The sequence below is a fragment of the Pithys albifrons genome, chromosome 1 (assembly GCF_047495875.1).
Source record: "Pithys albifrons albifrons isolate INPA30051 chromosome 1, PitAlb_v1, whole genome shotgun sequence".
Taxonomy (NCBI): Eukaryota; Metazoa; Chordata; class Aves; order Passeriformes; family Thamnophilidae; genus Pithys; species Pithys albifrons.
The window spans coordinates 8,543,290-8,614,654 of record NC_092458.1 but is presented as its reverse complement, the minus strand read 5'-3'; the positions used below and the strand labels follow the sequence as shown (position 1 = coordinate 8,614,654).

Sequence of the window (71,365 nt, the reverse complement as noted above, 5' to 3'; positions counted from 1 at the left end):
TGATGCAGAGAGCAAACTGAGTGTCTATTACCGAGCACCTTGGCATCAGCAGAGAAACATCTTTCTCCCCTCCACCAGACCACCTTGCGTGGAGGAGCTGCACCACCACGCCAAGCAGCACCTGCGAGCCTTGCGCAGAGGTGGGTGTTCACACATGCTCTGACTCCATGCACATAGCACATTTCCTCGGTCCACTCCAGGCAGCCCAAGCGTGCTCAGGCACAAGCACACAGAACTGGGGGCACTGGTCTCTACTGGGACCTAGATACTCAGGCTAAGAAATCACAGAACCATAGAATCATAGAGTGACTTGGATTGGAAGGGATCTTAAAGATCATTTAGTTCCAACCCCTCTTCCCAAGGGCTGAAACTGGAGCCCAGTGGTATTACAGAGTCTTTAGAAAAACCAAGCTGTCTTCTCAGGGTTTCCAGGCATCATACTGGAGGATACCTCTGTCCTTCAGGGGTGGCAGCTGAAAGCCAAGTGCTAGATACCATGGACAGCTTGGAAGGGTTGGACAGGTGTCCCCTTCCCAGGCTAGGGAACACTTCCTGACATCACCTAACAGACTGTAGCCTCAAAACCAAATCATGCAACACAGAGAGGAAGCAGGATACTGCACCCTGCCATAAAGGGAACTTACTAGATGCAAACATCTGTATTGTCCTACAACAGGACACTACAGAGAAGGCAAAAGATGGGAAAAGTCAGTTTTCACTGGAAACCTAACCAAAAGAAAATTCTTACCAGGATGCAAGTCAAAGCAGGCAAACAAGCCTGTCTTTTTTCTGTTCCATAAGGAAGGAGAAAATCCATGCAGGTCACCCTTAAAATGTTCAGCAGCAGTCTCCTGTGTTGGAAGTGTTTTGCACCAACAGCTCTAATTGCCTTGCTCATTTATTATTGTTATTAGCTTATAATAATAATTGATTACTTAGATCTGCAGAGCATCTGTTAGCTGGATAAAATGTTCCAATTAATTGCCACATTTGACTGTCTCTGAGGATTTTAGCTCAGGAACACACTGTAAGTGCAGTATGTCTTCATAGCACTGCAGAGCAACACAGCCAAATTGCAACCACACGAGTGCTGGAGTAGAGCAGGGATTTCTGCTCTCAGCAGCTTTGCTTTGCAATTGTCCCAGGATCAGGCTGATCTCTGGCTGCCATCTTGTGGCCAGGAGAAATCCTGACAGCAGCATGGGAAAGCAGCTGTCAGAAAATGTCTCATTTTAAAGTTACAAATCTCAGTTTTGGCAACTTCCCATCCTACACATTTAACAGCAGCTGTGCAGGTTGAGCAGGCAGCTTTTCATGTGCTGCTTTATCATATTTTCCAAATAACTGCATATATGGGAATGAAACTATAACCTGAAATTTACCCTAACCATGTTTATTGTGTGTCAACTCTATCTTCTATCAGAATTTCATTATCCCTTTATCTGTTTAACCAGGAGCAATTAAAACTAGATGTTAGGTCAGAAAACAGCTATGCTAGCAGCAAACATTGTTGGGTGGACCATAGCTATGTGTATCAGGTGAATATATTATGTCCCTCCAGCAACACTCCATGAAAAGAGCAATTATCTGACTGACACCTAAAATTAGAGATGGAAGATCCATGAGCATTCACCTGTTCACTTGGAAGTTTTCAGAGACTTGGGACTGATGCTGGAAGAGGACTGAATATTGTGAGCCCATGGTGAAGGAAGACTCCTGTGGGCCTGGAGTGGAGACATCTTGACTTCCAGGATGATGTCCTCCATGATGGAACACAGTGCTGCTGCTGCAACAACCTTCATGATGTCAAACCAATGCTTAGGACCTGGCACTGCCATGCAGTCAGGGAAGATTGTACCTAGGGCTATGTTTTTTATTTTCCCCTCAAAGGGGCATATTTCATATGGGTAGAGTGCAGGCATTACTGCATCTCAACATTTCAAGGCAGTAGGAGCTGCAGGTTCCCACTGGGAGTCAGGCCTTGAGTCCCAAGTGCCCAGAAGGCAGCTCCTTTGTTACTTGGAATAAAGGGTATAAATCTCATTTTGGGACAATTTAGCTTCAGTGCATACACTGGAATGTGTTTTATGGACATTGTTCTGGGCATGTGGATGTCCAGTAAGTCCCCTCAGTTGCAACAGGGATCATATGTACCAGTCAGTGGGGAAGAGAACCTTAATCTTTGGAATCCACTGTCCTGTTCCTGTCTCTGTTGTGCTGTTAATAGTGGTATTTGTATGTTTTTAACACTTTGAAGGACTCCTGTCTTCTTTCTCATCCAAAACAGAGCATCGAAGCCGAGGTGATAACAGAGAGCAAAAAGTCCAAGGCCCCATTGCTGTGGTGGCTCCTCCCTTTCCTCCTTTCCCTGCAATCCGCAGTCAAAAGAGGCAAGCAATAAAGGACCGGCACTTGCTACCAGTAAGTCTTTCACTACAGCTATTGCACACGAACATGTTATTAGCATAGTGGGACATGTGTGACAGAGCTTCACAAGTGCCTCCTCCCCAAGCCTGTGCAGATGCAACACAGTTGACCTTAAAGACTGTTGGCAGCATAACTCAGGTCACAGCTTCCAGCAGCCAGCCCCACAGTGGCCGTTTCCATTGAGAAACCTCTTTATTTTTCACCCATGGTCAGCAGATGTGTGCTCTCACTCACACACTCCTCCACAGTCTTTCACATTCTCCACTCGTGCTTTATAGGTAGCACTTTGAGGGCCCTCCTGTAATTTCAAAAAGTGCTGTAATTTTATCCCTGGCATTAGCATTGCCAAAAGCCAAGAACTAAAGGTCTTTCAGTCCTGGCTTGAGGCTCATGTGTGTGCAGATAGGTTCAACAGCACATCTCCAGTTATAAGAAGCTGCACAGTATGTGTGGGCAACAGCCCTGTTGTGCAGTGTCCACATCCATCCAGGTTTTTGGATGCTTCATATCTCACACGTATCCTTGCAGCCAGCCAAGCAGGAAGTCCAGCTGAAGATCTGGTACTGGATGTCTGTTCTGACTTGCCACACTACTGCACTAATCTGAAATCACATTAGTATTGGCAATATTTGCAATATAGGCAGTATTTATCACTGGGTCCGTAACTTCCTCTGGCTTCAGCTGGACTTTGGACTTCTGTGGCTCTGGGTGTTAGACCCACCAAAGTGCCAGAATAGCTACATTTTGCCTTATGCTATGAGCCATTGTATTGTTTAAGTCCATAAGTCAGACATGGATATGACTTTTAAGTGATACGTTTGTCTAATGCCAGGCCTCAGTGGGATAGGGATAGATCTGTTCTGTATCTGCCAGTACAGGGACATTGGCATCTCCAGAAATGTGAGCACATTATAAGCATGTAGCTACTGAATCATGCCTTACTTAAAAATTCCAAGTACATTCATCCTAATCCATTATTTTAACCATATTTAAATACTATAATGCTAAAGGAATCACAGTATCAAGGAGTCAATAAAGAAGTCACACCTGCCCAGGGGCCAAAATATTAACCAGCCCATAGGAAAAGTTTTGTTTCTCATTTAAAAGCATGAAATGCATGATAAGGTTTTGATTAGTTTGACTATTCTGGCTTTTTGACTGCTTATCTGGATAATTTTAAGAAAAGCATTACCATCACTGCAGGCATCGAACTGGTTAAATTTACAAGCCTTGTGATTCAAATGAAAGAAGATATCCTGATGCTAAGGGACAGCACAGAAAAGAGCTGGAAGACAGAAAGGAGAAACAGGCTTACCTATTTCTGCTTTATAAGTCATCATCAAAGCTATTGCTATTGTAGGGTCATTAAAAGGTAAAGGGGAGGTGATGCCATGTTATGGATCAGAACTAGTCACAGACAATAGTTTGGACAGTCTATTGAACATAAAGCTGTCTTAGTTAGTATCAGATGGGGAACAAGGCATCTCTTTTGAAATTGCACACACAGTGATGAAAGGCCAGAATCTTTGCTGTGTTTGGAAAACAACCAGTGCATTTTAGATATTACTTCCATCTGTGGAACACAAAATAATAACAAATAGGGAGAGCAACCCTCTGAGTCCTGTATTAGTTGGCAAAATTAAGTCATGCTGAATGCAGATGTCTTGGCTTTATCAGAAAGTCTACCTTTTTCTTTTCAAAAAGGAAAATAATAACCTTTGTGCCCACCCATATTGGACTTTTTTTGGAAGCTGACCAGGTTCAGTATTCCCCTGAGGAGAAGCAAACAAGAGCTGCTTGGAGGGCTGTCATTCTATTGATTTCAAGGCATCTGGCAATGTTCTGCTTTGGTAATTGAAAATATGCCAAGACCAGAGTACTTCAAAGTGCCTTGACCCATTTCTGAGAAAACTCCTTGTTCATGAGACAACTTAAAAATTAAAGGGAATAAGGCAAGATAAAGCTGCACATGAATGCTCTGTCTGGCAGAAGGTTAATCAGAGATTTTTACAAGGCACTGCAACAATGAATAGCTAATTGATATTGTGCCAGCCGTCATGATTTAATGCTACCATTAGAAGAGAATGTTGGGAATGCTGTTATTGGCTAGTTCAGCCTTTTTGGCATAAGCTTTTTGACATATGCAAAAGTGTATCTGCTTCAGAGATTGTTGGTAATGTTTGATAGCCAATTCCAGCTGATTGTATCATCCAGTCATCAATGAACTAAAGATCTTAAATCCACAAGAATTTTTATTTGTGGCATAGCAATCTGTTGTGTATTCCACTCTTCTTATGCATTAGAAAGGTGCTCAAGAAAAGTCCCTTTTTGTGTTTCTTTTAAATTAGGAAAGGGATCAACAAGAAGCTGGGAAATTTTTAAAAGTAACAGAACCTGACTTTTCAAAACTGATTAATTTAAATGCATGTATTACAATACTGAAATAAGAAACTTGATTTTGACAAATGTTCAAATGACCACTGTGAGACCTGTGAGATTTGTGACTACTGAATGCCACTGAAAAAACAGGTCACTTATATCTAAGACCAGTCAAGACTTTCATATTTGTACCTTCTGGCTGCTGTTATTATTGCTACCCATATGAGCTTTTCCAAAGATTTTGCATATTGTATAGTACAGCTAGAGAAAATTGGCCACAACAGATGAAGATTCACTATTAAGCACAACTATATTTACAATGAGGAAGTCAAAGTCACACAAATTCCAAGCAAGGCCAAATGAATTCAAGTTCAAAGAGAGTAATGCCAGCCTAAATGGGTCTGGAGGGATGTTTTGGCCTGTTCCATTATAAGATCATTTTGTTGTGGAGAAGGAGTAGAGAACTAGAAACTGCATAGGCTCTCTTGTGTCTGCTCTTGTTACAAGAAATGCCCTGACTTGTCTGATGAAAGGTTCACTTAGCCCAAAGGCCAGAAGGGGATCCCCTTCAGGATAGAGTATAAGAACAGGGTATGGTTTATGCTGTTTATTGTCCAGTGATTTATCCTTCCAGTTTCATACAGAAGTTAGTTATAGAGTTCCTGAGCCAGAGATCAAACATAGAATAGTAGCCACCAAGTAACCTGCCTATGTTGCCTTTGAGATTTGTTTAGTCCAAGTTTTTTAGTAAATTTACACCTTTGGCCTCAACAGCACCTTATGACAATGACTTCAAAAATCTGTATGAAAATGAAGCTTTTGTTTGTTTCCAAATACGTCATAATTTCATCATATCCCTTCTGGTTCTCAGACTATGAGAAACAGTAAGCACTGCTTCCTTATTCCCTTTCTTCAGGCCCTTCATGGTTGTGCAGACATAACTTTACTTTCCTATCCATTCCAGTCATTCATTTTTTAAGCTGAAAAACTTTAGCATACTTAGTCTCTCTACACACAAAAGAACTACTATCCAAACACATTTACAAGTATCACTCACTCAGGCATTTTTGCTAATGAAAAAAAAAAAAAGAAAAACCCAACTCAAACCAAAAATAATCTGAGGAGAGTATGGGGAAGTAATGGAATTGCTAAAATGAGGAAAATATTTCTTACACTTGTTCCCATGACAACCCTGCCTGTGGCACTGCTGAGGCCAGTCACTGAACGTGAAGATGCTGTGTCATTCCAACTGCATTTCAGCTTTCTCTTTAAATTTCTTTGCATTTTTTCTTTCTCTGGTTTCCCCAAGTGCAGTCAGACACATTATGAAATTTCAGTATTCCAGTTCGGAATGTTATGGGACCACACTTTCTCAATCTCCATGTGGCACAACTATTATAATAAAACAAAGAAGATGGAGCAAGGAACTCAGTGTTTGGAAATTCAAACTCACAATTGCACAAATTTCAGTGTCAGTTTATTCATAATTAATTATCTGAGCAAAAATCTAAGGGAGAAGAAGCAGGAGGTTGTTTTCCAGACAGGCTTTTCCTCTTCCTGATGCCTCAGCTAGAGCAAATGTAAAGAGACAATAATGCACCAGGTAATTTTATTCCACCTCCTTGCCATTTCAAAAATATTTCCTATGGTCTGTTTTAGGATGTTTTGCACAGCAAAGGGAAGTAGGCACAACTGAATATACTAAGTTTCATATGGTTTTGTGCTGAAGCCACATGAAACCTCAGTAAGAAAATATTCAGTTAAGGGCCAGGCACACGTTGGGCTGTGCACCCTCTATGTGCAAATCCTGCCTGTAGCTATCAGAAATAAAACCTACCTGATGTTATTCATCAGACTGAATTTGTATAGCGCTGTTTGTGCAGTGAGCCCAATACCTATTACCCTGTATCACAGCGTGTTTATTTTGAACCTTTTTCTGCTGGAATGCCAGGTGTGGTAGGACTTCTGTCATGAAACATGTCTTATTTTTGTCTTTACCTTGTCAAAACATTGGAGCAGTACATTAATCGTTAAAGGATTGTCAGCACTTTAACTGATCGCACTTGTGATGCTCCAAAAGAAAAGAAAACACCCACAAGCAGATAAAATAAAACCTTGAGGAGAATGAAACATATAAATATAAACATTGGGAGCAGGTGAAAAGGGTTGTGTTTCACAGCAGAAATAGCACTGTCAGAAAGAAATACTCCCATTATTTTCTCTTCAGCATCATTTGACTGTATAAGAAAGCCGCTGTCTAGGTACAAATATTAATTTCTAATTAAGCAGTCAACTGTGCTCTGAAAACACTGGAAGACTGCTAGCTTTTTATTAGTATTTCTTCTCCTTTTACCAGACCTTTAGTTTTCCCAACAGGTGAATCAATACAATTTTCCTTAACTCCTGTGAGTTAAGGAAGCAGCAAACTCTCCATTTCACAGGCAGAAAGAGTGAGACAGAGGTTTCAACCAGAGCCACAGGAGTCAGTATTGTACTCGTGTGAATGTGGGTTGAACAGTAGTTCACACTTGTTCTACATATTACCTTTTCAGTGCTTGAATTACTACTTTCAAATGAGAAGTCAGGATGTCCTGCCCACCTTACTTCTGTGCTCTCATAGGGTGAAAGCATTACCAGATGTATGTTCTGTTTGCTCAACCATATATGAAGCTTGAAGATGCTGAAGCTACATGCTGGTGCTCTGCTTTATTCTTAAGGTTATCCTGGGAGGGAAATTTCCCCCATCTAGTGCTATAGAAGCCTAAAGTCAGAAATAATATTGATCCCTTATGCATTTTGTTAGCTGCAACTTTTAGGCAGCAGGAGTCAAAAATATCCTCAGGAGAACAGTGCTGTGCAGCCGCTGATAGCAGACACCTCCTGCCCTTGGCAAGGCTGTGCCAGCACTGGCAGCGCTGACCCTGTGCTGCTGGGGACTGTAGCTCAGTCACCTCTATTTCCTGTGAGGTAACACCTTGCCTCCCTGGCCAAACACAGCTGAGGGAGAAGGAATCAACACAGCTATGCCTAAATTGTAGACAAACATGTTGTGGATAAATGCTCCTGATCAGGCTTTAGCATTATCAAGGCATCTTTAATTAGCTGAAAAAAAAATAAGTTGGATTTTTTTGAGTTTATGTTTTTCCCCTCACCACTGTACAGTGTTCAATATGCCCTGCTGACTAACTTCGAAGTCCCAGAATCTGCTGTAATGATATCACTGGAGGTGAGACCAACTAGGTACATGATTTAATGCAAATGATGCTTCTTGAACTAGTCTTCCTTACATGTTGAACATGCTGAACAACAGTGGCATCTCAGAGCTTTGGGGGATGGAAAATAGAAAAGGGGCTGAAGTGGCATTTTTGTCCTGTTATTGGCCAATTAATTTCCTCCTCTAGATTCCAGCTCTGAGACAACGGCACAGATCCATAAATTGCCAGGCTGGCAAGTTTGTTGACTGCTGATTTTCTTCTTTGCCACTGTACTGATGATATTTTAAGGTTTTAATTCATTAGAAGAGTGAATCAGGAGTCCTAACTTAGGTACTTGCAAGTAATGCTAAGCTCTTCCTAAAATCAGGGGAGAGAGTGTTCAGGAGTGCTTAATCTGACCCCAAGTTAAGAGCTGAAAGAAGATAAGCTGAATTCCTCAGTGGCAGTGCTGCTTTCTGTCTCTTCAGAGGAAGCTCTCTTGGCTAGTTCAGACGTGGACATCTGACTGTTTTGTGGTAGTGCTCAGAAACCAGGAGTTCACATTGAAGACACACAGCACTGAGAAATCAGATCATGTGCATATTGCAACCAAGATTTTTACTGCAAAGCAGTTTCACAAGCACAATAGCACCTCTGCAAGTGAGGTTGATGGGATAGCTCAGGAAATAAAAATGTTCACATTTGTCAGTGACTGCAGAAAAAAAAATCCCTATTCAAGCAATTATGCCCCAGTTCAGTTTCAAAGCAGTCTTAGCCCATTAAAGAAAAATGCATATTTAGAGTATTCTGGCTTTGTATTTAACAGATTGATTATCACCGTTGCTGTTTGCCAAGCACATTCACACAAAAGAAATTCACTTTGCAAACTGCCTAACTGCAGATTTGCCCATCAGACCAGAACAGCCTTCAGTATATAACAATAATTTCTTGCTTAATTATGTATTTACTGAGGACATTTAGAGATATTCTGGTCTTCTGAATGAATGGGAACTTTTGAAAAGTGGCAGTTCTCTCCCTCCCCCAGCATGGAGATGTTGAAATGCTAAGACTGTTGTTCTGTGCCAGTGTGCCTCAGCTGCCCAACAACAGGCACCACATGAAGCAGGCACTAGGTGACCTCAGGACCCCTTGTCAAGGCAGTGGTAGCATGAACTTTCTCAGGAGCACCACTGTGGGAGCAGAGGCTGAAATTTTGCCAGTTGCCTCCATTTTGTCCTCTCTCTAAGTGAAGGAACCTACCTAGGATGTTTGTCCTGCCATGCTTAAGAAGGGATCTGAGGCTTTAGCACATCAACTGATGACTGTAGGTACATGGACAGACAGGTGTTTTCTTGGAGGCATCTGGCAAAGTGGCACATGGGGGAAGTAGAAAAATGCTGCATAGATGGGACAGGCTGATTAGTAACCAGATCTTGCTTATCTCAGTTGTAGTCCACACCATCTCTGAGGCCAAAGTTGAAGTCCTGCTGTTTCTCCTGGAGTGGCTTGAGCATGTAGCTCAGGGCAGGGGGTAACTTCTGTCCTCTTTTCCTTGTACACTGACTAGAACCATCACAGGCCATGGGACATTGCAAAGATTTTCATATCCTGAACTCTTGCCACCTCACCAGCATTAGTCTCGCCCCATTTCAACCCTCCCCAGAGATCCTCTTGACACCTTCCTTGAGGAAGTTGACTTTCAAGCAATCCCATTAACCACAGTCAGTCTGCTAAAAGCAGGTGACTGGAAACTGTCTGAGGACCAAGCGTGAAATCATCCTTTGGTGTCTGAGGAACAGACTGAAATGGTTGATACATTCAGGATCTCCACAGCCTTTGTTCCATGAACAGAGGTGTTACTCCTATGATAAGGACTTTTCCCATCTTGGGAGAACTGCTTTTCCACCGGCCTGGGTAGAAACTAGCCAGCTGGAAATATTAACTGGGAACAGCTCTCTTTTGATTTCTCCTCTTTGCTCTCCAGTAAGGCTCAAGGGCAGCTCATCTGGAGGCTTCCCATGGTTTTATTCCTGCACATAGGAACCAGGGCAAAGCAAGAAGTGTTGTATATCTAGGAAGAGAATAGGACAAGATGGAGAATTCGGCCTTTCAAGGCTTTTTTTCTTGAGAGGAGACCACATGTAAGTCGTTCAAACTGAGGTTTGTGGTTCATATGTCACAGAAGTGTTGATAATGATTGATAATGATTGGCAGGAAAACCACTCAGAATTAGTTGGCATTATTAGTCTGCTAACTAATGCAGTGGGAGATAACCCACAGAAAGAAACATGTATATACCTATAACTTTTTATTTAAATGCAAAAAACAATCCCTTATATTATGAAATAATTTACTTCTATAATGTAATTGAATACCTTGCACTGCTTCAGCTCCAGGCACAACACAGTTTGAGTTACCGAATCAATACAAGGCATTCTTGGGACATTTAAGCATGTCTGTACAAGGAGGTTGAACCCACTTCACTGCAGTTTTGTCTAATCTGAAGAAGCAAAATCAGCACAAACTTCACAGGGGTCCAAACCCCTCTGTTGTGGGGAGCAAACCTATTGGTAGGAAACAGGGTGGAAATCTCTGCTTGTTTTGGCTCTGATGCTAATTTATCCAGACAAAAATGATGTGCTTTTGCCAGAAACGTTTTGTGTATGTTTTTAATTTATTTTTTTTCACATTTCACCTTTATAGTTTAACAGCACCCGTTCGCCTTCCCCAATTGAGTGTTGCCACATGGCCCCCTGGAGTAGAAAGGTACTGGAAAAACAAGCAATCCTCAATTAACAGCCCTGTCTCACTCTTCTCCCTCCTAGATCCTAACCCTTCCTCTTGCTTGCTTTTCACTTGCTAACTTTACTGCGCTTAAAGAAGCCATTTCTGTTTTTCTCATGTCAGTAAGACACAATAATAACTATTTTCCCCCTCTTTCATTCTTCACCTTGGATGGGTTTCAGAAGGTCATAGCCATAAGGCTGCCTCCTCCTATCATCTCCTTTAAAAGGCCTGAACTGGGATTGACTCGATAGCGTTAGCAATTGCACTGAAGTCTCTCATAATGTTTTGCAACTGCCCCTTCTTTTTTTCCTAAATGGTAAGAAATTGTCCGGACAATGCCAGACCGACAGCAGGTATTTATTCTCTGGCCCTTTGGTGATGCCACTGTTTGGAGAGGAGAAGCTCTGGTATCCAGGGTCATTGCATCCACTTTGTCCAGCACCTCATCGTCATCCAGAGGAAGAACTGGCAACAAATGCAACCCGTGTGTGTGTGTGTGTGTGTGCGTGTGTGTGCGTGTGTGTGCGTGTGTGTGCGCATGTGTGTGTGTGTCTCTGTGTGTGCGTGTCTCTGTGTGTGTGCGTGTGTGTGTGCACGTGTGCGTGTGTGTACGTGTGCGTGTGTGTGTGTGCACGTGTGCGTGTGTGCGCGCGTGTGTGTGGGTGTTTGTGTGAGTGTGGGTGTGCTTGTGTGTGTGTGCACACGCGCACGTGTGTGCACGTGTGTGTGCGTGTTTGGGTGAGTGTGGGTGTGCTTGTGTGTGTGTGCGTGCGTGTGTGTGTGTGTGTGTGTGTGTGCGTGTGTGTGTGCGTGTGTGTGTGCGTGTGTGCGTGTGTCTGTGTGTGTGCGTGCGTGTGTGCGTGCGTGTGTGCGTGTGTGTGTGAGTGTTTGTGTGAGTGTGGGTGTGCTTTGTGTGTGTGCACGCGCGTGTGTGTGTGCGTGTGTGTGCGTGTGTGTGTGCGTGTTTGTGTGAGTGTGGGTGTGCTTTGGGTGTGCACACGCGTGTGTGTGTGCGTGTGTGTGTGCGTGTGTGTGTGCGTGTGTGTGTGTGCGTGTTTGTGTGAGTGTGGGTGTGCTTTGTGTGTGCACGCGCGTGTGTGTGCACGCGCGTGTGTGTGTGCACGTGTGTGCCCATGTGTGCGCGCGCGTGTGTGTTTGTGCGTGTGCGTGTGTGCGTGTGTGCGTGTGTGTGTATGTGTGCGTGTTTGTGTGCGTGTGTGTGTGCGTGTGTGTGCGTGTGTGTTTGTGTGCGTGTGTGTTTGTGTGTGCGTGTGTGTGTGTGTGCGTATGTGTGCGTGCGCGCGCGTGTGTGTGTGCGTGCGTGTGTGTGTGTGCGTGCGTGTGTGTGTGCGTGTGTGTGTGTGCGTGCGTTTGTGTGTGTGTGTGTGTGTTTGTGTGTGTGTGTGTGCGTGTTTGTGTGCGTGTGTGTGTTTGTGTGTGCGTGTGCGTGTGTGTGCGTATGTGTGCGTGCGCGCGTGTGTGTGCGTGTGTGTGTGCGTGGGGGTGTGCGTGGGGGTGTGTGTGTCTGTGTGCGCGTGTGAGAGTGCGTGTGTGCGTGTGTGCGTGCGTGCATGCGCGTGCGTGTGCGTGTGTGTGTGCGTGTGTGTGTGTGTGTGTGTCTGTGTGTGTGTGTGCGCGTGTGTGTCTGTGTGTGTGCGTGTGTCTGTGTGTGTGAGTGTGTGCGCGTGTGTGTCTGTGTGTGTGCGTGTGTCTGTGTGTGTGAGTGTGTGTGCGTGTGTCTTTGTGTGCGCGTGTGTGTGTGTGTGCGTGTGTGTGTTTGTGTGTGCGTGTGCGTGTGCGTGCGTGTGTGTGTGTGTGTGTGTGTCCACGTGTCTGTGCGTGTGTGCAAGGGGTTTTTCTTTGCATGCATGCATCAAACTTTAGGGGGGGGGGGAGTTACCTAGGAAACAAAGTCTTTTGTGCTTGAAGTTTATATGAGCTATTCACGTCTGCCGGGAATCGGCACAAAAGCTGCAGGCAGAAGGAAGGCTGCAATGTTTGACTGAAATCCTACGGGGGAAAAAAGGGGGTTTTCTGCGGGCGGGAGAAGAGAAAGCCTGCGTTGTCTTGGGTCTGGGGGTGCTGCGGGAGGTGACATTCACAAGGTAAGTAAGTGCCCTCCAACAATTTAAATAGTAGCTGCCGAGTTAAGATCTTAAATGCTTTTGGGGCCGGGGCGTAAATGGTGTTTGGCAAGCCTCAGACGATTAATTCCCCCGGGATTTGTGAGGAGCCTGGGCGGAGGAATGGCAGAAGTACAATGGCAGACGGGGCATCATCCTGCGGTGTTCCACACCCGCCTGTTCAACGCCCTGCCCAAGAGATGCAGAGCAACAATTTTGTCTTCGCAGTGTTTGCTACCGAAACTAAAACTGGCAAATGAAGTGTAAACAGCAGGCATGAGGGGGAAGGCTGGTAGTTAAGCAGCTGAGAATTCAGGACTGAAGAGAAAGCCAGCCCGAAAGGGATTGCACTTCGTTTTTAAAAAACAAGAGGCAGAGAGATGTCCTGAGCTGGCCGAACAGTTGTCACAGCTTATAGAAGAATGGATTAATGGAAAAAGGGAGGGAAATTAGGCATTAAAAGGTAAAGGTAAGTGTTTCTCCTCTCTGTCTCTTCCAAACAGGACAGTAACTTTTTTTTTTTTTGGGGGGGGTGGGGGGCAAACAAAGAGACATCCAAACTTGAATTGGTAGCCAGCACCACATGAAAAATGTCCTTAATTTATTTATCTTTTACCAGATTAATTTATAGTGACTTTGACAGACAGAGTGTTGTTGGGAGATTTCTTTTTTCTTCCACAAGAAAGCAAACCATATGTGCTTCTTCTATGTAGTTTACTTTTCTCTCTTTATCTTCAGCATGTAGTGCTGCTTGTAGTATGCTGTAAAACTATGCATGGTTTCTAAACAACCCTTTGAATTTCTTCTGGTGGTGGCTGCTTTTCTCCTTGGTCTCTGTCCCCCAGCTCCTGCACTGTTACCACCTGTCACTTCCCACCACAGAGCTGTTGGGTGGTGTACGGTGATCTGCTCATGGTCTGAGTTTGCACAAATGAAATGAAAATGGTTTTCTGAAGTACGGGGCAGGAGGGTCTTCTTTAAAACTTAGGGCCTTCTGATGCTTGAATAAATGGTTATATGGGGCCAGTACTTGCTAGCAATCACTGGATTCAGGAGTTCAAAAGGTTGCGGATGCAAATGAGGGCCCATCTGTCTAACGTTAATGGTAACTGGGGGCATGCTTGCAACAGCTACCTGGGAATGAAGGATGTGCCCCTTCTGACAGAGGAGACAGCCTGTAAATATCACTGTAAATATGTAGAGTTCCAGTATGTTGAGGTATTTTTCTCCTATTAGCAGGATGTTCAGTTTCCATTGGAGAATAGCTGGTGCTGTGTGACTTAGCTAGAACAATTCCTTCCTGCATCCCTGTAATTGATTTCTGATCTGTCTGTCTGCTTTGTTTCAAAATTAGCCTCATGTGCCTGAGTGGGAGACACTGATTTTGAATGTATTCATTTGCAGTCCCATCCACCAGAGGACGAAGATACAGATGTCATGTTAGGGCAGAGGCCGAAAAATCCAATACATAATATCCCTTCTACACTGGATAAACAAACCAATTGGAGTAAAGCACTACCTCTCCCAACTCCAGAGGAGAAAATGAAACAAGATGCCCAAGTGATTTCTTCTTGCATTATCCCCATCAATGTCACTGGTACAAATCTCTTCTATTTCTTTTCGTATTTATTGCATGGTTCAAGGAAGGTCAAGTACTTATTTTGTTTAATTTATTTGAAGTCACGGGATTGTGTGGTCTGGGGGCAAAGACCCTAGCTTGAGGATTTAGTTTCTGGAAGACAGTGGGCTAAATTCATCCCTTATGCGTGACTGCTGGAGTCACTGAAGCCGCATCTAGGATTAATTTGGCCCGTATTTTCACAGTCATGTTATATAGTATAACATAACCCTGGGTTCTCTGCATAAATAATGTACTTTTGTTGTGTATATAACCTACAGTCTGTATTTACAAAGACCTCAAATAACTTTTTGAATGTAGCTGACTGAAATAATGCAGAACACCACCAAAATTAATCATATGATTATCATGTGTAGCAGGAGAAGAGAAACTAGAGAATGTAGGCTACTATTTGCAGTGCTTTAAACATACGAGGTATGAATGTTTAGCATGCAAACCATCGCTCTGAGATCTCTTTACATGCAGCTATGCTGAAGGTACAGTAATGGCATTTTCTTTTATTTCTATAACATTTGGATACATTTGACTAGATAAACTTGAAGGATAGCTTGTTTATAGAAGCAGTAGGTATATCACTTATTAAATGTGGTAGATGACTTATTTCCAGAATCAAAAATCAGGCTGTTTTTCTCTTTCTCTTTTTCTCTTTCTCTCCTTCCAGAGGGCTATGGTAAACATAAAGTTGATCTGAGTTTTCCTCAATTATATTTCCAAGTACCAAGTTTTGATTAATGTAAGAGCATAAAGTGGGTGGACTTCCCGTGTTATAGACTTCAATATAAACAATCAGGAAAAAAGCAGGGAGCTTTCAGTTAGCCTTCATTCCCCAGAGAAAATATTTGCATTTACTTCTATTTTTCCAGTAACTGGGAGGTTGAGGTAGAGTCACAGCCCCTCACATCTCATTGTTCTTTCCCATGTCTAAAAGTGGTGCACCAACCTTCCTTCAAGACAGGCTGTAGGATTCACCATGGTGCTGGAGAGGGCTGTATGTCCACAGTCCAGCTTCAGTCCCCAACTAAGGGGCTCTGGGCTTTTGGACTTTCAGCACATCTGTTTTACAGTGTCATGGTGACAAGTACCCATCTGCTCCACCATCAGCTGCATGAATCCTCACAGTGATGGCAACACAGTCCCAGTTTCCCTCCACCCCATCAGCAGAGCTGACACTGTAGTGCCACCAGCTCTGCCTGCTCAAGGAGGTGGCAGCCAGGAGCAGGTGTCTCTGTCATCAGGATGGTGCTTCTGGCCAGTCAGGACCCCATGGGGGGACAGGCTGGCAGAACTGCCTGCATAGACCTTGCTGGGCTGGAGGTTGGGAGCCAGCCAGTCAAGGTTGCAGGTTGGGTACTGCTGCTAGAAATTCCCACAGAAAGTCATAGATAATGTGGCATATTTCCATGACGTAAAGCTGGCGTTAAATGATGCTCTTTCTAGATTCAAAATAGGACTCTAATGGTTGTAGGCTTTCTAACAAGGCTAATGTCACCTAATGCAGTCAGAGGAGAGTTAGGTTTGGGACCAATGTTAACTTTTCCAGTAATAGCCATTTTTGCCTAGACTCCACCTGCCATACATTGGAACCAAATTTCCACTGATCAGTTTTACAGATCAAGAATGGTATGTAATCTTCTGGATGTTTATGTGTATCATTCTCATTAGCACTAATGGGAATAATTTGTATGCGTCACGGGGAAGATACATCCTCTTCCACTTTCCTCTTCGAGATGACCTTCGTGCATCTGGCACACAGAGCATGTTCGGCTAACTCACAGTTGCTGGAAAACCAGCAAATGATGCTGATTGATTTTTTGTTTCAAAGAGTTTGTTTTCAGTTCTGTTTTTATTTTTTAAGCTTCTCCCAACCCTGAGAAATGTTCACTTTTTTGAAAATGATTGTTGTTGGAATTTACAGCACTTTTGTTCCATATTAAAGAAAGTTCTTCCTCTGCTTATTCCAGGGGCATTGGTGGTTACAGGACATCTGTCTGAAGCCTCTATTTCACTCTAGTAGATTTCAAGAAGAACTTTTACAAGAAAGTTACTTTTTAATGTTTTACATTGTTATGTAATGTAATATGTATGTGTATGTCTGTGTATAATTATGTTTTCTATAATTATACGCTATTAAAATAGAGCTTCTTATCAGGTTTTTATTTTTTCCTTTTGTTTGGTTTAGTTTGTTTGTTTTTCTTAAGATTACAAACCACTGTACCAGCAATCCTTATGTTAGTGTTTTTATGGACCTGGCACATTTTTTCCAACCTGTCCCATGTCAACTTTAGAGAGCGTGAGTGTACAATCATGCAAAAAAGCCAGCAGAGACGGGCACTGGTCTTCTGACTGGTCTCCTTTTAACTATTTTGACAACACAGTGTAAAAGAAAGAGTGAAAGACACTTCCCTGTGCTGCTAATGCCATGGAAACATAAAGAAAACGAGGAATTCTCACCTACTCTATATGACTGAGGTGGTCATAAACAAATGTAGCCAGGAACTTGGGCTTCTAAATCTAAACTGAGGTTCTTTATTGCATGACCTGATTCCCCTGAATGGACTTACACCATGTGCTGGGCACATGTGAAAATCAGGCCATGTACTGATGTAAATAAATAGCAGCTCCTTGTTAATGTCACTCTTGGCCATGTGTAATTATCATAGAAAATGCTCTCTAAACTTGCATGGTGACTTGACCCCATTTTAGCTGTCTCCTTCCTTTTTGAAATGTTAGCCCCTTTGGCATATTGGTCTCCTAAGAAGCGCCCAATTACTGCAATATGGCATTATAACCTTAAAATGTCTTCTTATGCTTAGTTGCTTAAAATAAGTCAGGCTATAGCTGTATAGATGATGCTTTGCAGAGACGTTACTGTCATTTGTCCCCATGACAGATGGATAAATAGCTATAAGAAAGATACCCTGTTACCAAGAGCTCTCAACTCTATTTGCCTTCCTGATTTTCTTTTCCTTTTCTTTTTCTTTTCATGCCTTCTGTTATTTTTGGCAGACCAGGCTGCTGAGGGGGAGCTGGAATTAGATGTAAAACTGTGATATACTGTGACATAATTTACATAAGAGCTACATAAGGGCTCCCTTATGTTTATTCACAGGCTTAATCCAAGCTCACATACCTCCACTGTGTTCCAGCCATGAAATTTTGTTTACTATTTCTAAAGGCTAATGAGACCTATTTATGGGTTGCAGGAGTTGGTTTTGACAGAGAGGCTAGTATACGCTGCTCTCTTGTTCATTCACAATCTGTACTACAGCGGAGACGAAAGTTGAGGAGGAGGAAAACCATCTCTGGCATCCCCAGAAGAGTGCAACAAGAAATAGGTGTAGTATAAATACAAATCTTCCGTAGATAGCTTTCTAACCAACTTAAATTGCAGTGATCTGAGCTGGTAGCTAGCTTTCCAACAAAACAAAACCTTGAAAGTGTAAATGCTTCTGGAGTTTGGGAATGACATGTTTTGTTTTTTTGATTTACTACAGTAAGCAAAGCTATATTACTCCATATGGCCTTGAAGGACTGGGGGCCTTACTGAGTAATATAGATGTACGTGTTCAGCTCTTATTGTGTAAATGTTAATCAGTTCTTTTTTTTCATTTTATTTCTGTTATGAACCCATAGTTATGTGCATAAAAAGTAACTAGATTAAGTGAAAGTTTTTTCTTGTGAGAGGGAGCTTAAGGTAAAGAACTGACAGATGTTGCTCAGCAAAGTGATAATGTGCTATCACAACAGCTGGATAACTCAGATGAGCGGTTGAATATCAGCCTTAGAAACAGCTGCTAGTACCCTATGGGAGCTTTGCTAAACTTTCATTTGATTTATCACACTCCTCAATTCCTTCTTTTTATTCTTTATTACCAAGAATATTTGCCTGAAATCTATTGACTTACTTCACTTTTTGTCACAGGTAAATTAGGAGCAACTCCGTTGAGGGAAAACCAGTGTAAAATTCTTATTAACACTGAATGAAACTATCAGGATTGTTACTTCTTAATGTTCATTTGCATCTGAAGATAGCTCGGTATCTCGGTCCGTTGCCATGAAACTTCATTGGAAGCAGAAGGAATGTGTTTATCATAAGGAATAAGCAACCAGAAAACCTGTGAAAGAAAGATCCTGTTGCCTTGCAAATATTCTTGGTAGTAAAGAAGCAGATAATAGAAATTCTGAATAGATAGGTAGTCAAAATAAAATTTTTTTTAGAAGCTCATGGAGTGTTTTGTCCAGCAGCCACTCCTGAAAACTGTCTTTAACTAGCTGAAATAGAGGGACAAAACCTGAAAACCTAGTATTTCTCTTAATATTTACCACAGCAAGCTCAGCTCCACAAGAGATCACATTGCAGAAATAGGAGAACTGAGATCACATTGCAGGACTAGGAGAATTTCCCTACCTCACTGGCATGAGGTCTGCCTTATATACTCTTTATAGTAAACTTAAATTTGGTCCAATGCTCAGCAAGATTAAAAATAAAGAATACAGCAGATAATGCTTCTTGGGTTGCTTCGCGGGTTGTCTCGTGCCAGGAAATGTGCAGCTATCTCCCACTCACCCAGCTTTCCGTGTGTCCTAGATTCAGACGAGTCACCAGTGGCAAGAGAGCGCAATGTGATTGTGCACACAAACCCAGACTTCTCTGGCTCCAGCAACAGGAGGTCGGGGACCCGGGACTCAGAGTGCCAGACAGAAGAAATCCTGATAGCTGCTCCCTCCCGGCGACGGATCCGTGCCCAGAGGGGGCAGAGTGTTGTTGCCTCCCTCTCCCACTCTGCCGGCAACATCTTGGTGCTGGCTGACAATGGGGATGCTGTCTTCGCTGCTGCTGTAAGCAACCGCATCCGCTCGCGGAGCCTTCCTCGTGAGGGAGCCCGGGCCAGTGAGGGCCAGGATGCCACTCCCAAGACTGCAGAGTATGAAGCAGAGCACTTCCTAGCTGGTCAGAAGAGGATCCCAAAAAAGGGGAAGGAGGTCTTGATCAAGCAAGGTTCACAGGAGTGCCAGCCCATTAGTTTAACTTGTCCTCAGCACCTGCACAGCCCCGAACACAGCATTGGTGAGAGGGGGAGATCACGGCTGTCAAGGATGGTTGATTCAGGCAGCTGTGAGATTTCATCCAACTCAGACACCTTTGGGAGCCCAATTCACTCCATTTCCACAGCAGGAGTCCTGCTCAGCAGCCACATGGACCAGAAAGATGACCACCAGTCTTCCAGTGGCAACTGGAGTGGGAGCAGCTCCACGTGTCCCTCGCAGACATCTGAAACCATTCCTCCTGCTGCCTCTCCTCCACTGACAGGCTCTTCACACTGTGACTCTGAGCTCTCGCTCAACACCGCTCCCAATGCCAATGAGGACTCCAGTGTCTTCATCACAGAGCAGTTTGGTGAACATGGAGACAAGGTCAGGGGCCACAGGGCAAGCTCCTTCACCTCCACTGTGGCAGATTTACTGGACGACCCCAACAACAGCAACACGAGTGACAGTGAGTGGAACTACCTGCACCATCACCACGACGCCTCCTGTCGCCAAGACTTCAGCCCTGAACGCCCAAAGGCAGACAGCCTGGGATGCCCCAGCTTCACCAGCATGGCCACCTATGACAGCTTCCTTGAAAAGACCCCCTCGGACAAGGCAGACACTAGCTCACACTTTTCTGTGGATACTGAAGGATACTATACCTCCATGCACTTTGACTGTGGTCTCAAGGGTAATAAAAGCTACATTTGCAACTATGCAGCCCCAGGCTCTGAGAGTGGCCAGACAGGGAGCATGACTTCCAGCCTGGCTGACTGCACCTGGCAGGAGTGTGTGAGCCACAGGAGACAGGGACGGCAGAGCATCTCACTGAAGAAACCAAAGGCAAAGCCAGCCCCACCAAAACGCAGCTCATCTTTGAGGAAATCAGAGGGCAGCACCGACCTTCCTGACAAGAAAGAACCAAAGATCGGTGGTGGACAGCACGTCTCTCACACTGCCAGGGAGATGAAGCTGCCCCTTGAGTTTTCAAACACACCTTCCCGAGTAGAAGGCCCCAACCTGCCAGCCAAGCAGGAGCTTCCCTGGGCAAACCAGGGTGATGGCGGGTTAAAGGACGTTCCATTTGACACTGCCGATATCCCTTCCTTTAAAGATGAAGGTGCTGAACAACCTCACTATGCAGACCTCTGGCTTCTGAACGACTTGAAATCCAGTGATCCTTACAGGTCCTTGTCCAATTCAAGCACTGCTACGGGTACTACAGTCATAGAGTGCATCAAGTCACCAGAGAGCTCTGAATCCCAGACATCTCAGTCTGGATCACGAGCTACTACTCCATCCCTCCCCTCTGTTGATAATGAGTTTAAGCTGGCCTCTCCTGAGAAGCTGGCAGGGTTAGCCTCACCCTCCAGTGGGTACTCCAGCCAGTCAGAGACTCCCACCTCTTCATTTCCAACAGCTTTCTTTTCAGGACCTTTGTCTCCAGGGGGGAGCAAGAGGAAGCCGAAAGTACCAGAGAGGAAGTCATCACTGCAGCAGCCACTCTCGAAAGACAGTGCTGCCTCGGTGAGCAAAGACCTCGAACTTCCAATTATACCTCCTACTCACCTTGACCTAAGTGCTCTTCACAATGTCTTGAGCAAGCCCTTCGCTCACAGGCACCAGCTGCATACCTTCAGCCACAGCAAGCAGAGTGCAGTCGGGGAAGCCCTGCAGCCCAGCCCTCCCTCCGCCCTTGCCATCACACCCTCTGTTCTCAAGTCTGTCCACCTTCGGGCAGTCAACAAGCCTGAAGGAGTGAAACACAAAGGCACCACCCCAGACCTGCTCTGCATACAGGAGACTGCCTTGACGGCGACTGATGTTTCTCCAGGCAAAATGAGACCACTCTTAGCTAAGAAACCAGTATCGCGCCAATACTCTACAGATGAGGCCATAATGCTGTACATTGACACTTCCGCAGCAGAAGCAGGCCCTGGAAAGCTGCCTTTAGAGAACAGCTCCTCTTTTGGTGGACAGAACAGCTGTGAGCAAGAAGCTGTAACTTCAGCAAGTGTGAGTCTGGTTGAAATTGAACCTACAAAGGACCAAACGCACCTGGCCACTGAATGCTTACCAGAAAGCTCTCTGAATCAGACATGTGCCATCTCTGTGGATGGGTTTCAGCAGGGCTCAGCTGTCCCCACAGGTGATGATGAAACAAAAAATCCTGTCCAGGGAGCAGAAATAGTGTGTGACCTTCAGCAAGTGCAGTCTCAGCAAGAGCTCTCCACAGGCAGCGAGGGGAGGCTGGAAGCTGGGCCTTTAGATGAAACCACAGCTCAAGCTGAGGGACTGACCATCAGCTATCAGTTTAAGCACCAACCCGATGTAAGCCACCATGTGCCTGGGAATATCGGCTACAAAACAGAGATGGCAGCAGTTAATGCACTCGGTGAAGTGGGTTGCAAGCAGGAAAATGATATCGCATCAGGTATCCCAACCAAAAGTGCCTCTGATGACAACAGGGCAGATGAGACGGTGGGCAGCACAGATGAGCCTTCGCTGAAAGGTCAGTTGTGAACTGTATCATACCCAATCATGCAAGTTGGGACATGACTTGTAGTGAAGTCAGAGAGCAGGCTGGAGTTGCACATCAGCATACCTCTGTGGGTTTAAGCACAGAGGCCCCATGTCCGTTATCTGGCCAGCCAACCCAAAGATGTTTACACTTTCTCAATATATTCAGACCTTTCTTTTTGACACTTATTTCCTCCCCTGCGCTCCCTTCAGCTGAAAAGAGGGAGGTGCATTGGCCCTGAGTACAGAGGAGCCTTAGTATCACAGCTGTCCAGGAAATGGGAGATCCCATGTTCAGTGTCTAGCAGTGCCCCTTTATGGGCTCCAATATGCAACATACACAATACTTAGATTAGAGTGTAAGGTTTGTATGGTGGTATCAGCCACTAGGCTGTGAAGAGCTGATGCTTTGCATTGCCAGGGCTGTTGCAAAGTACAGTGGGGTTTGACTCACAGCGTGGCTTCTTTCCTTGTTTAAGAGTCTTCTCCAAGCGATGAGTCCATCATGTCTCCACTAAGCGAGGAGTCACAAGCTGACGCTGAGGATGTCTTTGTGTCGCCAAACAAACCCCGCACTACCGAGGATCTCTTTGCAGTCATCCACAGGTGACCTAACATTGCGGCAACAGAAGTGGTAATATGCATCCCTGCAGAGCTGCCCACTAGCAGTAGCTGCAGGGTGGTTATTCTGTGGTTGTCTTGGCCTGAAACTGCCTTCTTAAGTTAACTCATTTTAGCTTTCTAAAAGGCAGCTTTTAAAAGATGGTTTATTATGGTCTAGAGTGTAGTCCGAGTATTTTCATGGCATGTGTAGGATACTTTAGAGATGACAACATCAGGCCATTCTATCTAACAAACGTACATGTCTTAAAAAAAAACTACCTTCAGTGGTTTCTGCCTTCTGTCCACCAGTCCACAAGATGTTGTGGCAAGAATTATGAGAAGGCATCTCTTCTATTTTAGAGTATTTTGGTCAGCTGAAATCTGTGTTCACAAGTGAAATTAAAGATTTCTGATACTGAATAGGTCACACTGAATATTACTGTTACCTAAGACTCTGTATGCATTGTTGTCTTTACACAAAGCTAGTTGTGCATAGTTGTCTTTTGGAAGACCTGGGTGATGTTGAGCGGGACTCTGTGGCTCAGTGTATCACGCATTACACAAGAGCTACTCCAGCTTAAAGTGCCATCAATCACTGCTAGCCTTGAGCATTTGACAGAGGGATTATGAGAACTCTGCCTAACACAAAAGGACGGTCAATCTGTAAAAATCCAGACCAGCGCTAAGTGTTATACTACAAAGGTAACATATGAAAGAGTTTTCCTCTGTGTTTTTACAGATCAAAAAGGAAAGTTCTTGGGAGAAAGGATTCTGGAGACCTTTCTGTAAGAAGCAGATTGAGAGCTTCAGCTGGGACCAGCAGCCAGCCTCCCACCAGCAGCACGCTGTCCACCAGCAACATGCCACCAGCCGGCGGCGGGGGCACTCCTATTAGCAGTCAGAGGTCCCCTGGGCTCATATACAGGAATGCCAAAAAGTCCAACACATCCAATGAGGAGTTTAAACTACTGCTCCTTAAAAAAGGCAGCCGATCTGATTCCAGCTACAGAATGTCCGCCACAGAAATTCTGAAAAGTCCTATTTTGCCCAAGTCTCCTGGAGAGCTGATGGCAGATGCTCTTCAGAGCACAGAAGAGTCTCCTCCTGTGACAAGCCCTGATGCATTGTCCCCACTCTCTCCCTGCTCCCCCAGGGTCAACACAGAAGGATTCTCCTCCAAGAACTTTCCCATGTCGGCGTCTTCGAGAGTGGGGCGGTCACGGGCGCCGCCAGCAGCCAGCAGCAGCCGGTACAGTGTGCGCTGCAGGCTGTACAACACACCCATGCAGGCCATCTCGGAAGGAGAGACAGAGAACTCGGATGGCAGCCCCCATGACGATCGGTCTTCTCAGAGCTCGACATAGGCTTCATGGGTGCCAGGCTGCCAACACCGCTTGGGCTCCGTAAGGATGGCAACATAACAGGCCAATGCTGTGGCAGTCAAAAAAAAAAAAAAGAAGAAAAGGAAAAAATTGCAGGGCAGTATCAACACTTAAATGTGTTTGCATTCATAAGATGCTGGGGAAACAAGAGGACTACAGCTGTAGCTATTTATTACATTACATTTTCTAAAAGAAGGAAGATATGCTATATCTGTTCTGTTTTCTTTTGGCTTTATTTGGTTTATCCCACTCTCATTTCCATTGTCACTGTAGATTTCAAGACTATACACTTTCCATAGAGTTAAAGGTGACTGTGGGTGGTTTTGTTATCCCAGAAGCTGCCCATCTAGATACAAATTCCTCACTGTAGTGCTTCCCTAGGGAGAAAAAAAAAAAAAGAAAATGCTCTTGAGATTTGGTATTTTTCTACACTAAAATGAGCTGAAACAAAATTTAGAAGAAACTAACAAAACATATGTATATATCATATTTTTGATAAAAATTTGTAAATAGAGTTATCAAAAAGTGGACGTGGCAAATGATTTACTGCGTAACAACTTTGTTTATAGAAGACAAAAGAATTCAAATGTAATAACTGTATTCTGTGAATACCATTTTCATATCAAACATAAAAAATCCATATGGCCACTGATAACCACTTTCAGTGTGATAGGCCTGAAGGATGACATTGAGCAGTGGAAAGGGGGAATTCTCCACCTTAACTAAGGAAATGGAAAGGCTGACTGTGAGGGGATTAAAGTAACCATTTGTCTTTCTAAGGCAGCTCCAAAGAAGCTAACTGGAAGGTGCAGCTGGGAAGACTACCAGGAAGATTGGTGGGGAAGACAAGTGTGTTTCTGATGGCACAAAGCTGTGTCTGATGCAAAGCCTCAAAGAGTCCCATCCCACAGCCTCCCCTGGGCTTTTATTCTTGCAGGGATCGCTTCAGAGAGGATAGACGTGAGAGGAAATAATACTTAACTTTCATATTCCTATTAGGCTATTGGGATACATAACACAGTCATAACCTGGTAACTATAATCTTTAAACACGGTTAGTCTCTGGTTCGTAAAGGAAACAAATAAATTCTAAGCATGCAAGAAGCGCTTTCAATTTATCAGTAAATATCCGCAATGAGTTTTCAGTGAAGCTTTCTCTTTGTGCTGATGAGATTCATGCTACCTAAATATTTACAGAAATGACACTGTGAAAACATAGCTGGGAAATAGGTATGTGTATGCATTATTTATATTCATTGGTGAGCTGGGAAGGGGAAAGCTCCGGTTCATCGTGCCAGCCACGTACAGTAAGGATCTTGTCTGGGTTTACCAGAAACTGAACAGGGTGGGGGAGTGGGGTGGGGCGGGAAAGGAGATACATCAAAAAGTAGCTGCTTTGATAAAGATTAAGGCAGGGAGATAAAAGCTGAATTACTTGAAGTTACTTGAAATGTTCTCGTCTTAAAACCATGAGAACATGTGAGTCGCTTTATACTTTTAATTTTAAAATAGAATAAAACCAACAGGCCTGATCCTCCTTTGGGCCACCACAATTCCCACTGATGTAGCCTCGTCCATGCTACGTCGAGGACAAGGCCCTCTTTATCCAAAACTGATGCAGTTGGTGTTGGTTGCCGCAGGATATGGTTTTGAATAGAGGAAAGGTTAGTGCAGAGAAAACAGTGTGAGGAGGAATGGGGTGTGCAGTAGGACAGGTCATGTAGGATGGCAGAAAGAGCACACTTTGGTACTAAAGAAATCAGCTAAAAGCTGGCTTTAAGCATAAGTAAATAATAGGGAAGCGGGATGTGTGAATTTGGTTTTTACTGAGTTTATTTCTTTTAATCACAGAATGCATAAAGCTGGGAGTTTCGAAAAGCAAGCAGAGCATGTTTTAAAGAGGAAGGTTCTACCTAAAACTGTTACAATTTTAAAACGTCAAAGCAAATCAGAACAGTTGAACAAATCCCAAATTAGACATAAGACATTATTCAGGGTTTTCCACTGTCCTCCTGTGTAGCCTGGTTGCGTTTGTTTGGTGAGGGAGAGTCACTGTGCATGTGGTATGTGTTGGGATGAGGGGTGGTCCATCAGTCGAAGGGCTGCAAAATCATCTAAAATAGTTTTTCAGAAGGTAATGGGAGCAAGGTTTTGGAAACAAAAGGCAAATCACATTAGTAGTATAGTTAAGAAAATAAGTCTGAATACTAGTGAAGTGGATGAATGAGAATGTTTTAAGAGGAAATGTTTAGCACAGAACAAACCACTTTCTGGAGAATATGAGTAAAGGAAATTTAGATACCAGGCAGAAAATCCTTAGTTTGTCATCTTAAGTAATTTTCCATAAAAATTTTACCAGGAGCACTTTTCCAATACGTTTAATAGTCCTGAGTTAAATAATAATTCACAACTATGAAGAGAATACAGATGGTAATACTTTTTGTTACCAATCCATAATTTCATAGAGATCAAAACCAGATATATATACACTAATTTTTTTTTAACAGAATGGCGAGGCAATCTTTCACATAAAAAAAGGACACCGAACAATCCCATTAAAATAGTCTCCTTTTCCTTAAGTTCCTGGTTTATATTTAGCAGCTTGAAACCCAAATAGAGAGATTCTAAATCCGCAGTGAAGAAAAGAGTCATAAAAAACATGGGAGTCCGAGGAAGGCAAATGGCAGGGATCCCTGTAGCATTGCAGGCATGCCACTAAGGCACCAGAGGACAAGCCATAGAGCAAAGGGAACATCACTCACCTCTTGAGACAGGGTACAGTACGAGCATCAGGTAACTGCTGAACCATCATTTCAACCTACTGTTCTGTTGCTTGCACTGATGTTATGAAAATTATTTAAGTTATACAGCTGTGTTCTGGAAAATAACATTTCCCCTTTTCTCCTTTGTTTCTTTTTTCTTTTTTGTTGTTATTGTGGCAGCATAGAGGGCATGGGATAGTTGTAGCAAATAAAGCATATGTTTGCTTTTGCCAAAGGTCAGTGATTGAGTGCATTTGCTGCAATGGTGGCAGATAGAGAAATACTGTAGGTTATGACTTAAGGAATTTAAAAAAATTAAGAAGGTTACAGTGTAACTATTTTGGTACTAGCACCAGTTCATGCTGGCAGAAAAGACAATGGTTTATGGACTTGCATCCATTTTGTATTTTTGTAATATTTGTAAATACAAACTTTTTAAATTGTTGCAAATACGGTTTCTTTTGTAAAATGTTTTCAAAGTTTACATTAAATCCAAGCCTTTGTATATTTTAGAGCTGTGCAACACTTTAAGTCTTGTATTTATTTTTAGTAAAAACGGTGACAGTTTCATTGTGAACCCCTCTCAAAAAATGTGTTGGAAAAGTTTGATTACCTAGAAAGTGTGTATAGAAACTGCAAATAAACGTGACTGCAATTAAATCACACCTTCTCTTTACTTTCTTGTAATGAGATGTGAAGTCTAATCTACAGACTTACAAGTATGCTATTTCCAAAGATCACTCTTAGTCCATTATACATTTCAAACCCATTTAATCATGTTTTCTCTTCAATTTAATTTTTTCATAAACTGAGTAGGGAAGAATCTGTATCCAAACTGTCATTGACTTTGAGTGCCCACCAGTGCAATTTTGCCAGAATATAAGACTGCTGAATTTGCCCTATATTTTTTACAGGCAAGAAAAATCTAAGAGAAAGAAAGGTGGGATGAAAAATGCCAGTTTTTTCATCTGGAAAAGAAAACAAATTGCAGCACTTCAGACACAAGGCATAGCAAATCCAGTGACTGGACCTTATCAGATAAAGCAAGCCTTGGGCAAAAGGCAGACCACAGATTAAAACCACAAACTTTGAAGTGCTAACACTACCTTATTTTAAAATGGTTCGGTTATCAGGAGGTTGATAAGGCAGAACATGGGATCTAAGTGTTTAAACGACAGTGCCTGCATGTCCCTTTAAAAATGGAGATGAAGAAGTGCATCATGAAAGTTTGGTTTCAGCTGTCATCCTGTAAGTAGCCTTGGAACACTGTACTTGTTACTTTAAAAAGATATATGGAAAAAAAAGCTGAAATGCGCAGATCTGGTGTCCGGGGTGGGGGGGAGGAGGGGGAGTGCAGGGAATGCTGCTACACTATCTGCAGTGATACCTGGCAATGGCATGAGGATTGCCCTGATGATGTCTCCAAGTGGGAATCAGTTTGCATATCATTTGTTGTAACTAAATGGTCAAGTAGTTAATGATTATGTAGATCATTCCGTTATCTCGTGCCTTTCACAACCCAGAAATAGAGGTAAGCAAGATCTGTAAGAACTACATTCGGGATACCCTTGAGCTAAATTATGGTGAAATCGTGCCAAATGATCAATTAGAAAATTTTATTTATGGCAGAAATTATTTAAACCTTATGATAGGTCAAACGGCCTGTGGCAGCAAGGATTTAAACATTTCTGAACAGCACATGGCAGCAGTGATTTCTGAACAGCCCACAGATTCAACTTTCTAACAGAGAAAGAATGGAATATACCAGGTTTCCAAGAGATCTCCTATATCGGTGGAGCAATTTATAACCAGTGATCAATTAAACTATTTATTCACAGTTGGATCTTGTATTTCTACTTTGCTCACATTTTTATCATCAAGGTCAATTTCCATTAACAGTGCTTGTCTCCATGATCAAGCTGCCTCATGAGGAGCAGCATGTGGTTTGGATTTGAATTATTTTTTGTCTTTTTTGTAAGGAGTCGGGACTGGATTCCACTGTATTCTGTAGTCTGTTTTAAAATAGACTGTCTCTAATGGTGGGTCCCACCAATTATTCATAGAACAGTCAAAGTGAAACCTGTTGTATGCCTGGTTACAATTTCCTTGATCTTTTCAAGGAATTCTCTTCCATTAGGTTACAACAGATTTGTGCCCACAAATTATCGCATTCTTAGACCACCCTGGCAGTAACTACTGTTGTCATATTGGACAGACTTGGTTTTACACAAGTAACTGAACCATCGCTTCGGCACTTTGACCGTGCTTTCTCCAATAGGCCATGCCAGTGCTTCAGCCTGAATGAGACCTGAAACTACTTCGACCCCAGCCAGCACATCCTTTTTTCCTCCTGATTTCTTGAAAGGACCTATAGAATTTATTTGCTATGTCTCTCATTAAGCCTTGTTATCTCTCAGATGAAGTGAGGGGTCTAGTAGGGGGTGGTGATCAAGGCATGCACTGCATAGCTCCCAAATCACCAGCCACCCTCGACCTGAGAGATCTTTTAAGTCCTGAGTGGCTGCATTTAACATGTAATCAAACACTAGCAAAGCTCCCCTTTTTCTTCCTCCCTCTCCTTCTGCTACCATTACTGCCAAGAGAAGTTAAGGAATCCACCTGGTTATTCGCAGAATTACGGAATGGGTCAGGTTGGAAGGGACCACAGTGAGTCATGGTCCAACCTCCCTTACTCAACAGGATCATCCCAGAGCACATGGCACAGGATTGTGTCAAGGCAGTTCTTGATTATCTCCAGTGAGACTCCACAATCTTGTGAGGAATAAATGGGGCAGTTTTATTACAAGCAGGGTTTTGTGGGTTGTTTGTGGTTGGTTATAGTTACTTATAATCACTCACAGTTGCTTACAGTTGGTTGCTTATTAGATTTACAGGCTGTTTATTGCACATGTTAAGGCAAAGCAGAGAGTATGTATGGCAGAGAGACCAATCTGGGCTTGCTGCCAAGGGACCATGCGGCTGGGAGAGGGAATTAATGCACTGTGTAGGACAACCAATGGAATTCACCAGAGAGCAGTGATTGCCTCTTAAGAAGGAACCACCAATCAGACCCAATGAGACCTTTTTAGGGGAAAAGGGGCAGAGCTTGGTATGGGAGGAGCTAGGGAGTGGTTATGCAAAAGAAGGTCTATAAAAAGGGTCACGCTCGTCTGTGTTAAGGCCCTGACATAGGTCAGGGCACTCAACACGTGCTGTTAATGAGAGAGTTCTTTGCTTCAGTTTTTGGCAGTCTCCAAAACTTAAGGGGTATTTCTAACAATCTCTCCAGGCAATCTGTTCCAGTGCAGTCACCCACACACAGGAGTTCTTCCCTGTATTCAGCTGGAATTCCCTAGGTATCGAGTGTACCCATTGCTGCCTCGTGTCCTTGTGGTTCCCAGCTCTGAGATGAGCCTGGTTCCATCTTCTTGGCACTCCACCTTTAGGTGACACAGTAGTTAAGAGGTGAGGTGGACTGCTGCTCTCCTGGTGGGCTGCGCCTCATCCCACCAAGGTGGTCTTACACTTACTGGGGTCCAATCCCCCTTCCTATTTATGCTTTTGCCGCAGTCATAACAACTTCCCACTGGTTCTGTTCCCAAAAGGGAAGGTCTTCAGCACACCCTTCAAATACCGCGTAAGAGGCCGCACGGGCGCATAAGGATTCTCTGCGTCTTTATCCCGCTCCATCCTCGCTGTTCCGCCTCCGGCCGCGCGCTCCCTCCCCCGGGGCGTGGCGGGCCGGGAGGGGCCCTCCGGCCCCCTGTCTGTCAGTCCGTCCGTCAGTCCGTCGTGGCCGAGGCGGCTGCGGGCGTTCCGCTGCCCCGGGGCTCTCCCGCTCCCGCTCCCGCTCCCTCTTGCCCCGGGGCGCTGCCGAGAACCCCCCGCGCCGCCTGCCCCGCAGCGCCGCGAGCTGGGCGCAGCTGCCCAGCGTGGGGCCGGAGAGTACCAGTGATGCCAAAATTCTTGGTAAATCCCGGATCATAAAGAACTGCTCAAAGAGTTTTGCTGTGTTAAGCAGCAGATGTTTCTTTATTAACGCCAGTGAGGAGAGAAGGGTTAGCAGTGCATGACCCATTCCTCCTCCCATGCTGTGTCAGCTTACACATTTTATACCTTGCTTACTACATATGCACAGCGCTTTCCATGAGTAGCGGCCTCGCTCTTCTTCGGCCTCATGGGGGGTCGTTTCAGGGGCTCTTCCTCGCTTAAACTTTTAATCTCTCTGCTGGACACATGCTCTGTGCCCTTGTTTCCCCCTGGAAAGCCCCTAGTTTGTTGTATCAGTTCTCCAGCTGCTTTAGCTGAATTCTGGATAACTGTGAATTAAGTTCTATTTTAGCTTCTTCTAGGCCTTGTGGCATCTGGAAAAAGATACATTTTCAACTAGTGAATTCCACAGCTTGTAGCTTTTCTCATATGTACAATCAGAAAGCCTTCTCCCCCCAACCAAAACTTAAATCTTAGAACAAAAATCCCCAAAGTTATATAAAAAAAAATTTAAGCTAAAGTGTCTTATTTATACAAAGTCTTATCACCAGGCTGGCCGTGGTGAGGGGGTGTAACCCTGTGGGGTCCACACCGTTCTCCATGGAGGGTGTTGTGGCAGGATCCACAGGTGGTCACACATCAGCCGAAGGCATCCGCTTCCTCACACTTTCCATGATCCGTGGGTGTTTGAATGGAAAAGGGTCCCCTCTTTTCACAGGGTCTAACCCTTCTGCCCAGGCCTCACTCAATAGGATGCGGTCTCCTGTGAGGAACACCCTCCACACCTATTCAGTTTCAGCAGTTTCCCAGGGGCCCCGGGAGTATTTTGGCCTAATCTGTAGGGAAATAGGGGATGGGGTGTGTGCTGAGTCACTGAGCACCTCCCAGGCCATCAACAGTCTCTCTTATAATCAGGGGCCGCATTATGTCCCCCTTCTCCTACAAATAAAATGTCTTCATATTTTGTAAGTTAATCCAAGGGATATGCTAACTCAACAGCCTACCCTCCTCATCATGAGGGAATGAGGCCTCTCCAACTGCTCCCATAGTATTTTTCCCTTTCTAATCATTCTGCCAAGGCAGTCAGCAGTCTGATTAGTTTTCATTCAGCAGCAAACTGATTGGAAAGAACCTGTGCCTCATTTCCTAATTTTTCCTGTAAAACTTTAACCAAGCCTTGCAACAACTCATTTAGCTTTCTACCTGTTGTCACACATGCCTGTTCTGCTGGGTGGCAGCTGAGCACTCAGCACCACGTGGACTGATCCTTTTCCTTTTCCCCAGTCTCAGCCTTTGCTCTTCGGCTATGATGGTGATCTTATCTGCCACTGTCTGTGGATCATGTTACAGGCCCAAGCCATGCCAAGGGCAGAAGGTTGGGCATTAAAAGCCCCTAATCATTCCAGGAGAGGAGTGCAAACCTTAGTAGCAAAGCCTAGGAGTATAGGGTACCTCCCATGGAAGCCCTACCAAAACCTAGGAGTATAGGGAACCTCCCATGGAGAGCCTAGCAAAAAGTACAAGTACTGTTCCTCCCTGGAATATGGCTCTTCTCAGAGAAGGGATCATGCTAAGGCCCCTGGTACCCTCAGTTACTTCAGCCCAAACAAGGGTATCCATAGTCTGTGATGCAAATGTAAGATGTCAGGTCCCTTGAGGGGAGTCCTAGACCACCTGCTCTGAGGTAGCCAACCTTTAGAATACCCTTGGGCTAAATTAAGGTGAAACAATGCCAAAAGATCAATTAGAAAGTTTTATTTATAGCAGCAATGATTTAAACATTTCTAAACAGCACGTGGCAACAGCAATTTCTCAACAGCCCACAGATTAAACTTTTCAGGAGAAGATGAAGAAGGAAAGATAGGGAAACAAGGGTAGTGCAAAAGGATCTGGATCACCACTCACAGTTCCAACACTATCTCTGGTCTGGTTCCTCCAGATGGGGGTGCACACACAGCTGCTCTAAACTTACACACTGGCATACTAAAATTCCTTTTCTGCAGTGTTTGAGACATTAGCTCGTTCAAGTTTTAGGTCTCTCACACAAGGTGAAATCATTGTAGCTATTTACAATATGTGTGAATTTGGTGACTTCTGTAAGTCTTTGTAAAATCCAGGCGTCAGTGTGCACCTTTGGGTACGTGTGTACAGCATACAAACCATCAGGCCCATCCAGTGGTAGTATAAACTCAATACTATAAGTAGTATGACTGCATATACAAGCTTTTCTCAGGTTGTACTATCCTGCTTCTCAGCAAAGCATCCCACCATGCTGTGTAGATATATATGTAGAGAGAGAGAGAGATATGCACATATAACAAGGAATGTATATCACTATGTATGGGAAGAGTCATGGGTATGAGGGTTTTCAAAGAATAAAGCACATGGATGCTAAAACACTTTGGAAATGTTGGCACCTTCTCCCCATGGTGAGATTCAACCTCTACCCAACAAATCTTCCTATACAAACTTTCTATAGTGTTGTTATCACTTGGCAACTCGGGCCACACCACATCCCACCGGAGTCATTCTAAGCTAGCAAGTGGGAGTCATGTCTTAACCTCCATCTCTTGCTGGAGCTTTTATGGAGAAGCACTGATCCACAACAGAAATCCTGTTTGAGAGAGAGGACATTGCAAGTACTGAGTGTTACCTCCTCTTGAAAACACTGCTGGTTGTGTCTGTCCACAGCTCTGTAGGACACAGATAGTCTGTGAAGCAAGGGATCCTCCCCCAATATGAGTCTGATCACCAGAATTCTGTGGGCACTTACTTGACAGACTTTGGTTTCTGTAAACCTGTTTTTCCCTCCTTTAATTCTCCACTTGGAGGCAGAAGTTCCAGTATGTTCCTGGGATTAAAGTCAGGCTGACAGGTTTTAATTACTTAGCTTATCCCATTTGTACTTTTACCTAGTGGCATGTTAGCACTCTCCTGAAACTTTTATAGTGCCCAACATTATGGGTCATAATAATGCTGAACATGTTATCCTAACTTCTTGAATGGAAGTTACCCAGCTCTGCAGACTGAAAATGCCTATCCTTACTACTTCAGTATGAATGGGAGGGAGGATTCATATCATATCACCTGTACTCCCCAAAAAATACTGAGGAAATGTATTCGTAAGGAATCCATATTCTCCAGCATAGGCTCAAGGTCGGGACCACAGGTAAGCAGCTAAATACAGACTTTCCCACTAGATTCACTTTCATTGCTATTTAAATTTCCTCAGAGCTGGAAAACCACTCTGCAAGTTACAAGAAATTTATCAGCATTCCTAGTGAAGTTTCTCAAAAATTTCAGCATTCTCAGTGAAATTTACTGTTTTCTTGGAAGATAAAATATAAAGCTGTGCCAAAGAGCAAAGGCAGTGATAGCATGGATATAGAAGGCATGTCTTTTGTGAACTTTCCCTCTAAAAAGGGAGCTGTCAATATGATTTTAATTTTTTTTAGCAGAAAGTTGTCAAGCTCTTACATGAACAGTTTTTACTATTGCCATTTCACAAAAAGGCTGCAAACCATAAGCTTCTTCCTGTGAGGAAACAACTGCCCCTGCAGCTCTCTTTTTCATTCACTGGCATCTTCATCTGGAGTGAGAGGAGAAGCAGGAACTGCTCCTTTAGTCGCAAAAGAAGAAAAGCTAAAGAAATGCCATTTCTTGAGCAACTCATATGTTAATTCAGACTTTTCATCCATATTACAGTAATATTCTCCATTCTTAGAAGTGAGGTGCTGCTAATGAGGCAGAAAAATAAACCTTTTTTTCTAATGATACCTGAACAAACAAAAGAAACCTTCCTTTCTAATAACAATTTTGTGATTGTTCCATTTAACATGAATCTGCTTTCTTTTTCTATCACTCAACACCCATGCATCTACAAAACAAGCAATCGCCCAAAGGGTTTCCTGTGGAAATTCACACTGTGGTTTTCACTGAGACACTCAAGTAACAGGACCAAATCTGTGGATTGGCCAGCCTGTAGCAACTCACTTCAAATCTGAGTCAGGTGACTTAGTTCTATTACCATACTCCAGAGCTGAAAAAAAAATCAGCTAAAACCCCCATTTTTATGAATAAAAGACATTCAGAATCTCTAAGAATATGGCATTCAATGCCTAAGCTGTAAAGTTGATTTAAATATTTTAAAAGGCTGGCACAGGACTGTTTTATTTTATTAAATACTATCAGCATTTAGTATTCATCCTTTAATATTCTCCTTTTAGAAAGTACCTTCTTTTGGCATTCATTTGAAGGCTTACTCAGCAGCAGTCAGACACTCCTTACATTGTTTCTTCATTATGGGTAATTTTAAAAATGGGTTTATGACTATTTAAGAATGGTAAAGCCTTAAAAATGGATCCTCTAGATTGGGCTTCATACTTTGGGTTTGGTAGATAATTTAAGAGCTGACCCAAAGAAAAGTGAATGAAACAGAGACCATATCTCTGTACTGATACCCAGCCATATTATCCTAACACTGTGATCCATTTCTGTGCATTTTACTTTGCCAAGCCTGCTGTACCATCAAGCAAATCCTGGTAATGTAAATTTAAGCTGTAAATTCTGTTACTTTCCTCAATGCACAAAACAAGTTTTGGGCTCCATGAAGACCAGTGTGTAACTGGCATTAATGCACAATTTCACTTACCATTTGAAATGTCCAACACTACAAAATACCAAGTTCAAACCTGTCGGAGGAGACCGGGGTTTATACAGTGGCAAAAATACTACAAGAGATGGATAGACGAGGACACCGAAGTCCAGGAACCCGGCTCCCCGAATATGGAAGCTCTGTGAGAGATTTATAAGGACTCTAATGTTCACACCCTATATTGATGTTTCCCCAGTCTAAATGTTATATCCTTAATGTGGCTACCCTGGTTATTTTTCCCTTAGTTGTTCCTTATCCAAGTTCCCTCTTCCCACAAAACCCTCCGGGTCGCAGCCCCCTGTCCTGGCCCGACCCGGCCATGGGGGCAGTTGTCGGCGGGGCCGCCCACGAGGCGCCGCTGGAGCCCAGGCGGGGGCTGTCCCTGCCTCGGAGTGCCGGAAGCCCTACGGTAGACTTTCCCCACCCATCTCATTCTCCCATTGGTCCTTTTGCTGCTCCTCCCCTCCCTCCTTCCCTTCGTTTGCATGCACCCAATGAAGTGCGTTACTCCGCCTCATCTCCGCCCCTCTTTCCCGCCTACATCTGGGGAATTCCCATGCTCTCCTCAAAAGCTAACGCACGGCAATAAACTTGGCTTTTCCTCGTGGACTCCTGGCAAGTGCGGACTTGTTCTGTTCGGGGCGGTCGCCGGGCCGGGGGCAGGAGGAGCCGATCTCGATTCTAAGGGGCCTGATCCTAGGGAGCCCTGCTTGCCGCTTTCCTAGCCTTGCTCCTGGAAGCAGAAACCTCTCCACCGTATTGGTGGGCTATTTTTAATCCGCTGATAATTGGCGCCCAACGTGGGGCTGGTATCCACTACGCCGAAGCAGCATAAGCCGCGGGACGGGTGAGTCCCTCGGTCATCAGTGGACCTTGGAGGAAGCGAACGGGCAGAGCACCTCGGCATTTCTTCAGCTATCGGCTGGCAATCCCTTGTTGTTTCAACGTGGGACCGAAGGACTGACCCTCAGCCTACCTTTACCCTGGGTAGGTAGCCCTCCAAGCAGACCCTGCTCCCTATCACCCTTATTTCATTTATTAAAAATGGGGAAAATTCTCTCTAAGAGAGAAAAAAAGACTTACCGCCGCCTGAAGTCCCTTCTAACTCTGGCGAACTGTAAGGCAGACAAGGCCGCAATAAGATTGTTAATGAAATACATGGCTAAAGAGAACTACTCCCTGCCTTTTCATCTTACTACAACGGAATGGGACTGTTTTGGACGAAAATTAAGGGCGGCGGCTAACAGAAACGGCAAACATGCCTCGCATGCATTAGTAGCATGGACACTGATGAACTCAATCATAGAAGCAGACCAGGCTGCAGGGATCCAGGGGGCCCCAGGACACAGTAGCGCAGGGAGTTGTGGTCGAAGCGCGGTTCCAGCGTCGCGGTTTCAGGGGCCCCCCTCCACCGATCCACTGGCGAACCCTGGAATTATTGCTAGCATGGTGACGGCCGCCGTTGGGGCCTCTCCACGTGCACGTGTTGGGTGCCCACAAGATGGCGGCAGAGAGTGTGGTGAAGGGTCACCACAAAATGGAGGTTGGGGGAAGAGGGAGGAAACAGCCGATGCCCACCCCCTGGGTGTGGTGTCAAAAGGGGAGGGGCTGATCTCTGTGGTAGGCGGTCCCTGTGAGCCCTTACACCACACCCAACTTCCTCTTTCCCATGGTGGCCCCGCCCCCCTCCCTTTGTCAACATCCGGCCCAAGATGGCTGCGCCCATGGACCAGGAGTACCTGGATTACCAGAGATGTTGTTACCAACATAGATTGTCTCCATCACAACACCAAAAAAGCCATCATACAAAGGAGAAGGACAATGATCTTGCTTAAATCCTGTTTGGAATGCACAAGTCTTCTGTTGAGAATTTTTTTCTGTATATATTCATATTGTAACTGTCTTTTAATTATGTTTTGCAGATCTCTGAATAACGTATAATCATTTGCATGGGCCAGAAATGGGTGTACTAGGAATGCATTTAGGTCTGTGAGTGTGATTGCTGAATGTGGTGGCCACCAGTGTGAATGTGATAGTCAGGGTGAAGTATAGATGTATCCCTACACTTATTATATTTATCATCCCTGTGTGAATGTTATGGTTTTCCTAGAAGTGCTCTCTGATGGCCACATGCATTTCACTGAACTTTACCCATCTAAATTCAATTAGTAATTCTACATTTTCTTTATTATCAACACTTCTTGAACATAATTTACCGTTGCCTAAATCAAGTATTTATATCTCATTTTAACTGTGCTAACATTTACTTTACATGCATTTGACTTCTTTTTATTGACAGCCTTTTGGTTGGAGTAAAGATTTAATAAAATAAAGTGTTAGCAGGTCAGAAGATGGTCTATGAAAGGGTAGAAGAAAGCTTGTTTGTGTAGGGTAAGATAAGGATGGCCAGTGCAAGTATAGGTTGGAGAGAGGAGCAGGAGAAAGAATCTGAGAGGTAGAAAAAGAAAGGAGAAAAAAGAAAAAGAAGGGATACAGATTTGAGGAAAATGTTAATGATAAGAAGTGTTAAAAGGTTGTGAAGAGAAGAACATATCTGAAGAGTGACAGCTATCATTTGAGTTTCATTTACATGTATTGCCTTTTATCAGGAATTTAAGTCGGAATCTGCAGTGTTTCTTTACATATCGTTAATTTTTTTAATGTATAAGTTAATGCCTCATGTAATTTTATTTAAAACTGATTACTTTTTCAAGCCTACAGTGATTTGTAAACCCAATTCCTGCCCCAGTTTATTCCAGTTAAGGACATTGCTTAATCGTTGCTGAATGCTGGATTAAGAGTGTAGGTGTGTTTGCGGTGCAAGTGGAAGAAAGTGAGAAGAAGGGGGTAAATGGAGCTAGGCCTAGGAGAAAGAGACGTGAGTGGGATCCATTAGAGTATGTCGGAAGTGAGAATGTGCAGAATCCTCCTCCATAAAATCTAGCAGCAGAGGAGAAGGACTCATAGGAGGAATCTCTGAGTTCTCCTAAAACTCAAAGTATGACAAGACAAGAGAGTGTGTGAGAGAAAGAGTGAGTGAGAACAGAACAAGGGAAGGAAAAGAGTCTGGCGCTGCTTCCCCTGAGGGAGGTCCCTAGCAGGGAGCTCAAGGGGGAATAGGCTTCGTGAATGCACCTCTCACCAGCACAGAGGTGCATAATTTTAGAAATTCAATGAAGAAGCTTTTGGAAGACCCCCTAGGTTTGGCCGAGGAACTAGATCAGTTCTTTGGACCAAACATCTACACCTGTAATGAGATTCAATCTATTATGGCCATATTGTTTTCAACAGAGGAGAGGGATGTGATCCGGCTGGCTGTCATAAGGGTGTGGGACAGGGAACACCCGCATGGTGTTAATGGGCTGAGAGGCGAACATAAAATGCCATTAACACGTCCACATTGGGATCAGAACATGGTAGAGGGGAGACAGAACATGGCTAATTATCATAGTTGTATAATTAAGGGAATTAGAGAGGCAGCACCCAGAGTCCACAATATGTCAAAGGCCTTTGACAAACAGCAGGGCAAGGACGAAACACCCACCGAGTGGTTAGATAGATTGAAGGCGAGTATCCAGAAATACTCGGGAGTGGGGGTGGACACACCTGCTGGCCAACACTTAGTCTGTTTTGTGACACACTCATGGCCAGATATAAGATAAAAATAGGAAAAAGTAGAAGACTGGAATGAGCGGGGGTTAAATGAGCTTGTTAAGGAAGCACAGAAGGTATATGTGAGGCATGAAAAAGAAAGGCATAAACAAAAGGCAAGATTATGGTGGCAGTGGCACATGAAGTGAACAGGCAAGAGGGAATAAAGGGTCCAGATTACCAAAAGGTGGGATTAAGGACGAGAAGTTTCAGTGCTCTGGGAGGAGGGAATTTGGAGGTGGTAGGACCACGTGGCAAAAGGAGGAGGTGCTGAGAGATGAAGAGTTGGAGAAATTAAGGGTGGACAGACATTGCTTTTTATGTAAACAAAGAGGTTACATCAGAAGGAACTGCCCTGAAAGAGAGAAGGCAGCTTCATAGATGAAGGCAGAACAAGTAAAGTTAGTAGCAATTAGCTGCTTCATTTGCCTGCAAGGTTTCAGTGTCTGCCACATCAGGCTGCGGAATTTGTAGTTTGCAGAATGAAACCCACTGATAAAGAAACTGAATGCAACCCAAAGGCGACTCATTGTATTTATCACAAAAAGTAACTACTTCATGAAAAAGTAGTGCATCCCCTAAAAAATAGTTTAGATTGACCCAATGGTACAGATTACCAGCCTTTAAAGAATGCAGGTGTGGCTCAATGAATACAATATTAAATCTGTGATTTTGTCTATGACTCTGTTAAGTGACAATCCAGAACACGTAGCAGAAATTCAGAAGTTGTGCAGACACATGCAAGTATCAGATCATGCAAAGAACTTGGGAGCCTTTATTGCCTACAGTGCACATCTCCTGCATCAAGCTCCAGTACCAGCAGCCCACACTGCCTCCTGTTAGTGCATCAAGCAGCACCCAGCATAGCAGAAGCATAAGGCAGGATACAGCTGGTCTAGAGAATGCATCCGATCCACTGAATATGTTGATATAATGAAATTCTACTGAAAAATCTTATTATTCTAAAATGGCTTCTATGAATCATCCATATGATAGGGTAGCTCAAAGTAAGGACTAAGGACTCTATCCTTTCTACCCACATCAGCACAAATGTGCTTGTTCAGGAGACAAACTTTATTTGGCTGAGGTGGAGCTGGGTCAGGCTATACTTGCAGAACAGTCCACATGTGTGATCAAGAATAAAGAGGCTATTACTATTCTCATGAAAGAGGTAAAAATGAATATAGTGCAAAATTACTACAGAACAAGAACATTCACCTGTCTTTGGATTTTGAACAATTGGAAGATTCTGAAAATGAAAGCTGGTACTGCAAAACTGCATTTCACTGCTGCAGGAGCTGAGGAATGGGTTGACTCCACAGAAGACACTGGTGCAGAAAGTGATGTAGAGTTTGGAGACAGATCTTTTTTCTCTGATAACAATTATGCTTCAAAATAGTGTCTCTTGCACCATGTGAGAAACAGTTGCAGTTGTTAATTTAAAACGTTAACAAAAAAATTAAGGACTATTAGAGAATCAGAAGGGAGATAAACTAGTGGAACTAAGATCTGACATCCCTGAGACAGGAGCAGCCACCAGAAAAAATTAGGGGACCCTCTATCCATCCCCCAGCAAGGAGAAGGCAGAAGTTTTAAAGAAAGGAGTGAGGGAGGGTAGCCCATGCCCAGGGTGGCAAGTGAAATCCTTCTTCACCCACCTCACTCTTTAGGTGCCTCTGCACAATAGCTGTGAGGCTTTGTACATGGAAGGCCAGCCAAAGGACAAAGAGAATAAAGGTCCAGAGGTGTCACCACAATCAGAAAAGTAAAAAAAAGAAAGCAAGACTGTAAGAATAAGAGACCAAGGTGACAAAGGGAATCTCGTGGTTTGTGTCTACTACAGGCTACCTGATTAAGGAGAGCCTGTTGATGAATCCTTCTTGGTCCAGTTACAGAAGGCATCATGCTTGCAGGCTCTTGTGCTGCTGGAAAAGTAGCATGGCAAACTGTAGGCAATTCAAGAGACTCCTGAACCCTGTTTTGGCACCCTGACCCCCAGGATCCCCCACAATCCCTTCATCTTGCCTTCAGACAAATACGCCTCTCACCTCTTGAGACCCCCTTAACTCTGTGGTGTCTCCAGCAGCTGGTCAGGATTACCCTGGTCCCCAGTAGCAAAGTACCCCATGGTCTCACCTTTAAACACACCTGTGACCCCCAGGCCACCTCCCTACTTGCTGGACCATCACTAGTGCTTATACACTCACGCACCCACACTCACTCCAGATGCTGCACCATAGGCACAAAGGCTCTCTGACATATTGTCTGACTGCCATTGCAGCACTCAGACTCCCATATGCACATGCACATATCCCAAGAAAGAGCTACAAAGTCACTTAATATCACAAATCTTGTTCCTCCCCAATTCACCTCAATCCATCCCTTTCCCTAATTTTCATACTAGTCCTGTGCAATCCTGAAATGTTTCCACCCACTATGTGGCCCATACCCTCAGGAAATACTCCCCCAAGAGTCCAAAGGGTCCTCTGGTGTTGACTGTCTTGATAAGTTTCACATCTGGTTGCTGGGCATGAGACTCTGCTGGGGCAGGCCTGGAAGGGAGACAGATGAGGTGTTTCTTCCTCTAAGCCTTTTAAGTTTCTGCCTGCCTCTATGCCCGTGTGCTTCTCTGGATCCATGGAGATAGACCTCTGGTGGTGGCGTGATGGTCCCCTGCCATTGTCTCTTCTTGCTCCTTTGTGAGTATGCAGATCAGCTTTTAGTGGGGAGATATTAGGTTATGCAATAAAAGACACAACCAGAGAGAATCATACAACCCTCCCTCACTGCACAGCACTTCCCAGACATCTCCTTTCAGTTTCTTGTAGGACTCTTGGCTGGACCTGTAGGAATTGCCCTTCTTTCGCCTTGCATGGTGCTGCAGAGTTGTGCTTTGGTCCTGAAGGCTGTTGTAGGGCACTTTGCCCCAGGCCATGAGCAGATCAGGTCCCATCACCATTCTGGATCTTCTTTTAATCCCTCCCCAAACATACTCTCCCAGAGAGGTTTCTGTGCCTCCAGAAGGGAGCATGAACATACCCATGGAATGTCAGGGCAGGGCGTCCTGGCCCTTTAGACCTCCAACCCTATTATCAAAAAAATAGGGAGCTGGCATATAGAAATGGAAGTTGGGATAGGGCAAAAAGCACAGAATTGCCCAATATGGGCAGGTGAGGCTGAAATGTCTACATGTGTCCCTCCCAAAGCCCATAATATTCCTGTATGAACCAGAGCTCTGTGCTGACTTCTTACAGTTCCGGAAGAACAATCTTCTGCAGCCCTCAATAGCCCTCTGTACCTGTATTTCTCCTGTCGGCGTGGTAAGACAACCAGACATTAGTACTGTAGCTGCAACACGGGGCTGTAAATGGCACCCGAAACAATCTCTGCAGCTGGAGAACCGCTAAAGCCGGACCTGAAGTCACCCACAGCTTTGCCTTCCCGAAGAGCCTCGAGGAGCAGCTCGGCACCCTCCATTCTCCTGGGGACGGAGGAGTCTGCATGAAACCGAGCTTGCCCCAGGCCTCCGCTAGCAGAGAGCGTGGCAGCACCACGGAGCCGAGATGGACGCGAGGAAGGCCGGGGCTTTTCTCGTGACGCAGAGCCGTGCCTGGCAGAGACCCTCGGGCGGGCGGGCTGCTGACTGGACGGGCGGGCTGCTGCGGGAAGGGGCGGCCGAGGGGGCTGGCTGTCTGCTGCGGAAGGGAAGGAGCGGGCGGCCGAGTTGCTGCGGGAGGAATGGAGCGGACGGACGGGTTGCTGCGGGAGGAATGGAGCGGACGGACGGGTTGCTGCGGGAGGAATGGAGCGGACGGACGGGTTGCTGCGGGAGGAATGGAGCGGACGGACGGGTTGCTGACGGAGGAATGGAACTGACTGACTGGCTGCTGTTCCCGCGCCGTGACTACTGACGGGAGAGCGGCGGCACCGCCCCCGCGCTCCCGTTTCCCGGGCGCGCCCCCGCGCGCAGCCGCACTGCTCCAGAACAGTTTGTTGCTCACGTCGGAGAAGCCGCTTCCGTTTCTAACGCCGCATTCCGGCCACACCCGCCCCTGCCCGAGCCCCGGCTCGCTGCGCCGCCCGCCCAGCCCGAGGAGGACGCCGCGCTCCGCCGCCGCTGCTCGCCATGTCGGAGGAGGGTGAGGCCGCGGGGGGGGGCGGGACGCGGCGCCGCCGCGCGCGGGGAACGGTCGGTGCCGCATCGTTCGGAGCAGCCCCAACGCCGCCGCCGGCCCGGCCCGGCCGCGCCCACCGCGCCCGTCGCGATTCGCCCGTTCCCGCGCGCCGAGCGCCGCCATTGGCTGCCGCTCCTGCCCGTCGCCGCCGCGTCAGGACCGGCGGGGCCGCCGGGCGGAGAGTGGCCGTGGCGCTCGGGTTTGCCCCGTGGGCCATCAGGGAAGGCAGTGCTCTGAAATAGAGCGGCTCAGCCACAGCTTGGTTGCCTCATGGTGTGTGTGAGGCAGTTTCAGTGCTGGGAGAAAGATTTCGCCTTTCTTAGTCTTCACATGGCTGGTGAGCGTGGTGGCGAAGTCTTGGGGAGAAGTCACTGTGAGGCAGCGCGGGCTCGGCCCTGGCAGGTTCCCCCAGCGCTGCGTTAGTGGGTACAAGACCTGAAGAGATGAGTGATGCTCCCAAAGGGAGAGGCCTGACCTAATAAGCTTCCTGTTGCACCAGAACATTGTGCAGCTTATGTCTTAGAGATATATATGAGTTTCCTGTACCTTGCATCAAAACAGGTCACTTCCTTCCAGTTACGTGCTTCACCTTGCTCTTCCGAGAAGTGATGTTTATACAGGTGTCAGCTGAAGCTTGTTCAGCTTGTTGCTGTCACAGACCTACCTGCTAAAGAAAATCCAGTTATGTCTTGCACAGATGCCCAATTTCCTTGTGTGACTAAGAAATAGCCAGTTCACTGTGCAGTTATGCAAGTGCCAGCATGAAGTAAAAGGGTAGGGTGAGATGTAGGAGGGTGGAAGCATAGCGATCCTGATACACCTAGTTAAACAAATATACAGCGTAATGCATTTGTGGCTCCATCTCCTTTGTCATCACCTCTTTGGTCTCCTGATTGGCTTTGTCTGTAAATCAGTCATCTTAACAAATACTGAATCGGTCCTAATCCTTAGCAATAGAAAAGATGTGCCATTAGTACTATTCTCCAGTCAAAAGCTGCAGTATGAACTCAAATCTTACTAATTATCAGAGGCCTCTGTGAGTTATTTTACCTTGTGTTTGGTGGTTTTGGCATCACAGTGATCCAAATATGAGACCTAAAGCCACAGGAAATCTAGTTTCATTATTTCTCTCCGTAGTAAATGGATTGTATTTGCTTAGCATTCAGTTCCATTGTCTTAGTTTGTTGCAAATTTCACTCATACAAATTCTGCTAACAGCATTCTAAATTAACTGTTTCAGTGTTCAGAGACTGTTAATAAGCATTTCCTCCTTGCTAGAGTATTCTGGTGTCTCTCATCCCTGACAACCTATCTAGATTAAGGTTAGAATTATCAGAAGTATGCTAAATTCAAGGATATGACTTGAGGTAGATGTGGTCCATTTTTTTTCTGAGTGCATTATTCAAGCATCTTTGTAAAATCTGGTTTGTCTTACACAGTTTCAATGGCTGGTCATGTTTGCAGAAATACAGAGATGTGTCTAACTGAACTCCTAGAAATGGAGAAAACCCACTGGATTTCTGTGAAAAGTTAGATTTAGTGATTTTGCAAGCAATTGGGTTAGGATTTTGTGCAAGTTGATGCTTTCAGCTCTCTTCTACCTCTTTGCCATTCCATGCTTTATGGTCACCTACATTTCTGTTTCCACAATAAGCGAGAGCATTCATCAGGTAATGTCTGACTCTTTACAAGTCCTTCCTTATCCCACTGGCTTATGAGATATATTTAATTAGTAGCATGCTTGGGGGAAGATATCGTCTATCATCTTGTCTTCATACTTCAGCTGATGGATCAGATCTGGCTGTATTTTTGTTCCTGTAGCTTCAATTATCATAGTATGTAGAAATTTGCTTAAAACTCTCAAGTATGTCTGCAACAAGGTTGAGTTAATAGCCAGATGGTTACTTAAAGCTGTGATGGGATGATAGTAACCCTAAAAGGCACTGCTGTCCCTGGGCTTTCCCTTGTGTTGGGTCATTTCTTCATGTGTTAGCATGTCATGCCGGAAATAAAGCAGGATCTAATCATGATCCAAGTTAAGGCTTTTTTGTGACTCTCCTTTTGTGACTCTAGTTTAAACCCAAGTGAGTTCTTCCTTTGTTTGAGTAGCGTTGCTTTAACTGATTTCTTTTGGTAGGTAATTCACAGTTACTGCAGAGTTTTTTTCCTGTGTTTTATGTTTTTCTCTTTAAGTGCCTTTGAAAGAGTTCAAGTTTGTTTGTTGTTTGTTTTTCTTGGTTTTCGTATTTCTTGATGTTTACTACTAACATATTTCAATCTTGAAATTATTTTACAGATAAAATAATTCCATCTATCCATGTCTGCCAGTGCCTTGTCTGTGGTGTTGTGTGTATGTCCCGATGTTGTAGTTTGGTTGTATTCATCTTTCATTCTTACATTTCCCATTTTTGTTCTATTCAGCTCTTTTCACCAAAGCCTGTCTTATTTGGGGCTCAGTGACCAAGGGGTAGTAGAAAGATAAACAGTTATTTGGGTTGCTGGAGTATGTTTATCAAATGACAGAGTTTCCAGAGGAGAGAAAATTTTCAAGTCCTAATTACTTTTAAATATATCTCTCTGTTGGTTAATGGAAATAAATTCTTTGTGATACTTGGTTTTACATTGCTGCATAAAAATCTGTAACAATATAGTGCAGGGGTAGACACATAGTTTGGACATTTAAGGGTGCAAATAATTCAAGTGTAAGTGCCTTTCACATTTTACAAATACTTACTACCTGATGACTCTATAACTACCTGAAGGGAAGTTCTAGCCAGGTGGGGGCTGGTCTCTTCTCCCAGGCACTCAGCAATAGGACAAGGGGGCACGGGCTTAAGCTCTGCCAGGGGAAATTGAAGTTGGAGATCAGAAAAAAATTCTTTCCAGAGAGAGTGATCAGGCATTGGAATGGGCTGCCCAGAGGTGGTGGATTCACCATCCCTAGAGATTTTTAAACGCAGATTGGACGTGGCGCTGAGTGCCATGATCTGGTAAAGGGACTAGAGTTGGACCAAGGGTTGGACTCGATGATCTTGGAGGTCTTTTCCAACCCAATCGATTCTATGATTCTATTCCATGATTCTATGACTTTGTGCAGAAGCCAAGACAACCTCCTGGTGGAAGAATTCCAAATGATGAAAATAAACATTTTTGAAGTTAAAGAGAGCATCTGCAATCTCAGCATTCTGATTTGGTCATTTCACAGTACTGCTCTGTCTACAAATGTCTTTCTGTACAATTCATTTTTTTATGAACATCAACTTTATATTATGGCATATCCTACTGCCTTACTGAAAATACTGAATTATGGCCCATACCATATAACTCAGAGTATGCAGCAAGTCTGAAAAGGTAATTAGTTTGATGATGTTTTCTAATTTTATATTGTCACTTCAGTTTTCAAACAGAAATTCAGAATTCTTTTAAATTGATTTGTTTCCAATTATTGGATAAATCAGTTTATTTAGTAAGTCTTAGTAGTGTATAATCCACTTAATAGTAAAAGCCTTAAGTGTAATACGTAAACATAAATTTTTCTCTTAATCACACTTTTTTAATTTATAATTTCCCTTCAAGACTTACTGAAAATGTCCAGATATCTGTGTCATGATATTTCCTGTGAGTGGAGTGAGTTAATGTGATAAAATTATTAACTAGGCACAACAAATGCAGTTGCACCTTCATCCAAGTCACAAGTGAAAAATGTCGTAATGGCTTCATTTTTATTCTCTTTTTCAGAAGCACAAACTAATCCACAAAATTTGTCACTTTGTGGTTTCTACCTCAGAGCCAGAGTTGTATTTGACACTGTTTGGTTCTGTATAAGTGGTATTACTCTGTATTCCTAGCACTTTTAAGAAGAATCAGAAATGCTTAGATTTGCTTACAGGACTAAGTTGCAGTTTCATTCAGATGGTGGGTAAATAGCTGGAAGGGTTTTTTGTCACAAGATTTTGAAGGTGTGATGATTGTAGTTGAATGAATGACGTTGACTTCACATGTAAGATTATAAATACACAGGTAAAGCCTGTACTTATATAGGGTTGCATAAATAACACACGATTTGTGTTGCCTCCTCTAGTTAGGGACAGAAGGATGATTGCAAGGCAGCAGAGGCCCAGCTGTAATTAGAACATTTGTCAGGCCATGCACTGATCTGACATACTGGCTGGGGAAGTTGCCAGAGAGGATTCTGATCCCTCATGCGTCATTGCAGGTACCCTTTCCCTGACTCTTTGTTAATTCTCTCCCAAAGTAGGTAGAATACTAAATGATTGGTAAAAACCAAATTTGTGCCTGTGAGACAGTTAATTAATTCAGCACATGCTAATAAGTCCTCATGCTAGCCTGCAGTGAACTTCAGCCAGTGAGAATATCACTGAAGTGTTTTGCTAAAGCTGCACCTAAATTGAATTCATGAGTAGTCATGTTGTTTACTTTATGCAGATGATAAAAACTGGCCAAGAACTGTTCGTAGTTGTAGCCTAAGCAGCATATCCTACTTTGTGTCCACTGAACTAAACTTCTTTGTGCAGGTCAGCTCTGCCCTAGGTGGCTTTTTGGCTTCTTTTATAACTATAAACAAAGCTGTTGACTGTGTGGCAGTAGATGGGTGTTTCTGAACAGACCCTCAGTTTGGGCAAGTCTTTCCTAAATCTGATGACAGGAAAATCCTGTCTTGTTTCTTTTGGATTAGACAGGAGTATTGGCCAGAGGGAAAACTGAATGACCTGTGGAATTCAACTTCATTCCTACCTTTTAGTGTCTTTAAGAAATTGAAACAGAGAGAAGAGAGCAGGATTTGGAATGAATTTGTTGTATGAGAGTAAAGACCGAGTCCAGTGTAACACTCATACACACCTTCTGATTTATTGAGTGTAAAAACCCAGAACACTGTCACACAATTCTGATTCACTCCTGGACTTCAGTCCGTGCTGTGCAATGAACAGGGTAGAGATCCTGTGTTGCATATAGTTAGAGTGTCACTACTCATGTCTGCTGGCTGAATTTATTTCCTAACTTCAGTGCTTCATGGTATGGTTCCTTCCATTAATTTGTTTCATCAAAAATATCAAGAATAAATTCCACTCGCTTCCTGGCCCTGTCAAAAACACTAGATCTAGCAATAATAACTTTAATACAGTTATTCTGAAATCAGAACATTTTTCTCTTGATGTAGTGTCTTTAACTGAAAAAAGTCTAGTACTGCAGTTTTGCCATTTGGTGTTTCTGTACAACATCTCATTGGGAGCCAATGTTTGCTTTGATCTGAATATCATATATACAATTAGGATTCGTACATTGATTTGTTTCAAGTGCATTAAGCAAGTCTTATTTATGATATATTTTGGTCTGGAAATGTTAAATTTTTTTCATATGCTTGAATGTGTAAGTAGTGGACTTGGTAGAAGTGCTTGTTACTGGCTTGTAACTATTCTGTTGAAACTGTGGACACTGTAGGAAGAACTGGGTACTGTGTAGTTTCAGGAATCCCACTAACTAAACAGTAGTAAGCTGCTTCCCTCCTAATGCTTGTTAAAACCTCAGTGTCTGTGTTTAAAAGTGGCTTTGTATTTAGTTGCTAAAATGAAACTTGATTTAAATTAGCCATGGTACAACTGAGATAATGCTAGATGTGATACAGGCATAGAGTTATCATCTGAAATGCAAAATGGAATATAGTCTTACCTGTTTCTCTTTTTGCAAATGCTAATAGATTATGTGTATGTGAAGTCTGAAGATGAGGCAGTGATGATGGACCACAGAGAACATGGACTGTCCACACAAAGCTGCATGTCAGTGGAACAACACTGTGAAGAAAACAGTGCTGTGCACCACGTGGGTCAACTGAGCTATGGTAATTGCTGCTCATTTTTACTGTGATGCAATAGTTAATGGCTAGTTTTAATGCTGTGGCTTCAGTGCTGCTCTGTTGAATGCTTTCTCTATTGCCTATACCTTAAAAACATAGTTAATTAGAAAGCTACTTCATAGAAATTGTGTGGCAATGCATTTAAATGAGGTGCCTTTTAATTATTACTTCACAGGTCTTTATAAACAGTGAAGCTGCTAAAATATTTTGCATTATGTTATATATTATTGTCCTAGTTACAAGGGCCAGGACCAATTTGTCACTACATGGGTATAACCAAAACTGTACATTCTACCCTCTCGGTCATTTCTGATGAACTGTCAATAATGGATCGTTTGCAGCAGCTGCCCAGGGCACACCTGACACCTCAGGCCACAAGCTGGGTGTTGGAGAATCCTGTGAGGCACAGAAATGTTTCTGTTTTCACAGCTTTGACTCAGCTGTGACAACTCCCCTCCCGAGAGGCATTAGCACCTTCAGACCCAGCCTGAGGGATCATGTCTGCTAATGGGCCATTAGGGACTGGCACAATAAGCAGCTGACTTAACCTAGACCATCAAAGATTCCAGAAATATCCCATGACTCACAGAGTAAATCACCCATTGTGAAACTCCCTGCCCTGGGGGAGGTACTGAGCATTCTCACCTGAACCTGAGTGTATATAATCCTCAGGTGCTGGCACTTCTGGTACCATTTGCCAGATCCAGAGGAGGACCAAAACTTCAACAGGACTGTGACTGACTCTCTTGGCAGGACTGTGATCATTACTTTGACAAAACTGTGACCATCATACTCACCAATAGGTTTCCTTTCCTTTTGCTTTGCACTTAAGGGGACCACGTGGCATTCAGTGCAGGGACTAACAAACACCATTCAGTTCGTACCCTGCAGTCCTGGGTTGTACATCTGTCCTTGTGGGTTAAAACCAGTGTTTATCTGTATCACTGTATTTATTGTAATCTTTTTAGTAAATTGTAACTGACTTGTAATCCTTCTTGAGCTGGTTTAATTTCTCCCCCTGGTTTATCTTTAAACCAGCACAACGATATATTATGTTGCAAAATGACAGTTTTTACTTATGAAGTAAATGCACCACTTATGAATAGTTTGTGTTTGCTAGTCTGTGACCTGGAGCAGGTCTTTTTTGTTGCACAGTCTTTCAGTGACAAAACTGGAGGGAACCCCATAAATGTAGGGGAGCAACAGTGGAGGATTGAACTAATGGAAACTGTGTTTTATATCATGAGCCTATTGCCTGGTTTTGTTGGGGTTTTGAATTGGGCATAGAAATTAGAGAATCAGGAATGAAAAGCAAGGCAAATGAAATGGAGTATGGAGAGAGTTTGGAAGAAACAATATTAAATTGAATTTGTCATTTCTGATCTAAATTAGTTGGTTTAATAAGTGTTTGATAATATGGTGGTAAACAAACTTCAAATAGCCAAGCGGTTTGAAAGTAAAAAATGGTGACTGTGCCTGTTTTTACTGTAGTGAAATGCTGAATATGTTGGGAAACTTCCTCAGGTCCTTTGCTTTCTCTTTCCCAGGAAGCGAAGGCTTGCCAGTGCTGGCTGATCGAACGGCCTCGCAAATGAGCCATTCTGCAGTGATGCAGAGAGGAAATGGTCATACACCTGAGAAAGTGGATTTTGTTGTTTTGCGTAATAAAAGAAAACGACTTACTCCTGCTGTAGTGGAACAGAATGTGGTATGTTTCACCAAACAGGCCTTGGTTTGAGGCCAATTTCAGTGTTATTTGGAATATCATTTTTCCTTCACTCTTGTGTGACCATTGGATGACATCTGAGTGAAGAAGATAGGATAGGTAGGAGACAGAAGGTAGGATATCGGTGCAGTGCATGGATGCTTCTAGCAAGTCCCCAGCCTGTCATTCTGCAGTCTGAACATACATCCAGGGTTGCCCCATCCCAGGGGCAGAATCTGGCACTTGTCCTTGTTAACCTTCATATGGTGGTTGACAATTGCCCAAGCCCTCTGATTTGTCCAGATCTCTCTGTAGGACCTCTCTGGCTTGAAGGGAGTCAGCAGGTCCTCCCCGTTTAGTGTCATTAGCAGACTTAGTTAGCATTCCTTCTAGCCCTGCATCCAAGTAAATTTTGAAGAAGTTGAAGAGTGCAGGGCCTAAGATGGAGCCCTGAGGAACCCCAGTAAGTGACAGGTCACCAGTCTGATGCCACCTCATTCACTGTTACCATCTCTGCTTGATCTATGAGCCAGTTGGTCACCCACCACATGATACATTTATCCAGCTGTGAGATGGGCAGTTTATCCAGAAGGATTCTGCAAGAGAAAGTATCAAAAGCTTTACTGAAATCCAGAAAGATTACACCAACTGGCTTCCCTTGATGAGCTAGGTGGGTTACCTTTTTAAAAGGAAGTTAACTTTGGCAAAGCAGGACTTTCTTCTCATAAAGCCATGCTGGCTGTGGCTGATGACTGTTGTCCTTCAAGTGTTTTTCAGTAACTTCCAGAATAGTCTTCTCCATAATTTTACGAACCACTGAAGTTGTGCCTGTTGTAAACAAAACAAAACCAACACACACCACCTCCCAGCCTTCCTTTTTAAAAGTATGATGTGACTAATTTAAAAAATAAAATTTAAAAGAAATAAAACAGAAAACACCACCAGCAGACTCATTAAAACTCTCCTGTGTATGGTGGATGGGAAAGGCACCCATCCAGTAAAAAAATGTCAGGATTGTCCAGGTGGTGGCACCATTCTTCCTGCATAAAAGCAGTTTACAAGCAGTGAGAAAATTCTCTCTTCTAGACATTTTTTTACAGCTTCTGCTTGCAGTTATACCCATTGAGATAAGCAGAGTTTTTTTAAATGGTTTGTTTATATTAGTGCAAAAATATACATGAAGGCTTATAATTTGGTCTGTTCCAATCTAAATGATTCTATGATTACATAAGCCTGGCTATATAGTATGTATCCTTAGATGAAAGTTCCAACCTTAGAATAACCAAATAAAAATGCATGTTATTATATGTATATATTGTCCCTCCAAGGCACCCAGCTCAAGCTGTTACTCTGTTGTTGTGCCATGTTAAAAGTACCTCAGGGAGCCAGATGTCTGAAGCTCTGCTATGGCAAGCCCAGGGTCAAGCCAGTGTGGAAATCTTGTCTAGCTGTGAAAGTGGGGTGTGCAGGGAGTCAAGGAGGGCACCCTTCAGCTCACTGGATCAGCTGCTGCAAAGGGGCTTCAGTCCCAGCAGTGAAAGTCTCTGGTGGTGGGAAGGTGACTGTTAGAGTCTCCTGAATGGTGGGAAGGAAAGTTTCCTTACCACAGCAGTACATAAATAAGACGACTCTGTTAAGTCTTCTTTTCTTGGGCCCACTTGTAGGCAGGGGAGGGAATATAACTACAACTGAAAGTTTCCAAGTTGGATTCCTAGGAGGTTCTCCCTGCAGTTTATTATTCAAAACATTAAATGCTCTTTATGTTATTTCCCAGATGAGAACCAGGGAAGAAGTATATGAAGATAGTGACAATGTCATTTATGAGTATGAACCAGACTATGAATGTGTAAGTTAACTTTCTTTTGTTTGTGTTTGAAAAGCTGCTTTTGGATGTGTGTTTTGGGGTAGGCTGAAGTAACATGTGAGATTTGAATTTGGGATTTATTTGCTTAATGTGATATCATAAGTCTGTGTATATATTAGTAGCTTACACTCTGTTTTGTTTTATTTTATTTTAATGAAAAAGGAGAGCATTGTATCTGAAGCTTCCTATGCTGGATATCAGCAGAATACTCTTACGGAGATCCTCAGTTATTGCCAGGTATTTGTTTTCTTTATATTGGAAATGTCATTTAAACTTTAGTTAAACTTCAGGAAGATTTGTATTCTGTACATTAAGCCTATGATTTGATCCTTTCCAGTTGTTCACTTGTTAGTTACCCACTTAACTTCCATATTTTCAATGAAAAAGTAGTCTCCTTCATATTCTCTGAACTTTTCACTGCATAGCTGGCAAGAATACTTTACAAATATTAAGGTTTAATACAAAATGTAAACTCTAGATCTACTTGGAGGACCTTCACAGTAATGGGAAAGATATGACTGATATACACCCAGCTATTGAAAGTATGTATGCTTACCAGAGGTGTGTCAAAAACCTGGTAGTGTTGTTTTTGTGGTTTCTTTCCTTTCGACTTCTGGAGCAATAGCTGACAAGATTGAAAATAACTGCACTGAAAATTAAAGGCATCCCCTGTTTATTCAGGTGAGCACTTGTGTGACTGGGCTCACAGTACTCTGGTGTGAAGGACATTTGGGCCATGCTTTAGGGAAGTCAATTTGTGAGGGGCTTGGAGCCAGCTATGAATGTCTTGCAAGTATCCTTAAGCAAGATAGGAGTGACATTTGCTTTCGTTCAGTCTTTAGGCACTTCTCCCATTCACCTTGGTTGATCAAAGGATGCTGAGCATGGCCTTGCAGTGTTGTCAGCCAGCTCCATCTGTGCTGGTCAGTGCGTGCCCTCGGGCCTTGCACCTGCGTGTGCTTAAGTATTCTCTGATCAGATCCTCTTATACTCAGTGTGTTTTCCCTGGTCCAGCCTTTCGCCTGGTCTCTGGGACCTGGGATTTTGGAAGGCCAGTCTTGCAAGCAAAGGGTGAGGCAAAGGTGGGATTGAATCCCTCAGCTTTTTCTGTGTCTTGTGTCACTGAGTCCCATGTCTCATTCAGTAGTGGGCTTGCACTTGACCTCGCCTTCCTTTTGGTGCCTGTGTACCCACAGAAGCACTTCTTGTTGTCTTTAAGATCCCTGGCCACATTCAGTTCCAGTTGGGACTTCAAGTTTATAGACAGGATTGTTCTAAATATTTCCCATTGGTAATAGAGAAATCAATAATTCAGTGGTTACCAGTAAGCCTTTTACCTGTTTGGAAACTTACTAGGACTTAAAATAGCACCACAATACCTAATGTGCCTTAGAGCTTGTCAGAAGCTCTTCATGTAACAAGAAATCTGACAAATAGATAAAAATAAAACACCTCCTGGAAGCAGTAAGAGCAACTTTCAAGCCACGTTAATGTCACAAGAATAAGCTGCTCTGAGAATTCCTTTCACTGTAATATTTACCATTGTTACTCTGTCGATTTTTAATATGCTTACTGAATGCATAGATTATCTACAGATCATAGCCAGTTTTAGGCAGGAAATTTAGCTTTTAGTTGAACTTTCATGGGGTTTTTTGGGTTTAGTTTGGCTTCTTATGAAACAATACTGTTTTCACTCTTATATTTGTCAACAGGCCATGTATGATGCCATTCACAAATTGGATAAAAAATTTGACTTGCTTCATCGTAAGGTCTCAGAAATGCAGCATACTCGCCTAAAGCCCCTGTTGCTCAAACCTGTGAGTATTGAAGACCTAAGATATTTATTTTTCCTTTAATTCACTCATTTCCTCTGATGCTTGTTTAAAAAACCAATTCTTTCACTAAAATTAAAATTAGTGGCAAAGAATTAGACTTGGAATCTATTTCAATTGAATTACTTAAGATTTCTTACTCTCTGCCAGCTTCAGTCTCCTGTGTTGTTATTGACTGGTGGATACAGATTGCCAGTGGCCCCCATCAAATCCAGGATGCTGTGATAGATGCTGTAAAATTCTATTTGTATTGGAATGAACAGAAATTAATTGTGTGGCTACATCTTAAACTTCAGCGTATTGCTGTTGCAGCTTCGCAGCATGTGATGTGCTGTCTTACTGGTTTCTGCAGTTTAAAGAGAGTTTAAGCATCAGTCAGGCTGGTTCAACTGACTGGTTTTTAGATTTCAGCATTGTGTTGTCATATCCATTAAAGTCTAGAATTTATTATTTTTCTTAATAAAAGCTTTTTTTTCAACATTTTTAATGAAGTTTGATATTGAGTTGCACACATTTGGTTCCTAAGTGGTCAGTCCACTGCTAACTAAGGAGACGCAATGTTAGTACTTCTAACAATGCTCTTTAGAAGGAAAGCATTACAGATGATTTTTGAAGAAGGTCGTAAAATTCATAATGGCATTTTTTGTCAACAATACTGCAAAGCTTTTAATGTGGCAGAGGTGATCCTGCTGTCAGGAGATATCGAGAGAGCAGAATGACCAGTTGCTTTAAGGATGGATAAAAGCACAAATTTCTCCTGCATGTCAGCTGTGGAAGATACTAGGTTTAATTTGGGATGTCTTTTTGTTGTCAACTCCACGCTTCTACTGTCCACACATCCTGAACAATGAGATCTAGGGAATAAACTGATCTTGTCACCTACACATGAACCCTGTGAGACCTCTGTGCTCTTATCCTCCCCTCTGATCATGTGGGATGGCAGCTGCTTTAATGTTTGGGTTAAAAGTGACCTGCACTGCCTTTTCTTTTTAGAAGGGTTTTATCTCTATAAGGTTGTAAGATGCAATCTGACAACTGTTTAAAACCAACAAGAATGCTGTTGGAGTTTTTATAGCTGTACCGTTGTTGTATCTGTGAAGGTCTAAGCATATAAATAGGAAAGGTTTGTGGTAAGGGGTCTTTCTTTTATTATATGAACTCCAAAAGCTGGAGAAACAGCCAAACTTTCAGATACATAAGCCTGTCTTCAAGCCATAGATATTTTTTTAATGTGTCAAGGGTGAAATATGAGTTTTCTGTAAACAAACAAAACCATGACAAAATAAAGTAAGAAAAGCAAACCCACACGTCAGCTACATTTGGTGGCTAGTTTTCCTGGTTTGCTAGGAAAAGTAAAACAACGACCAGCTATGTCTAATCTAACCTTTCAATTTTTTTCTGAATCACATTTCCAGAAACCAGTTGGATTTACATACAGAAGTTCCAGTCATTTGCCCCAAGGAAAAATAAGAGTACAAAAATCCATGGAAAGGGACTTAAATCTTCATCTCTCTTCAGCAGGCCAGGGAAGGCGTAGTCCGGTTGTAAGGGTTGCTTTACAAAATGACCATGTTCAAGTCAATTGCCCAGTAAAATGTGCACAGCAGAATTTTCAGGTTGAATCACAGCAGCCTATTGATAGGCAGAGCCCACCACTCCCCACTATAGTTTCAACACATTCATTGCATTCATCATATACAGCAACTAATGAGATGCCTGACCTTTCACCACAATCAAATCTTGCACCCAGTATTGTGGAAAGTACTGTCAAAGTTGCATCTTCGCCAGTGGCATCATCATCATCATCAATGCCAGCACCATCTGAACCCAGTCAAGAAAATGATGCTGTGGTGGAAAACTGCAGAAATGCATCTGGGGATATGAATATTAGTGAAGAGCTACCATCTTCATCAGTCTTCATTGATCCTAGCTTTGGTGAGTTTCTTTGTGATAAATATTCAGAAGCATAGGCTAAAAAAAATCCTACTAGTATTAAAAATAGTGTCCAAAGAAATTTCGTGCCTGGAGGGGAGTCTCCACAGCTGAGTCATTGGTGTGAAGACAGGAACACTCCTCTGTCTCACAGGGTTCTTTAACACCCTGACTGTGACCGGGAGTGTCAGGTGTGCCCTGGGCAGCTGCTGCAAATGATCCATTATTGACAGTTCATCAGAAATGATACAAAGGGTGTAGAATACACAATTTTGGTTATACCCACAAAGTGATAAACTGATCTCAGCCCCTGTGACTAGGACAGTAACCAGAACAGAACAGAACAAACACTTTGAAATAAATGAAATCCTATCTCTGCTCCTTCAGTGCAGTGATAGTTACAGACAGCAGGGGGCACTGTCAGGCTCCAGCAAGGCAAAGACATAAGTAAGGATTGGTGCCGATCCTGAAGATAACATGGGAATGGCAGCCACAGGGATGGGCTGGAACCTTTCCCATGGGCAGTGCAAGGACCCTCTCACCATTTTATTTCTCAAAGCATTGGAGGGGGGCTTAGAAACTTCTCTGCAGATGGTACTGGCCCCTTGATGAGTCCATAGTAAATCCAGTCAGTGATGGCTGTCCTCTCAGGAGAACGGCACAGGATGCACGGAGGGTGGGGGGCAAGCCAGGACCCCCCTCCCAGGGCTGCCACCAGCCCAACAAGCGGCAGTTGGGCACCCAGGCAGGCAGAGGACACACGTGTAGTGCACCGGCAAAAAAAAAAGAATTGAGCATGGGGGAACCTCTCTGTGACCACCTCTGAAGCCAGGCAATAAAAAGTGAAGTCCCACCAAAAAAAGAAAACAGTCCTCTCCCCAGCCATCACATTGGAATACAAAGCTATTAGCTATCCCTTTATTTAGGCTTTAGACAGTTAGCTGGCTCCAGGAGCAGGTAGTGAGAGAGCTTGTCTTCAATAAGCCACCTTGTTCTGGGTCCAAACCCCCAAACCACTGCACTGGCAAAGGACAAAAACCCAAGAAAAATCAAACAAAAAAAATTCATGGAAGCTTTTGAAACTATAAAACCATTTGCTTGGGATTTTTAATTTTTTTTCTTTAAATTTTTTTTTACAAAAGAGTTTGTTGGTGACCCAGTGAGAAACGTAAAAGTTCTTGGAAACGATTTGGTGAAGGCTCGGCAAAAGACTAAGCCAAAGTACGCAGCGCGCTACCTGGTTCGTGTCCTGTTCCCCAAGAAAACACTCCTGTGCAGCATTATGGGAGCGAGTGCACGAGGGCGCAGGACACTGGATCCAAACAAAATTGCTGCAATAAGAGGTATGTTACCTTTTCAAAGGCAGATTTACTTCTCTAATACTTAACGAAGTTTTTATCTTACAGGGAGTTCTTTTGTATATGTTTCTAGCATTGTCCAGCAACTGTTCAACAGAAAAATGCCACAGTGGATGTGCTCCGCTCTCCAGTGTCTTTTTGTTTTGAAAGTCCTGCTTTGTAATTCTTAACATTCCTGTTTCTTCAGTGTGGACAAAACAATTTGAATTTCTCCTGGTTTTGTGTACTTAATGTTTGTAGTAGTACGCAGTAGGTCGTGGCAGCCAAAAAACTAAGAGGGCACAGTTCTCAGGTGTCAGACACAAGATAGTTTATTAAATCATTCCATGAAGAAAGAAAAAAGGAAAAAAATAGGTGAAGGTAAAAGCTAACTCTAACTTCAAATTACACAATATATATTGTAAAATCTCACCCATAACCAAGTTCTATAAGTTGTATCACAGTGTCTATAAACCTTATTACAGCTTTTAACGGGATGACGCTTTCTGCACAGATGTTCTCTTTGACATGAGAAATTTATGTTTTCAACATTCTTTCTCATGGGCAGCTTCTCCCAAAACCTTCTTATCTCATTTTTGTTTTCGCTAGCTTGCTGGTTTTTCTCACAGAACTAAGTTCCAGCTAGTGTAGGCCTTAGAATCAGTTTACAGCTCCAAAACCTTTTTCTAACTCAAAAAACCTTCTTTATCCTCACACATGTTCATCAGTCAAGCTCTTTGTCTTTAAATTTTTCATTGCAGTTTATTTTATGTTTGTGTGTGACATGGGTTTTGTGGGTGCTTTTTTTTGTTTCATTGGTTTGGGATTTTTTATGGCCAGGGTATACTTGGGACAAACATTAACTGGTGATTTTTAAATACTCTTAAGTTCATTTCTCTGGATTGAGAAATAATGAAGATGGGGAGGGTACTTTTTTTTTAAATGTCTAGCCATTTACACAGATCCCAGGGCATGTGTGTGTTAAAGGGTTAAAAGAGTGGGATTATATAAGCCATGTGTAATGGATGCAGCAGCAGCATTACCCTGTCTCTATTCTTTGTGGGGTTTGATTTGGGTTTGGGGATTTTTTGTTGTTGTTTTTGCAGGTTTTTTTGAAGTTAGTATGATAAATCACACATTTTCCCTAATTATACTAGGAAATGCTTAATATAATAAAAACATTGTTCACAACACCTCAAAAAAGTATCACTGAACATCTTAAATTCACAGTGCTGCTTAGCTTCAAAACATGAGTTTACCATAGCTATTTATAGATGGAAATGTAAAGTTTGTAAATGGAGAACAGTAAACACAAAGCATTTCTTAGCTTCAATTCTCTTTCTGAATTAGAATACTTCTAAGTACTGGTTTTTGTCATGAAGCTTAAAACATTTTCTCTATTTTATATACAGAGTTTCTGGCAACTAACTTTCCAACCTATGATTTGAGTGAGCATGGAAAGGACTGGAAAACCTGTATCACAAATGTCAATGCTATGATCCGCTGTTTACGCTCTGAAACAAAAACAAACTCAAGAAGTTGTCATAAGGTGATAATTTGTTAAGTACTAAGTTGGTGCTTTTTTCTCTGATTATTTGAGCTCCTCCTCATACCGGTGCTCACATTGGAAGTTCCCTGGGTTCTGTCTCTGAGTTGCTCAGCATGGGGCTGCTGACTGCAACATTAGCTCCTTGTGGGGAGTACTGGAAGCACATGCCTGTCTCTTGCCTTGCCTCATCCCACTCCTGTGTCCAGTCCAGTTAAGAGATGTTTAAGCATAGATTATGAAAAGGATAGCACTGCAAATGTTGCCCAGAATTGGTGTCAAATTTGATTGAGAGCTTAATGATGTAGCAGTCAGCACTATTTCCACAAGCTTTTCCTTCAGATATTTTCAGCCAAGCATTTCGGCTTTATACTCTACTGACTGAAACATTACTCCCTAAACACCTGTAACTCCAATTACCTCTGCTTCTAAAACACAAATCTCTGAATATTTGTTATCTATTTCACCTGTTGTTTTCATGATAGAACTTCAGGAGTAACTATATTGTAAATATCTGAAATCTAATTTATACCAAATGGGAAATAAACTAGAACACTAATTAGAAACATGGCAGACTTCTCCCAGTGTATATGTTAACCTCATTTAATATTTCAGGAAACAGCTGAGGGGAAAGAAAAAGTGGCTGATGCTCCAGATACATCTCAATGTGTAGATTTAAGTTGCAATGAAGATAGTGGAGGCAATTCACAAAACACTCAAAAAATGACCAGCTCCACGACTGACACATTGCGGAATTCAGGATTGGAGAAGTTTCCGGAAGTTTTACGCACATCTTCAGTCAAGAAACAACAGTCTTTGGAACCTATGGGTAAACTAAGAAATTTCCATTTTCTGGAGTTACATTTTAAGTGGTCAGTGAGAGGCAGAAGATGGTACTATAGGTGTAGTTATGTAGTAAAACAATTTTCTGAACTGTGTGACTCTTTCTCTCACGTGCTGTATATATAGTAAGTTCTCATGGGAGCTAACAAGAATATTACCTGGCAGAATATATGTCTGCATCTACCAGTGTCCCATAATGCATATCTATTGTGGGACTGGAAAGTTCACCTTAAGATACTCTGTTTGGTAGCCCTGGCTTTTTTCTTTTATTTGATAGATATTCTACCTTCAAGTAGCAAGCTAGCTCAGAATATCTTTTGAATGGTAATGCAATTTCAGAAGAAAAGCACACCTTTCTGTAAAACTAACTCTTTAGGACAATAAAATCCTTAAAGCAGCATTTGTATTTTCATTTTTTAATGAAAGTAAAATATAGTTTCACAATATACAAATGCATTGCAAAAAAATCCATGTACAGCATGTGATGCTTAAAAAGCCTCAAGGAAAATGAGCAGAGCAGTTGCCCTTGGAAGTAATATAATTGATTAGAATCACTTGAGGGCTGTATCAGAGCTGCTCCTGCACCCATGATATGTTAGTCTGATCCCACAGATCTCCTTTTTGTAATTTTTAATGTTTAAAGTGAGGTGAAATTGAAGTAGTTAAAAGCTATTCACTCTTTATCTGTTTCCATTTGCAGGATCTAAGCACCACAGAAATAGCAGAACTTTTATATTCACTTATGTAATTGGAATGCCATAATGTTTTCATGAGATGAAACAAGTTAGAAAACAATCTTTAATAATGCTTTAATTGCTAGCATTGCTAAAGACATACCAGAAGTACTGTTACTTGATTTTAAAACAGTCAGGGTTTTCTAACTGCTTGGACATTTCTCTGCAGTGTATTTCATTTCAGGATGAACTGCAGCGTTACAGTTTTGCTCTGGTCTTTCCAAGCAAGTAGAGTAGCTTTAGTGTGAACTTTTGGCATTAGTTTTAGTGTAATATAGCCACTTTAAAGCATGGTCTGTATATAGATGTATTGGATGAGTAAAATACTTTTCTCCTCTCCCTGTCATGTTTTCTAGAACCTCTTGGGAGCCCTTGGCGCAACGTTCAGTTGCCTTTCTCCGTCATTTATGTAGCCAAGGGGAAGACACGGCCAGAGCTGTCAGCTCGTTACCTGATTCGTCATATGTTCACTGAGGATGTGCTGGTAAAAAGTAATGTGTATGGTAGTCTTGATCGTGGCATGAGCCCACTGGATTCCAACAAAATTAATGCTCTCAGAGGTAAGTAAGAAAATCTCTGTTCAAGTGGTAACGTGGGGAAATTAACAAGAGCGATTAGCTTTGTATCCTATGAGCAAAGCATGGAGCTTCAGAAATTAGTCTGTGAAACTGATGTGCCAGCAATGGAACAGATTGAGAGAAAGTAGATGGAGTTATATTTTAGTAGCTCAAGAAATTCTCCAGATCACAAACCTGGTTCATATGAAAAAACTTCATGACATCTGCTTGAAAGGGCAACAAACACAGTGGGAGATGGAAGCAGTGGAAGACATCTGACATAATTTCTTAATATAAGGACTAGGTAGATCAAGCAGAGGTGTCATGCACAGCAGGTTATGATGCCCTTTACAAAAATGCTTTGTGTGTGATCATTGGTGGCAGTATTGCCTATAAAGACTATGAAGCTGTGATAGGTTTAGTTAGGCCCTGTGTTCTGTATCGGTAGATAATAGAAAGGGACACAGGTTGTCAGCTGACTTTAACTAACCAAACGGATATTTCACACCATATGATGCCAAACCAGATATAAAATAAATAGAGGAGGAGTTGCTCTGACTCTTACCATTGTGGCAGTCCCTGAGGACAGACATGGCTGCCTTGAGCTGGGAGATCCAGAGATCCCTTATTGCTGCTTTTGTGGAGAAGTAGATATTTTTCTGTTAGCTTTACTCTTGTGCTTGTGTGTATATTGGGTTTTTTCCATTTTTATTTCTTCTTTTCTGTGTAAATATAATCTGCCTTATTGTAAATTGCCGTTTTGTGGATTTTTTTCCTTTCCTTCTCCCCCTGGGACAATGGGGAGGTTGCTGGTGACTAAATGAATACTTGGTAAAATGCCAAGGTCAAAACTACTGCAGAAGTCACAGACCTCAAGATTCTGAGTAAAGTTAAATAGGTCTGAGTAGGTTAGGGGAGCAGACTTTTGACTGACTTGGGAAACTTCCATGTGGAAGCTTGTGAGAGACAGCTCTAAATAGGAGAGAAACTCAGGAAAGTTGACAGATCTCTAAGGACAGCATTCTGCAAGCACAAGAGTGTTCATCCTGGTACTTAGGAGCACTGGTAGAGCTATGGGGAGACAAGTTAGGCTAAGCATGTAATTTATAACTGAGCTTTGGAGCAAAAATGTTTTATATAGAGATTGGAAACAAGGAGAGCTTATGAAGTGCATTTTAGCATCTGTTGTGTTTTAACCCATCAGGTAGCTGAACAACTGCTTGCCCATCTTCTTCCCTCCTGTCCTGTTCCTTCTCCTCACCCCACTAGGATGAAGAGTATTGGGGAAGAAAAAAAAAACCCAAAATTTGTGCATAAAGACAGTTTAATAGGAGAGAAATGTAAGGGGAAATAATAATAATGATGATGATGATGATGATAAAAGGATTAGATTATGCAGACCAAGTGATGCACAAGGCAATTGCTCACTACCTGCTGACTGATGCCACTATCCAAGCAATGACCCCAAGCCAACTTCACCCTTAGTTTATATGCTGAGCATGCGGCCATAGGATATGGAATATTCCTTTGGCAGTTTGGGTCAGCTGTCCCAGCTGTGCTTCCTCCCAGCTTCTTGTGCCCCCCAGCCTACTCACGGGTGGAGTGGTGTGAGAGATTGTAAAGGCCTTGACTGTTTAGCTAAAACTAAAACATCAGTGTGTTAATCAACATTATTCTCATCCTAAATCCAAAACACAGCACTGTACTAGCTCCTAGGAAGAAAAGTTTATCCAAGCTAAAGCCAGGACAGTAACCTTGTCTGGGAGTGTTGATATAGTGTTGAGAAAGCCAAAGCTCACCTAAAGTTTAGACTTGCAGGGAATATTCAGGACAGTGAGAAGGCAGCATTATTGTGGGATAGTGCTCACTGAGTTAGTAAGATTGCATATTTGACTAGTTACCCTCATCCGGAAGACACTCAATATACCATGGGATATGATTTAGTTTTAGGTAGTCTTACAAGAAGCAGGGAGGTGCACTCTAAGCCATATGGGTCCCTTCTGATGTATTCTGTGATTCAGCACAATTGTTTGCAATGTGCATTTCCTAACAAATCTTGGAACTGCTTGTCCTCGTCTGTAATCTGGGGAGATTGAAAGGATTGTTAAGATCCAGACAGTGCATGCTAACAGCTCCACAGGTGTGGCAAGACTGCCTCTCAGGCTACATCATTAAGGCTAAATAAAATGGAGCTGTTCTGTTTTGGTAGCACACACTTGTTTTGGCTTAATCACATCCAAACAGAGTATATCTTAGATAAATAATTGATAACTCCTATTACATATTTTTTTATTTTTAGACTTTCTTCAAGAGAATTTTCCGTCCTTTGATCTGAATGAAAGTGGATTTGATTGGAAGGCATGTGTGGCTGCCATAAACAGCACAATCCGCAGTCTCAGACATGAGCTTAAAAAGGCCACGTTTGGAATCCACCAGAGAGCCTCGGCAGTGCTGTCATCGGGTGTGAAGTCCTCCAAGGAATCCCACTTCAGTAAAGCCAACTGAAAGTAGCACCATCATCTCACAAATTGAAGCCCTCTAACATCTGTCACAAGTTTTAATTTAGCAGGTTTTTATAAATTCTGTGTGGAGGGCTGTAATATTGAGTTGTCCTATTAAAACTGAGTTGTCAGCAGCACAGAATAGTATCACTTCATGAGACCAAAGTTAGCAGAAGACTTGGGAACCCTAACTCCTTGTATAAGTAGCACTTACGCTCCTCAGAAATTACTTTCACTGTTCCCAGTGTGCTCTCTCTTAAAAGCATCTTCTCATGATTCATTGAATGTGAAGGATTAATCTGATTAGAAAAGATGCACTGTGCATCAGTTCAGCAGAAGCAGATCCTGAACTCTACCATACTACATAGCATACAGGCAGTATTTATTATATATGATATAGAAACTGCTTTTAATAGCAAATTAAGATATGAAATTATCAGATATGAAATTAGTAATTTAAGTTCCTCCTGCCATCTCCTTGCAGGAGTCATCTGTAGGATTCAATTATAAAATGAATTTTTGATTTTCTTTTTTTACTAGAAACGTACTGCAAATTTGATTGCTCTGGTGTACTAGTTACAAATTTTTCTCCTACTCTTCTGTATGGCAATTGTTGTAAATGCCAAGGATTTTGTTGTGTGTAGATATTACTTGTTCAAAACCTTAGAAAAAGCTGAAAATGTCTTATATTTTTTCAGTAGTTCTATGACTTTTTTTCACTAGAATGATATATTTATTGAATGACCTATCTGGCACTGAAGTCTGTTAAGTGTAGTGCATACCTCTAGCTTCCACGTTGAAAAGAGAATTAAATAATTGAATATAAGTAGAAATAGTTTTCTTACTTCTGTTTCAAATGTATCAATTTTTGCTAACTTTTATAAAATAAGATTACAGTATTTTGCCCTTAGGAATGAAGTATTTTACAAATAAAACTACCACATATAGCTCCTTGACTACATCTGTGTGTCTTGTGTATTTTTTGCACCATGGATCTGCAGTTAAGTACAGTTTCATCTGAAAAGATTCTTCTGATCTCCTTTAAAAAACCAGGGCTTTGAGCCATGTGTTCTGCTTGAGGTGAGATGATTTCCAGTGATGTCTGCCTTAACTGAGTCAGTAAACTAAAGCAGTTCTCTTGACTCGTCATTTACAGCTCTGTGAGCTCTCTGAAACAGAGATTTCCACAAAAGGAGTTCAGTAAAATTTTTAAGAAGGTCCTTTAAACTGAACTGATGAATTCTTACTGGTGAGGCCTTATTCATACAGTGGAATCAGTTTTTGTGTTAGTTCTTATTCAAGGAATAAAATAGGGCTGGGAGGCAAACTGCTCATTTGAAACAGAGTTCACAGCCAGGTGAGGTGAGTCACTCCGTGCTCATGGCTTACAAATGAATACAGTTGTTCACTGCACTTCATGGCTGGGAGAGCTTAATGTGAGGGAGAGCAAGCTGGGGCCAAGCAGCCCTTGCCAAAACAGTGCTCTGGGCTGGGCTGGGGTGGTGACTGGCAGGGACCATGCCCAGGCCAGAGGAGACAAGGTGACGGGTTGGGTCCACTTGGCAGCAGCAGAGACAGCACTGCAATGCAGGTTTGAGTTTCATGCAGGAGCCAGGGACTGCAGGACTGCAGACATGACCGTGAGTGGGATGCTCTGGTTCCCCTGCCAAGTAAGGGGGGTTCAGGGGATGGGGCTGGTGTGGCCACCCTGCAGCATAGCCCTGTGGGGATGATGGCATACAGGTCTTGGCATAAGAGGGACATCGCCAGACTGCTCAAGGCACCTCTGGGGCCTCTTGGTGCCCACTTTGGGCTCTGATCAAATTTTTTGCAGGTTTCACAGCATGGATCTAAAAAACCCATCTTACAGATGTTTCAGCTTTTATAGCCAAAACTCATCCCATAGAACAATATCAATACTTCCTATTTTCTTCAAGTGTTTATTTACATCATTTGATGGAAGTGCTCATAGGATTTTAGAACAGGCTGTAGAAAGTACTAAATATTCGTGCAGTTCTTTATCTGTATCTTTTATAGATATGACTGTGGTAATTTTGTAGTTCTCTTGTACAGTCACCGTTTCGTTCAGTGTATGGTACGATGATACCAGTGCATGAAGTGCAATGAGAACTGCTGACTTTAAATGCCACCCTAACTACAGGATTATGTAAGTATTTAACTTGCAACTGCAGCATAGTTTTGTTGTTTGGGTTTTTTTTTATTCCTCCTCCAGCCTTCGCCCTCAAGTGGTGAGGTGAGACTGATCATAGTACTCCATGAAATTCTCTTCAGCACTGGAAGCAGGGCGTTTGCTCGCAGGTGGATTGAAGGGCTATAGCACCACCTACCGAGAGCCAGAAGTTTTTCTGAGAAACCGAAAACCTCCCTGACGGAAACATGAGATACCCTTGACAGAATAATGCCGTTCTGAAAATTTGACTGGTCCTCTCACTCGAAAATTTGAAATTTGAGCTGTATTCTTTTAAGATAAATCCTTCCTTTTAAAAATTAATTTGAGTAGGGATTGTTTGTTCAGTGAGATGCTATTTTTGTTTTGGTTACTTTTAACATCATCTATAAATCTTTAACACATGGGGCAACTGTTCTCGTAGTTTTGTATGAATCAATAAAGTGTGGGAATGATGGAACAGCATGTTCAGCATCCTCTTTGCTCACAGCCTTCATAGATGCTTTGGCATTTAATCTCCTAGTGTGAACTTTCCACGGGTTGCATCTGCTTTGTGGGGCCCATTGGTTTAACCCCAGCAGGCAGCTAAGCCCCATGCTTACTTGCTCACTTCCCACAGTGAGATGGCGGAGAGAATCAGAAGGGTAAAAGTGAAAAAACTCAGGGGCTGAAATAAAGACAGCTTAATAGGTAAAGTAAAACAAGAAATTAATTTGCTGCTTCCATGGGCAGCCATCTCCAGGGAAGCCAGGCACCATCAAATGTAACAGTGATTTGGAAAGACACTCTGTCCCCTCCTTCCTTCCTTCTTCCCTCAGTTCTGTATGCTGTATGACGCCCTGTGGTGTGGGGTACCCCTGTGGTCAATCGGGGTCAGCTGTCCTGGCCCTGAACCCTCCCAACTTCTTTGCAGCCCCAGTCTGTTTGCTGGTGGAATGGAGTGAGGAGATGAAAACCCCTTGACTGTGCAAGCGCTGCTCAGCATGAGGGGAAATGTATCTGCATTATCAACCATGTTTCCAGCACAAATCTAAAACATGGCCCCATACTAGCTACTGTGAAGAAAAGTAACTGACCCAGCCAAAACCAGCACACCCAGTGAGGAAGAGAATTCCAGAGTCATAAGCAGGCAGGCAGAGGCTTGGAAAATTCCCAGAGCTGTGTGAAGCAACCACAGGCTGTCCATAAGGACGTCTTTCTTTCGGTAGTGTCAGGTTTCAGAAGGCAGTGTAACAATATTGTAGGCCAGAAGAAATTTATAAGTATCATTGGGTACCTAGTTGGACACAGGAAACGTTCCAATTACAGGGCAGAGAGTACCAAACCAGTGAAAACAAGAGGATTTGCAAATGTGGAAGGTGGCTGTATCCCAAAGTATTTGGGCAGGTGAAACTTACTGAAATAAACTGGTGTGCTAGCTTTGGGAAGACCAGAGTGACATGGTAGTGAAAGTATACTGAGTAAGTGCAGAAAAGATTTGGGAAAAGGAAGAGACCTGACCAGATAGGAGATTTTGCAAGATCTTTTGAGGAGTAGAGGTTACTAACCAGAGATGGAAAACTGTACTGCAAATAGGATGCTGTGTATATCTTTTCTATTGAATGCCTTAAATTGCTTAGCTTAGTTGGTGTATGGACTTACCTAAGTTAAGATGTGCAATATTTGCTTACTAGTGCCTTTCAGTATGCAGAAGACCATCCCTGCTTCTATTCAGTTCAAGCCAAATGAGTTAAAGCTCAAACAGGACTTGTTTGATGCATGCTCTTCTTGCCCCAGTTAATGCCTGCTAATGTCACACCTTTTAAACTGCACATAGACAAACCCTCAGTGTCTGCAGGAATCCAGGGCATTATCTTGAATTGCTCACTATGGTTTTGACTCTGAAGACTGTCTGAGAGTTTGGTGAAAGAACCTGGAATAACATCATCTAGAGCTGGTCTATCTGCTTGGATGAAAAGCTGATGAGAAAGGCAGGCCTGTTTCAGTAACCATCTGTTTGCTTTCTGAGGTCTGCATTAACGTGGAGATTGCTAAGGAGTCTGCAAGCAATGGGTCTAAGTAAGCTGGATTTTGAGAGAAGTTTTTGTATTGCATCCTACTTTGGTTCTTACTGTCCAAAGCATCAATCTTTACTCAGATTTGGCAACACAGTAAAAGATACCTTTCCTATGACAACAAAGACAGCATAACATTTGTAAAAGGGGAAAAAAACCCCATCACACCCCAAGTATTGAAATCCTTTTTATTTTTGTGTCTTTTGTCATTTCCATTTTAAATATGCACTTGTTTTAAGAAAGTCTTTTCTCAGATACTGTGGACAAAACCTTTACCTCCAGACCTCCTGTTCTAGTCAAACTTTTGGTTGGCTTTGAGTTTATTACACTTGAGCCTATGGTCCAGTTCTGCAAACAGCATCTGAGAACATAACTTCTATTTATGACATCTTAAGGTAGGAAAGATTAATATGGAAACACAGTTGAAAGATCATGCAAATAATAAAAAAAATGTATAATGATACACCAAATGATTGCAAGTAACAAATGTAGGAAATGAGTGTTGTGGGCACTCAGATAAGCTTTGCAAATTTAGCTATTCCCCCCTCCTGGAGGTTACTGCCCTTGTCCCATCTGTGTAAGTAACCTACTCCAGTTGGTAATTCAGCATGGAACCTTGCACAAGGATACTGGACTCTGAACAGCAGTGGCTGAGGTGTCTGCCCAAATTCTCTTCTGCTGACTTCTCTGAGTGCAGAAAGAAAGACCAAGAGGAGTGACAGTGCCTGAAGCTGTGACAAAGCTCTGTGAGAGAATGTAAGCCAGAGCCCCAACTTCCCCTCTGTCACAGGGGTCTAAGAACATGGTCAGAATAGCAAACAGTGAAACCTAGCTGCTTTGAAAAATGCAGAAACATAATCTTCAGTACTCTGGATTACAGAGATGTTTCTCCTGTCAGTCTTAATTTCGCCAAAGAAAGTCTATTCAGCTAAATGTCAGGAAAATGACAGTGATCATTAACAAAAGCCACGCATTTGCAGAGTGGATGGATGCTGAAACCATGACAAGTAAGATTTCTGGGCCAGGGGTCACTTTATTCTTTTTTCTATACACAATGCTTTGTGCAAAAGGGTTTCTGAGCAGAAAGCCCATCAGCACTACAGTAATTAAGTAAATTCTGGCCTTTATTTGAAGGTCTGACGCAAACACAAATGAAACTGAAAGTATTCTCTCTGCAGATCCTACTGGAGGGAGGCAAGATTGACAGAATTTAAAAATTTATATATTTTATATATATAAAAATATACATGTAATATATATGTATATATTATATATATACACACATATGTTTGTATATTTATATCTATGTAAAAAATAATTTTATATGGGTTATGCGTGAATAAAAAATTTTAAGCTAGAACTATTTAGAAATAGCTTTTGTAATGAATATTACTTCTCAGCCACGGGAGCAAATGCAAATGCATCTCATCTCCAGCTGCAGATTAGTTGAAATGTGGAGTCCCTAACCCTACATGCACATTTTGAACACTTTTTTTTCTTTCTGCTGACAGCCTTTTAGCAGCATCCCCTCAGGAGGCTTATATTATAAAGCGTAATCTATCTTCTGTTTGATGAATTCTAGGATATTTAAAGAAAAAGTGCTGAAAGAAGCAGACTGCTGCTGAACCCCTTGTCCTGAATCAATTTCCAAGTCCAATGTGCCTGTTAAATGGTGAAGCCCTGGTCATCTTTATTTTAGGATTGAATTAAGTATCCTATATGCTAGAATGTAATATTTTCTTTATCTAGTGCCTGCCCAGTCTGACTCTCCCTTTTCTGCCTATACCTTGTAGCTGTGAGCCATCCTTTCCTGTCTCCACTTGGTTGCAGAACAAACCCATCCAATTCAGCTCCAACTCAAGAGGTTTCCCTTTGAAATCTCCATCTGATTCCCTTGTTTCCCAGCTCCACAGCATACCTAGCTATGTAAAAGCACCTCAGTTTTTTTAACACTGAGCACTTTTTTTTGTCTTTATATTCTTCCTGCTAACTTGGAAAAGTCAGCTGGGTGAGCTGTTGTTTCAGCAAATACAGCTTAGCTTAGTGAGTAGTGACTCAGTAATTTGTATTGTCTGGTATCTCCTGACTTGCATCAGAAATGGAAGAACAATAGCAGAGTCTGACTCCCTGTGGACTCTGTGGGTTTGGTTTTTGTTTTGTTTTTAATAAAAGCAAGAACATTTGTTGGTGATTGGAATGTCTTAGGATATTACAGTGAGATCATATATTTCAGCTGAGCTTTAGTAGGCCTTGCAGCTGGAAGAACTGCACAAAAAAACCCAGAGAGTTGTTCAGTGCAAAAAGAGGAACGTTTTTTTATGTCTGCAAAAGACATTGCATTTTGTATGTGATCTCATCTTCTGAAGTGCACTGTCAGTGCAACTGAAAATATACTGCAAAGAGCTGTGTAGAAAGATATAACCTCAAATAAACTGTGTAAGAGAGTTTTCTTTAAGAGAGAAAAATTATGAAAGGGAAAATAAAATACCTCCAGGCCTCTATTTTGAAAACAATGCAAATGTTACACTACATTTCATTTTTGTATGTGTTAGCCATCCCTTTCACAAAAAGAAAAATTGATACAAATCTTTTCTGCAGTTAAAAGCTTAATGTTTCAACCATGTGCACTAGGTATCCTCCTCACTTCAGCTTTCCTGTAACCCACCACCAGTCTGTACTCTCATGTGCTGAGGAAGGGAATTAATCTACTTACAGGTTTTTTCCTTTTTCCTTCTTACATTCACATGATGTTTCCTGTGAGACTGTGAGTCCTTCTATCTGTGTGTGCCATAAAACAAATATTGGAATTGTAGGTCATTTTTAAAAAGGCCTTTCGAAGAAAAATGCTTTAATTAACATTTACTTTTATTTGCAAAGGAACACTGAAGATCCTTTACATCAGAATATAGGTCGCGGCTCCCAAAGAATACCAACGATGTACTGTAAACTATGCCATTGATACATTAGTGTCAGACTCCCAGGCTTATTAAATCTGCCTGGCTGTGAAGCACTAATTATTTCTATTATGGTAATGTGTGGTGACTGCAGCCGAGGTCTGAGCCTGTTGCAGAAGGTGAGGGACAC

At 42.8% G+C, this 71,365-nt stretch overlaps 2 protein-coding genes across 7 annotated transcripts in view; both read left to right on the top strand.

Moving 5' to 3' along the window:
• The window catches only part of NHS (NHS actin remodeling regulator), a 255,642-nt gene extending 228,133 nt beyond the window's left edge, over positions 1-27,509 (top strand). For 2 of the 5 annotated variants that reach the window (XM_071556116.1, XM_071556291.1), the window contains exons 2-9: positions 1-140; positions 2,288-2,421; positions 10,704-10,766; positions 14,315-14,507; positions 17,753-17,884; positions 19,138-22,092; positions 22,580-22,706; positions 23,443-27,509. The exon at positions 1-140 is cut by the window's left edge and continues 13 nt beyond it. In XM_071556116.1, the coding sequence (XP_071412217.1) occupies positions 1-140; positions 2,288-2,421; positions 10,704-10,766; positions 14,315-14,507; positions 17,753-17,884; positions 19,138-22,092; positions 22,580-22,706; positions 23,443-24,067 (4,369 nt within the window). In that variant the 3' untranslated portion in view covers positions 24,068-27,509. Of the gene's footprint in view, positions 141-2,287; positions 2,422-10,703; positions 10,767-12,498; positions 13,380-14,314; positions 14,508-17,752; positions 17,885-19,137; positions 22,093-22,579; positions 22,707-23,442 lie in introns of those variants that run through there. The other 3 variants (XM_071556207.1, XM_071556484.1, XM_071556384.1) reach the window with 3 other exon arrangements.
• A 15,371-nt stretch (positions 27,510-42,880) lies between these two features.
• Positions 42,881-64,985, top strand: BEND2 (BEN domain containing 2). 2 transcript variants are annotated; one of them, XM_071555902.1, is made up of 12 exons: positions 42,881-43,280; positions 49,033-49,173; positions 50,736-50,896; positions 52,668-52,739; positions 52,920-52,994; positions 54,470-54,574; positions 56,005-56,524; positions 57,664-57,864; positions 59,271-59,407; positions 60,020-60,233; positions 61,338-61,541; positions 63,838-64,985. In XM_071555902.1, exons 1-12 carry the CDS (start codon positions 43,268-43,270, stop codon positions 64,041-64,043), a joined length of 2,049 nt encoding a protein of 682 aa, XP_071412003.1. In that variant the 5' UTR covers positions 42,881-43,267; the 3' UTR covers positions 64,044-64,985. The 2 variants fall into 2 exon arrangements, with proteins under 2 accessions (XP_071412003.1, XP_071412091.1); XM_071555990.1 differs by lacking the exon at positions 42,881-43,280 and adding an exon at positions 47,024-47,532.
• The last annotated feature ends 6,380 nt before the right edge of the window (positions 64,986-71,365 follow it).

What these genes read in the sequence shown, in the direction of transcription:
- BEND2 (XM_071555902.1), top strand. An exon ending in AGCCCCTGTTGCTCAAACCT is followed by an intron (nt 54,575 to 56,004) that starts GTGAGTATTGAA and finishes TCACATTTCCAG; the next exon opens with AAACCAGTTGGATTTACATA. An exon ending in ACAGTCTTTGGAACCTATGG is followed by an intron (nt 60,234 to 61,337) that starts GTAAACTAAGAA and finishes CATGTTTTCTAG; the next exon opens with AACCTCTTGGGAGCCCTTGG.